This window comes from Hordeum vulgare, chromosome 3H (genome assembly GCF_904849725.1).
Source record: "Hordeum vulgare subsp. vulgare chromosome 3H, MorexV3_pseudomolecules_assembly, whole genome shotgun sequence".
In the NCBI taxonomy this organism is placed as follows: Eukaryota; Viridiplantae; Streptophyta; class Magnoliopsida; order Poales; family Poaceae; genus Hordeum; species Hordeum vulgare.
The window spans coordinates 98,801,218-98,873,306 of record NC_058520.1 but is presented as its reverse complement, the minus strand read 5'-3'; the positions used below and the strand labels follow the sequence as shown (position 1 = coordinate 98,873,306).

At 45.0% G+C, this 72,089-nt stretch overlaps 1 protein-coding gene across 4 annotated transcripts; it reads right to left on the bottom strand.

Annotated features, from left to right (window-relative positions):
- Positions 1-17,021: 17,021 nt before the first annotated feature.
- Positions 17,022-51,612, bottom strand: LOC123443120 (probable RNA-dependent RNA polymerase 3). Of its 4 annotated transcripts, none has more exons than XM_045119386.1 (19): positions 51,085-51,569; positions 49,864-50,560; positions 49,590-49,725; positions 49,059-49,142; positions 48,230-48,419; positions 42,047-42,263; positions 41,564-41,657; positions 41,350-41,484; positions 35,525-35,569; positions 35,350-35,421; positions 34,729-34,835; positions 34,201-34,349; positions 33,798-34,023; positions 32,188-32,413; positions 28,155-28,300; positions 27,333-27,498; positions 18,796-18,943; positions 17,657-17,832; positions 17,022-17,519 (listed from the first exon to the last, which is right to left on the bottom strand). In XM_045119386.1, the coding sequence occupies exons 1-19, from the start codon at positions 51,386-51,388 to the stop codon at positions 17,250-17,252; spliced, it is 3,588 nt and encodes a 1,195-aa protein (XP_044975321.1). In that variant the 5' UTR covers positions 51,389-51,569; the 3' UTR covers positions 17,022-17,249. The 4 variants fall into 4 exon arrangements, with proteins under 4 accessions (XP_044975321.1, XP_044975322.1, XP_044975323.1 ...); XM_045119387.1 differs by having other exon boundaries at positions 35,350-35,406; XM_045119388.1 differs by lacking the exons at positions 33,798-34,023; positions 34,201-34,349 and having other exon boundaries at positions 51,085-51,565.
- Positions 51,613-72,089: the final 20,477 nt, after the last annotated feature.

Sequence of the window (72,089 nt, the reverse complement as noted above, 5' to 3'; positions counted from 1 at the left end):
CTCATGGGCTATGGGAAGAGATAAACCAACCCCTAGTGGGCTGGAATAAGTTCCCACTAAGGCCCATAAGGTTTGAGAAGGAAAAAACACAAGGTGGAAAGAGTTTCCAAGTGGGAAGGTGGAATCCTACTCCAATTAGGATTGGAGTAGGACTCCTCCACCTCCAATTTCGGCCAAACCTTGAGGGTTTGAGGCTGCCTCCTCCCCTCCCTCCCTCCTATATATACTAGAGGTATTGAGGGTTTTTGAGACACAACTTTGCCACGTGTTGCTCGGCCCTATACCACACAGTTTTTCCTCTAGATCGTATTTCTGTGGAGCTTAGGCGAAGCCCTGCCGGAGTAGATCATCACCACCACCGGCGCGTCGTCACCCTGCCGGAGAACTCTTCTACCTCTCCGCCCCCTCTTGCTGGATCAAGAAGGTGGAGATCGTCATCGAGCTGTACGTGTGCTGAACGCGGAGGTGCCGTCCGTTCGGCACTAGATCGGGAAGGATCATGATGAGATCGCGGGACGGATCGTGATGAAGTTCGCGGGACGGATCGTGATGAGATCGTGGGATGGAGTGTACGACTACGGTGATTTGAATCACGCAAGCTATTCCACTACATCGTCCGCATTTCATAACGCTTACCGTTGTGCGATCTACAAGGGTACGTAGATCGGAAATCTCCTCTAGTAGATGAACATCACCATGATAGGTATTGCGTGTGCGTAGGAAAATTTTTGTTTCTCATGCGCCGTTCCCAGCACTAGCAATATAATAAATGCATCTGCAAGCACAAACGTTAGTTGAAAGACAACCCTATGGCTCCTACCGGTTGCCGTAGCATCGACGTGCAAGTAGATATTTAACTATTACAACATGATCATCTCATACATCCAATATATCATATTATGTTTTTGGACATATCACATCACATGCATACCCTGCAAAAACAAGTTAGATGTCCTCTAATTTGTTGTTGCAATTTTTACGTGGCTGCTATGGGTATCTAGTATGATCGCATCTTACTTACGCAAAGCCACAACGGTGATATGCAAATTTCTATTTAACCTTCTCCAAGGTACGCCTCGGTCAAATCCAATTCAACTAAAGTTGAAGAAATAGACACCCGCCAGTCATATTTATGCAACAAGTTGCATGTCAGTCGATGAAACCGGTCTCTCGTAAGCGTGCGAGTAAAGTTGGTCCGGGCCGCTTCAATCCAACAATACCGCTGAATTAAGAAAAGGCTAAGGAGGCCAGCAAAACCGATCTAGAGGAAGAACTACGAAGCAGAGGTTTAGGGTTGCACGTGGCAAAGTTGTGTCTCAAAAGGCCCTAAACCTCTGGTATATATAGGAGGAGGGAGGAGGCAGCCTTGGCACCACAAGGGAGGCTCCCTTGGTTCGGCCAAACTGGAGGAGGGAGGAGTCCTCCTCCAACTCCACTTGGATTAGGACTCCTTCCTTAATTTCCCACCTCTTTTGGATTTTCCACTTTTTTTGCTCATTGGCTTTCCTTGGATGACTTTGTCAGCCCATTATGCCTTATTGCGCATCCAATAAACCCATGTGGACCCCTTGGGGCGTGGTGGGCTCACCCAATGGACGCTTGGAACCCATTCGTCACTCCCGGTACACTGCCGGCAATGCCCGAAAACCTTTCGGAATCCAAATACCAACTTCCTATATATCAATCTTCGTTTCCGGACCATTCCGGAAACCCTCCTGACATCCAGGATCTCATCCGGGACTCCGAACAACCTTCGGTCACCAACACATATAACTCAACTATACCGAAACGTCACCGAACCTTAAGTGTGCATACCCTGCGGGTTCGAGAACTATGCAGACATGACCTGAGACACTCTCTGGTCAATAACCAACAGTGGGACCTGGATGTCTATATTGGCTCCTACATATTCTACGAAGATCTCTATCGGTTGAACCTCTATGTCAAGGATTCATATAATCCCGTATACTATTCCCTTTGTCCTTCGGTATGTTACTTGCCCGATATTTGATCGTCGGTATCACCATACCTAGTTCAATCTCGTTGCCGACAAGTCTCTTTAATCATTCTATAATACAAGATCTCGTAACTAACTCCTTAGTCACATTGCTTGCAAGGCTTGTTGTGATGTTGTATTACCGTGTGGGCCCCCAGATAGCTCTCCGTCACACGGAGTGACAAATCCCAGTCTTGATCCATGCCAACCCAACATACACCTTTGGAGATACCTATAGAGCACCTTTATAGTCACCCAGTTACATTGCGACGTTTGATACACATAAGGTATTCCTCTGGTGTCCGGGAGTTGCATGATCTCATGGTCATAGGAACAGATACATTGACATGCAGAAAACAGTAGCAATAAACTGACACGATCATATACTACATTTATAGTTTGGGTCTTGTCCATCACATGAATGATGTGATCCCGTTATCAAGTGACAACACTTGTCTATGGTCAGGAAACCTTGACCATCTTTGATCAACGAGCTAGTCAACTAGAGGTTTATCAGGGACAATGTTTTGTCTATGTATACACACATGTATTTGTGTTTCCAATCAATACAATTATAGCATGGATAATAAACGATTATCATGAACAAAGAAATATAATAATAACTAATTTATTATTTCCTCTAGGGCATATTTCCAACAGTACCGCTAGTGGGAGCGGTAGTACCGCTCCAACGGCACTACCACCTCCATGAGTTCGTGAGTTGCACTATATGGGAAGAACTTTCGTGCAAGCGGAAGTACCGCTCATGAGAGTGGTACTACCGCTTATGCACGGGCAGAATGGCATAACGTTGGATCTTTCTTCCCAATATATAAGTGAGTCAACTTCCCCTAGTTGACTTCCCTCCTTTCCCTCAAAGCTCCATTGTTGCTCCTAACCTCATTTTCGCCCGATCTCCCTCCCTAACCATCAAATATTGTTGATGCTTGATACGTCTCCATCGTATCTACTTTTCCAAACTCGTTTGCCCTTGTTTTGGACTCTATTTTGCATGATTTGAATGGAACTAACCTGGACTGACGTTGTTTTCAGCAGAATTGCCTTGGTGTTACTTTGTGCAGAAATTAAAGTTCTCCAAACGTCCTGAAAATTTACGGGGAGCAGTTTTGGAAAATATCAAAAATATCTACGCCAAGTTCCACCTCAGGGGGTGGGCCAGTGGGCCACAAGCCCCTGCTCCGCCACCACCCCCTAGTGGCGGTGGGCAGGCTTGTGGGACCCACAGGCACCTGCCGCCCCCAACTCCAGCTCTATAAGTTGCCTTTCGTCCCAGAAAAAAATAAAAAGAGAAGTTTTCGTCGCGTTTTCAATACGGAGGCGCCGCCACCTCCAGTTCTTCATCTGGAGGGCAGATCTGGAGTCCGTCTTGGGCTCCGGAGAGGGGAAATTGTCGCCATCGTCATCATCAACCTTCTTCCCTCTCCAATTCCATGAAGCTCTTCGTCGTTCGTGAGTAATTTATTCGTAGGCTCGTTGGGCGGTGATGAGTAGGATGAGATCTATCATGTAATCGAGTTAGTTTTGATGGGAATTGATCCCTAGTATCCACTATGTTCTGAGATTGATGTTGCTACTACTTTGCCATGCTTAATGCTTGTCACTAGGGCCCGAGTGCCATGATTTCAGATCTAAAATTATTATGTTGTCACCAATATATGTGTGTTTTAGATCCGATCTTGCAAGTTGTAGTTACCTACTATGTGTTATGATCCGGCAACCCCGGAGTGACAATAACCGGAACCACTCCCGGTGATGACCATAGTTTGAGGAGTTCATATGTTCACCAAGTGCTAATGCGTTGGTCCGGTTCTTTATTAAAAGGAGAACCTTAATATCCCGTAGTTTCCTTTTGGACCCCGCTGCCACGAGAGGGATGGACAATAGATGTCATGCAAGTTCTTTTCCCTAAGCACGTATGACGACACACGGAATGCATGCCTACATCACATTGACGAACGGGAGCTGGCCACATATCTCTCCGTGTTATAGCTGTTGCATGATGAATATCATCCAAACAAATCACCGACCCATTGCCTACGAGTTTGTCCTACTACTGCTACTATTGTTGCTACTGCTGTTACTTGTCTTGCTATGCTACTGCTACTACTGTTGCTACTGCCGTTACTTGCCTTGCTCTGCTGCTACTGTTGCTACTACTGTCGCTTGCTACTGTTGCTACTTGCTACTGATGTCACTACTGTTGTTCCTTGCCACTGCTATTGCTCGTTACACTGTTGTTACCTGCTACACTGTTGATTCACCGGCCGTTGATGGGAACTGACAACTTCCGTCAACCCGGCAACGGAGGCGCCATTGATATAATCGTTAGGAGTAGTCTGTCGTCAACCGATCGTTTCTGACACCGTTGTTATCATACTTCTTTGCTGTTACTACTGTGCTTGCAGATACTAATCTTTCAGGTGTGGTTGAATCTGACAAATTCAGCTGCTAATACTCGAGAGTATTCTCTCACCTCCTTTAGGCGATCAACAAATTGGGTCGAATACTCTACCCTCAAAAACTGTTGCAAACCCACGCGTTGGTGGGCCGTCAACAACATTATTCTAGTCTCATTACTAGGGAGTGCTTTCAGCATTCTTCTGGTGCCGTTGCAGGAGAAGGTTTGTTGTCATAAGCATTCGTCTAGCTAACGCCAGAGATTGCAGATCAGCATTTTTCTGGCGCTGTTGCCGGGGTGGTATTGCTATATTCTCTGAGTCACTTGGGATTTATATCTGCTGATCACTAAGAAGAATCTGAAGGATCCGAAGACCATAGTCTTGCCCTCAACTACGAGGGGAGGTAAGGAATTGCCATCTAGCTCTGCACTTGATTCACCTTCAGTTATGAGTAAGTTTGCGACATCACCTCCTGCTAGAAATCTTGATATGTCGCCTGTGCTTGATGATGCTTGTGATACTACTGCTAGAGATGCTATGCTTGATACTATGCCTGATACTGCTTTTCCTGATACTGCTAGGGATGCTATGCTTGATAATATGCCTGATGCTATGCTTGATGATACTATGCTTGATACTATGCCTGGTGCTATGCTTCATGATACTATGCTTGATACTGCTAGAGATGCTAAGCTTGATACTATGCCTGATGCTATGCTTGATGATACTATGCTTGATACTGCTAGAGATGCTATGCTTGATACTGCTTTTCCTGATGATGCTAGAGATGCTATTTTGCCTGATGATGCTATGCTTGATACTGCTAGAGATACTCCTTTGCCTGATGTTCCACTAGGAGTGTTCCTTGATGCTCATATTGCTAGAGTTACTGCCAATGCTCGTGATGCTTCTGAAACTACCAATACTATTGAGATAGAACCTGCTTTTGCTCCTACTAGATCTAGCTCTCCTAGATATGAATTGCCTTCTATACCTGAGGGTTACGTAATGGAGGGAGAGATAGCTGAGGATTTTCTTGCGTGTAAGGATGCCTATGACGCTGAGAAATTACTTCTCAAGTGGAAGGAAAAATCTCGGGAAGCTAGGATGAAAAATGACCCGAAGTTTGCCACTTCGCCTATCTTTGTCACCGATAAGGATTATGAATTCTCTGTCGACCCTGAGATAATCTCTCTAGTCGAATCTGATCCTTTTCACGGTTATGAGTCTAAGATGGTCATAGCCCATCTTGCCAAACTATCCGAAATAGCCAACCTCTTCACTAATGAGGAGAAGATCCGCCACTACTATATCCTTAAGCTGTTTCCTTTCTCTCTAAAGGATGATGCCAAAGCCTGGTTCACCTCTCTTCCTCCTGGATGTGTGCGTAGTCCCCAGGAGATGGTATATTACTTCTGTGAGAAATATTTCCCTGTCCAAAAGAAGCAAGCTGCCTTGCAGGAAATATACAACTTTGCTCAACTCCAAGAAGAGAGTCTTCCACAAGATTGGGGGAGGCTCGTCCAGCTACAAAATGCTTTGCCTAATCACCCTCTTAAGAAGAACGAGAGACCACCTAGATAGTTGTGTCGGTTGTGTTTTTAGGGAGCGAACTGTAGAACAAGCTGAGACTCTATTGAATAACCTCTTGATCAACAATAATGCTTGGACTATTCCCGAACCACCTCCTAAGCTAACTCCAAAGAAAAGAGTTATTCTATTCCTCAGTCCCGAAGATATGCAAGAAGCCAAGAAATCTATGAAAGAGAAAGGCATTAGATCTGAAGATGTCAAAAATCTACGACCTATCGAAGAGATCCATGGTCTCGATAACCCGATACAGGTAGTGGAAGTGAATTCTCTGCGTAGGTTTGATGAGAGTGATATTCCTTTTGATAAACCTGCTAGCCTATGCTTTGATGAATTTGACAACTTTGTTGCCAAACAACAGAGTTTCAATTATTATGTTAGCAGACATTTGGAACAAAGTACTCGTATGCTTAGCCATTTAAGTGCTTGTGTAGACAGAAATGTCAATGCTCTGAAGCTTCCGGGTAAACATGCCTCTATGATTACTACTCAGGTAGAACAAGTACTTAAAGCTCAGAATGACCTGCTCAATGAACTAGATGACAACTCTATCAGAGTCATTACTAGAGGAGGAAAAATGACTCAGGAACCTTTGTATCCTGAAGGTCATCCTAAGAGAATTGATCAAGATTCTCAAGGAATCAATGCTGATACACCTAGTCATCCTAAGGAGAAGAAGAAGGGTGATAGAGACCTGCACGCCAGTTCACCAAATACTATCACACCTGAAGAACCTAATGATACTTCTGTGTCTGATGCGGAAACACAATCTGGTGATGAACATGAACCTGGTGACAATGTGGACAGTGATGTTCATAATAATGCTCAACCTAGCCATGATGAGGATGTGGATATTGAACCTACGGTTAATCCTGATAATCCACAACCTAAGAAGCACGACAAGAATGACTTCACTGCTAGGAAGCATGGTAAAGAAAGAGAGCCATGGGTTCAGAGACCTATGCCCTTTCCTCCTAAGCCATCCAAGAAAAAGGATGATGAGGATTTTGAGCGCTTCGTTGAGATGATAAGACCCGTCTTTCTGCAGATGCGGTTAACTCATATGCTCAAGATGTCTCTGTATTCCAAGTACATTAAAGATATCGTGACTAATAAACGGAAGATACCAGATCTTGAGATCTCCATCATGCTTGCCAACTACACTTTCAAAGGTGAAACTCCTAAGAAAATTGGTGATCCTGGAGTGCCCACTATACCTTGCTCCATTAAAGGAAACTACGTAAGAACTGCCTTATGTGACCTTGGAGCCGGTGTTAGTGTTATGCCACTCTCTCTTTATCGTAGACTTGAGTTGGATAAGTTGACACCCACTGAAATTTCTCTGCAAATGGCCGACAAATCAACTGCTTTCCCTATCGGCGTTTGCGAGGATGTGCCTGTTGTGGTTGCTAACACCACTATCTTAACAGACTTTGTTATCTTGGATATTCCCGAGGACGATGCCATGGCTATCATCCTCGGAAGACCCTTTTTAAACACTGCAGGGGCTGTTATAGATTGCAACAAAGGCAATGTCACTTTCCATGTCAACGGTAATGAGCACACAGTGCACTTTTCGAAGAAACGATATCCAGTACATTGCATCAATGCTATCGAAAAGACTTCATCTATTCTCATTGGGAGCTTTGAATGCCCTATTCCTCGTGTCAAGATGAAGTATGATTTGCTCGTTGGGGAGATACATATCCCCATTGAGGTGACTTAGTGGCTATTTGAAAATTCTTCGTTCTCTCTTGAGATTCGAGAAAGTTTTGTCATAAGGACTTGATCAATCCCATTGACGGATTTCTTTCGATGACCATGAAACGGATGAATCAAAGAGTCACATACCTCTGTTTTGAGTTTCCCTTTTCTGTTTCTTAGAAGAAAAATGATAGAATTAGTTTAGCTTTTTCTGTTTTCTGTTTTAGCGTCCCAGAGAAAAATACCTCGAAAACAAAAAGTTCTCCGATGGTCGTGAAAATTTAGTATGATTTTTTCTGGAATTTTTGAAAATTTCTGGGCCTGAGAGCTGGCCTGGGGGCCAGACCAGTGGGCCACAAGCCCTGCCACCGCCACCTACCCCCTGGTGGCGGGGTGCAAGCTTGTGGGTCCCACAGGCACCCCCTCCACTAACTCCAGCTCCCAGCCTCTTCTTCCACCTCCAGAAAAAAATGTTTCGCAGCTCAAACCCGTGTTCTTGCTCATTTGGCTGTGATTTTTGATCTCCTTGCTCAAAGCACCATTCTCCGAACTGTTTTGGGGAAATTACTCCTTGGTAAGTGACTCCTCCATTGGTCCAATTAGTTTTTGCTCTAGTGATTTATCTTCGCGAATTCTTGCTACCTTGGTGACCCTGTTCTTGAGCTAGAAATGTTGATTTTAGCTGGTCCCAAGTAGTTTTAGCGCGTGATACGGTCTCTAGGCCCTAGTAGGAGTAGTTGCTACAAGGTGTGGTGGGTCTTCATTCACTTTTCTCTTGAACTTGAAAAATTTCAGCATAAGGAAATTATGTTCAGGAGAAAGTTTCATGGTGGTTCCTCAAGTAAGAAGGGCCCTCGTCTCTCCTTTCGGGAGCCCGAACCTTTTCAACTAAGGGACGCACCGGTGCAACCATGTGAATGGCCTTCCGATGAGTTCATGATCGAAGCAGGCTTTAAGGATGAGTTCGATGCACTTGTCCGCAATGCCGGGTTAGAAGAATTCCTCTCAGATAAATGTGAACAGTATGCTATGCTCACTGCCTCTTTCGTGCGTAAATTTGAATTTTTAGCTGGCCGTGAATCATCCATACTGTTTGATCTGTACGATAAATCCTATACCGTGGATCTAGAGGATTTCAATAGGATTTGCAAGATACCCGATGGGGGTAGTGTTAATGATCCTCCTAAGTCTTCGGTCACAGACTTTGTCTCCAGTATAACTGTGGGAGAAACCAGAGATATCACGCAAGCCACCATAGGAAGCATCCATTTGCCTGCCCTGCACTACCTTGCCCTCTTCATAGGTAGGTGCATTAACGGCAAGGGTGCACATTGTCACCTATGCGCTTCCGACCTTAGTATCCTTACGAGCGCAGTAACAGGTGACAGGAGCTTCAGTATGGGAGCTATTATAGCAAGGAGGATGAATAAAAATGCCAGTGAGGGGGATTTCTTTGGTGGAGTTTATGCTACACGCTTAGCAAATTTTCTTGGAGTATCCATCCGTCCAGAAGATCCTCCTCTCTGTACAGCCTACCTTGATCGTGTCTCTCTAACACGCTACCAGTTCCTTGAGAGAGATCATGGATCCCTCCTATACCGCTTGATATTTAACCGGCAGCGTGCTTTCCATATTACCCTTCCTGCTCCTGCTTTCTTTGACTTTCAGGTAAAACGAAGAAACTACATAACCATAGGAGAGGCAGAGGAGTATGAGAGGGAGGCGACTGCTGCTCGACTTCGTGAGGCAGCTATTCAGGCAGTGGCTGCAGCACTCCCGTATAACACCCATTATGACTTTGGGTTTTGCCAGGATCATCCAAGGGAGTAGACCAAGCTAGGCCAAAAGCCTAAGCTTGGGGGAGTACGTGTTCTCACCGACTTTGCATTCATGCTTATGCTTTCACTTTGTTAGCCGGTGTTTACACTTTGCCACTATATTATCCATGCTAGTTTCTTTTCGTTTTCTTGTTTTGTGTACTTTTGAGAAAACCCAAAAAGATTTTTCTTTCTTCTTTTTCTTGTTGGGAGTTTTCCCGTGTAAATAGTTTTCTTTTTCTTTGTGTCAAGGTAGAAGATATTGGTTATGATGCTTAGTGGTTCTTACATGCTTACCTGTTTAGCTTTCAAAGAGCCATATTACTTTGTCTTCTCCTTTGTGTTTGCCTGCAGATTCAGCTTAGTCTAATGCACTTATTATTGTTCACATTGTTCGATCGTGCAAATGAAAGGCAACAGTGATGACATATGATGAAGTGACTGAGACTGAAAAGCTGGTATGAACTCTATCTATTTTGTTTTTGTAAATATGACTAGCTTGTCGACCCAGATTTAGCTTTGTTGTGAGAGAACCATGTTTGCAATGACAACTTAGAGATCATAGTTTCTGATGCCATGCTTATTTAGCTGAGAGCTTATAATGGTTTGTCTTGATTGCCAACATAGATTTTGAGATGACTATGATGTAGTATGATAGGATGGTATTCTCCTTTGAATGTTTCAAGTGGCTTGACTTGGCGCATGTTCATGCATGTAGTTGAAACAAAATCAACATAGCCTCTATGATGTTCGTGTTCATGGTGATTTATATACTGTTCATGCTTGCACTCAATGTTAGTCAAACTCAATGCATCTTGATGACTGTTGTCGCTCTCTAGTTGGTCACTTCCCAGTCTTTTGCTAGCCTTCACTTGTACTAAGCGGGAATACTGCTTGTGCATCCACTTCCATAAACCCAAAAGTTTTTCCATGAGAGTCCACCATACCTACCTATTTGCGGTATCTACCTGCCGTTCCAAGTAAATTTGCATCTGCCATTCTCTAAACCTTCAAGAAATAATCTGTTTTGCATGCCCGAACCGCTCATGTGGTGACAGAGGGCTATTGGTATCTTCCATGCTAGGAGTGTTATCCTCGACATGTGTTTATTCACAGTCATTCACAAGAAAGGGGACGGTATTTGGGATGCCCAGTTCCATGCTTAAATCGAAAACATAACTGTAAAACAAGACTCCCGTGAATTGATGTTAGTATGGACGGTACCCGAGGATTCGGCTAGCCGTGGAGTGTGATTGATTGGTGGTGGGGGAGTTAAAACTTTACTTTTCTGTTTGGAAACCACCTATAGCATGAGTAGCATGGAAGATATTGATAACTCTTGGTCATTGCGTTGACAATGAAAGCATGCCACCCAAAATTATTATCTCTGTTTTCAAAGCTTGAGCTCTGGCACCTCTGCAAATCAATGCTTCCCTCTGCGAAGGGCATGTCTATTTATTTTCCTGTCGAGTCATCCTCCTCTTATATAAGCACCAATTAGAGAGCACCTCTGTCATTTTTATGCTTTGCTTTTGATTGATATTGAGTAGACTATGACTGGATCTTCGTTGCTATGAATTACAATGTTTAGTCAGCCCTTGATCTTTGAAAGTGCTCTGCATTTATGTTTTGCGGTCTCAGAAAGAGATAGCGAGATACCACCTATTCATATTGCTTCATGCTTGTTTTGATTGAAGTGTTGGTATTTGAAACTCATTATTATTTGCTCGTTAGCTGATTATGCCATTGATATTAGTTACCGTAAGACCTTTGTGTCGTTTGCTTATGTGGTTAACTTGTGATCTTGCTGATATTCTGGTTATGAGTTAGACATAGTTGCAACAACAAGATCAAACAGAGTTTGTCAAAGTTTTTCTTTCTCTCTCAGTTTGTCAACTGAGTTGCTTGAGGACAAGCAAGGTTTTAAGCTTGGGGGAGTTGATACGTCTCCATCGTATCTACTTTTCCCTTGTTTTGGACTCTAATTTGCATGATTTGAATGGAACTAACCTCGACTGACGCTGTTTTCAGCAGAATTGCCTTGGTGTTATTTTTGTGCAGAAATCAAAGTTCTCCAAATGTCCTAAAAACTTACGGGGAGCATTTTTGGAAAATATCAAAAATATATGCGCCAAGTTCCACCTCACGGGGTGGGCCAGTGGGCCACAAGCCCCTGCTCTGCAATCACCCCCCTGGTGGCGGTGGGCAGGCTTGTGGGGCCCACAGGCAGCTGTCGCCCCCAACTCCAGCTCTATAAGTTGCCTTTCGTCCCAGAAAAAAATAAAAAGAGAAGTTTTCGTCGCGTTTTCGATACGGAGGCGCCGCCACCTCCTGTTCTTCATCTGGAGGGCAGATCTGGAGTCCGTCTTGGGCTCCGGAGAGGGGAAATCGTCGCCATCGTCATCGGCAACCTTCTTCCCTCTCCAATTCCATGAAGCTCTTCGTCGTTCGTGAGTAATCTATTCGTAGGCTCGCTGGGCGGTGATGAGTAGGATGAGATCTATCATGTAATCGAGTTAGTTTTGATGGGGATTGATCCCTAGTATCCACTATGTTTTGAGATTGATGTTGCTACTACTTTGCCATGCTTAATGCTTGTCACTAGGGCCCAAGTGCCATGATTTCAGATCTGAAATTATTATGTTGTCACCAATATATGTGTGTTTTACATCCGATCTTGCAAGTTGTAGTTACCTACTATGTGTTATGATCCGGCAACCCCAGAGTGACAATAACCGGAACCACTCCCGGTGATGACCATAGTTTGAGGAGTTCATGTGTTCACCAAGTGCTAATGCATTGGTCCAGTTCTTTATTAAAAGGAGAACCTTAATATCCCGTAGTTTCCTTTTGGACCCCGCTGCCACGGGAGGGATGGACAATAGATGTCATGCAAGTTCTTTTCCCTAAGCATGTATGACGACACACGGAATGCATGCCTACATCACATTGACGAATGGGAGCTAGCCACATATCTCTCCGTGTTATTGTTGTTGCATGATGAATATCATCCAAACAAATCACCGACCCATTGCCTACGAGTTTGTCCTACTGCTGCTACTACTGTTGCTACTGATGTTACTTGTCTTGCTCTGCTGCTGCTACTACTGTTGCTACTGTTGTTACTTGTCTTGCTCTACTGTCGCTTGCTACTGTTGCTACTTGCTACTGCTGTCAGTACTGCTGTTCCTTGCCACTGCTATTGCTCATTACATTGTTGTTACCTGCTACACTGTTGATTCACCGGCCGTTGACGGGAACTGACAACTTCCATCAACGCGGCAACGGAGGCGCCATTGATACAATCGTTAGGAGTAGTCTGACATCAACATATCGTTTCTGACACCGTTGTTATCATACTACTTTGATGTTACTACTGTGCTTGCAGATACTAACCTTTCAGGTGTGGTTGAATCTGACAAATTCAGCTGCTAATACTCAAGAGTATTCTCTCACCTCCTTTAGGCGATCAACAAATTGGGTCGAATACTCTACCCTCGAAATTTGCTGCGAACCCACACGCTGGTGGGCCGTCAACAACATTCTTCTAGTCTCATTACCGGGGAGTGCTTTCAGCATTCTTCTGGTGCCGTTGCAGGAGATGGTTTGTTTTCATAAGCATTCTTCTAGGTAACGCCAGAGATTGTAGATCAATGCTCTCGGGTTTGGAGGAGAAGGCCTCGATCTACACTTTCACCAAGAGAAATTTGATTCCCCTCGCTAATCCCTTGCGGATCTTGTTACTCTTGGGTATTTAAGCACCCTAGACGGAATATGTCACCTTGGAGCCGCAATCCATTGTGGGTGAAGCTTAGTGGTGTTGTTGGGAGCGTCCAATTAAGTTGGGGAGATTGCCCCAACCTTGTTTGTAAAGGCTCGGTCGCCACCTTTAAAGGGCAACACTAGTGGAATCACGACATCTTGTATTGTGTAAGGGCGTGAGGAGAATACGGTGGTTCTAATGGCTTCTTAGAGAGCATTGTGCCTCCACCCCGCTCCAACGGAAATGTACTTCCTCTCAAAGGAAAGGAACTTCGGTAACACATCCTCATCTCCACCAGTTCCATTTGTGGTTATCTCTTACCTTTACTTTGTGCAAGCCTTACTTGTGTTGCATCCTTTGCTTGCTTGTATCTTTGTTGTTGTTAGCATCATATAGGTTGTTCACCTAATTGCATATGTAGACAACCTATTTGTTGCTAAATCTAATTTGTTAAGAAAAGCTAAACGTTGGTAGTTGGCTATTCAACCCCCCTCCCCCTCCTAGTCAACCATGTCGATCCTTTCGGATGTGTCGGGCTCCGCCACTACGAATCCATCTTTCATGAGCTTCGATGATGAAGAGTAGGGCATGGGAGATGACGGCGCCTCGAGTCCGGAGAGCCGGTGCATGTTCCGTGTCCCATTCTACCTCGCCGATGACCGCACTAGCACTTCGAGGGACGCAGTTGACCGCCATACATGGACACTAAAGAGACGGACATTCTTCCCTCAAGATTGTATGTAATTGTAAGTATCAGGTTGTAAAAAAGCATGTAATTGTATGGATTTAAGAATTCAAAATTGAAGTTTATGTTTGTGACAATAATAACATAAAATGTGATCGGTCACGATCCGCAAACACATGCCGATTGTGAAAATAATAATTTAAAATATGACCGATCACGGTCAGCAAATACATGCAAGGTGTGCGGTTATTTGAGGGGCTGGATACCATTTAGAGTATCCGGTGATAAGGACGGTCAATTGTTGGCTAATTTTTTTTAATATTGCATTTTTTCATTCATTTCAAAAAATAATGCGAAATTTTGAAAAATTACAAAAATATAGCTGCCTCGGCTTAGGCGTGGCCGACAGGGACTAATCGGCCTAGCCAAGACCAATTAGTCCCAGTCGGCCTCGGCTAGGCCGACAGGCCTGTCAGCCTGCAGGTGGGTGGATGACAGGGACTAATCGGCCTTGGCTAGGCCAATTAGTTCCTGTCAGCCTAGCCAAGACCAATAAGTCCCTGACAGGACTAATTGGTCTTGGCTAAGCCAATAGGTGCATGGATTTTTTTTCAACCTTAGCTATTTTCCCGGCTCTATTTCCCGCCCATATTCCCCCAATCATTCCCGCCATTTGTTCCCTTCGTTCCTAAATATAAGTCTTTTAGAGATTCTACTATAAACTACATACGACGCAAAACGAATGAATCTATACTCTAAAATATGTCTATATACATTCGTATATAGTCCGTACTAGGATATCTAAAAATACATATATTTAGGAACCGAGGGAGTGTCATCTATTTCCAGGGAGTGCTAATTCATTTGCATAGCGAAAAAAAGGCACCTGATGGTTAATATGAGAACATATTTGTTTGTAAGATATCTCTGGAGACAAAGTTAGAAAGCTCTGTTCACCATCAGTGCATGTAGACTTATCTGAAGCTTCCATTTGAGCTTACGTTTCTTTATTTTGATGAAGCAAACTGTATCAACTCAACCATGCCCACCGAGGCTGTGTTTGCAAGCAAAGTGGAGAAGCCCAAGGCCGACCAGTCCAAGCCCTCGGAAGAGGTGACTCGAGAGCCCTTTGAGTGTGACCACGCCTGCATATTTTGTGGTTACAGGATGCCCAGAAGGTAAAAAATGAAAGTACGAAGAAATGAGTGTAGATTTTATACAGACTGTTTTTTTTCCTGAAAAATTGGAATTTTTGCACCCAGGAACTGAAGCTGGTACAGAATAACAAATGTATGTAGTATAAAATTCATTGGTGTGAATGATGGGCATTTAGAACAAAGAAACAAATTGTGAGCAGTCACAAACCGCGTTATATCCCATATGCAACACTAACGTCTGTAATCTTCAGCTATTAAACTTGTTTCCAGGGGAAGTCTTTAGTTGTTAATATGAAAACCACCATTTAAATTTGCTTCCACGGGGAATAGGATGAACTGTAGCAGACATTTTGGTCTTCGGTTTCATGCGAACTCACACACTTAATACATCCAAAAATGCACGAGTCTGCAAATGAAAATGAACTAAAAAAGTGAGGGCAGAAGCTTCTTATCTTATGGAAGTAAAACACAATGCTAAAAGTAGACGCTCCATGTTTCTTAAACATACAAAGAAAAGTAGATACTACAAGTATAAGGTAAGGTCTCTGTTTCAAAAACCCACCCTCGATGACCAACAGACTGCTCCAGATTCAGTCATTTTGGTGACATTGACATGGTACATGGACATAAATCAAGAACCTCCACACACTTCTGAAAATTTACGGAAAACTAAATTTAAAATCCATAAATATCTACAGCAAAAGCAGCCATGAACGAAAATTCAGACAAACCGAGATAAAAGAGAATTCTTAAACACCAGACATAAAACTGTTTATTCATATACTTCATGTATTATTTTTTACACGTATATTATTGGTACACATGTACATTGGGAAGACATAGTATCTCCTAGGAGGGAAATGAGGCGGGAAAGTTTTGGCAGGAAATAAGAGGATCAAAATTTGGCGGGAAAGGTGGCGGGAAAAGAAACGGGGAAAATTTGGCGGGAAAGGTGGTGCGGAAAATTTGGCGGGAATGAAGACATGGAAATAACAGCGGCAACGGAGGAGGGAACGAAATGGCGAGAAAGATTGGGGAAATATGGGTGGGAAATAGAGTCGGGAAAATAGCTAAGGTTGAAAAATAAAATTTCCATGCACCTATTGCCTTAGCCAGGACCAATTAGTCATGTCAGGGACTTATTGGTCTTAGCTAGGCCGACAGGAACTAATTGGCCTAGCCAAGGCCGATTAGTCCCTGTCATCCACCCACCTACAGGCTGACAGGCCTGTCGGCCTAGCCAAGGCCGACTGGGACTAATTGGTCTTGGCTAGGTCGATTAGTCCCTGTCGGCCACGCCTAAGCCGAGGCAGCTATATTTTTGTAATTTTTCAAACTTTCGCAATATTTTTCAAAATGAATTAAAAAAATGCAATATTTTTAAAAAAAAAAATAGCCAATTGTTGTTGAGAGACGGGCTCTATATTCACGAAAGAGTTACCCAGACAAAGAAATATACTTTGATTCTTGATTGGATATGCACCCCATATGTTTAATAATTAAATAAAACGTTAAAATAGTTCAAAAATATTTTTGGATTAAAGTTGACTTTGTTTTGCACTAGTATCAAAAAATTCAAAAAAAAGAACAACATTGACTTTTGGGCAAAATAACAAAAAATATTTACAATTATAGATCACTATTTACAGTATTTTGACCGAAAATTTATCTTTTTGCAAAGACGTCAACATGTAAAAGAAAAATAAAAATAAAATCATACAAGTATAATGAAAGATTAAATTTATTTTAAAAATATTTTTATTTTTTTTAACTTTTTATTGAATTGCTATATTTTTTCGCTTATAGGATGTACATACACCCAGGAACCAAACGTTCCCGCCCTACCCAGGCAGAGGGAGTGATCTAGGTATAGAGGAGAATGTCTTCAATTGGAACCAAAAAAAAAGAATGTCTTCAATTACGCACGCATGTACACATACACATGCATCAGCAATTCAACTTGTACACAAGTCTGTACACGTACACCCCACTGCTGCTGCTACTACGTACATATACATACATAATTATCCACACAAAAAAAAATATACATACATAATTAGACATATCTACTTAAAGCATATACTCTGTCTAGCGCTATAGGGCTGCATGATGCTATGCTACGCACTGCGATCCTTCCTGAAGGCGTCGCGGAGGACCTGTATGTCGGCAACCACCCTGTCGCAGCGGCGCTTGATGACGTAGAACTCGCACAGCGCGCGGCCGGCAACCCTCCAAGCGAAACCGCACCGTTCGACACGCCTTCCTTCGTCGTCGCACCGGCACCGCACCGCGTGCTCGTACACGAGCTGGTAGATTGCGCAGGCCTCTCTGTAGACGGCGAACGGGTGCTTCTTGCTCTCCTCTGGCTTCGCCGCGTCGTACAACATCTACATTGCAACCCAACCCAGTTCTCACACGCCAGTCAGGGAATGAATGATGTACTCACGACTTTGGCTTTTCTTTTTCTTTTTTTGCGGGATGTTCACGACTTTGTTAGCCAGCAGTGGGCTGGTCGATGCTTTACCTGTTTGTATTTTTGGTCCATCTCCCGGAACCTCGCCTTCTTATTTTCTTTAGAGATTGGATGATTACAGTCCAATAGCGACGTGCTCACTCTCCGGTACTCATCGTAACGGAGACCCCAGAGGTTGCGCTCTTCGTCTACTACTTCCTCGGTGAAGCATGTCAGCGGAGTTATATCTGAAGAAAACACAATGGAGACGGTGAACAAGGCGAACAGTCATGATGATGGGAGTCTAAAATTGTACCGTATGCCTTGCTGATTAAAGTTGGCATCAATGTGCTAACTTACCTTACCTTATTTCTAGGACCAAGTGGAAAATCTAAGCAGATTATAAGCTCTATTAAACTATGTTCCCAGCTTAACTCCTAGCACAGCCATGGCTAGGGTGCATCTTTCTCACCCAAACAGACACAAATTAAGTGGAAATGCAGACAGCCTAGAAACCAAAGGATATGGACAACAAACGCCGGATTCCCACCGCTGCAAATTATTTGGATAAAGATAATCTAACTGTTGTAGCTGTATAACAACCTATGCAACTTTATACTTACATTGGATTTGGTCAAGTTATTTAGCATGAATCAAAGATGTTTTTTTCTATGCATTTACTAACCAAATAATTAATGAAACGAGGTATTCTCCCTATCATCTTCACACCGCATGCCTAATTGCTTGACAGAGATACTTTCAACACTTTAAAATTCTGTGCGACCATGGCACGTAGGAGCAAAAGAGAAGATTAGCTGTATACTGGAAAATGGCGACCAGCAAACCTAATTACATAAGAAATTAATATCATTGAGACAGATCAGACATGCATCACAACGGCCCAAATATTCTACTATCCCGTTGCCGGTTGATTGAGCCAAAGTTTGATTTTCTAGCAAATCAAGGAACTAACTGTGAACAGACATTATAGAATTATAAATAATCTCGCAAAAGCTATCAACTCAGCACCAGGTGCCCCTAGTCTGGCTACTGGTTCGTCTAGTACTATAAGTTCCACAATTTTTCCCTCTGTAATTGTTGCATATTGTACATATATAACACATGATCAGTAAAAATCAGTTTCAAATGAAAAACACATATGCTAGCTAAATAAGAGGTTACACAGAAACCAACTAGATATAGCAACTTACTGATTGGATGAACGGTTTGAGGCTGATGCGACTTTGCTTTATCATAAATTTTGCCCAGCACCGATGTCGAAGTGTAGGGACGTGTAAACCCTTTCCCTTCCATAAAGTGTGGATATACTGCAACCCTCAGATGACGAGGCATGGTAATCTATTTGGAATATGGATGAAGAAAGAAAGTTTAGCTGAAGTAGAATGTATATAACATTCTGTTGCAAATCAAAATAAGATTATAAAGCAAGATAGTTAAAGTCCTGGTGATCGTCACTGTACCTCAATCATCACATATCCAGTCACCAATATTAGCTAAAAGTACGCTAGTAAATTGCATTGGTGGTTGATTAAATTTGTGTTGTGATTTGAGTTGAGTTTGTTAGGAATAAGCAACTTCTATTCCCATGAGGCCATAGGCTGGTATATATACATGTACAGGTGATGGACTATACGCAGGAAACCCCTTATATATTGGGATAAATACAAAAGGGTACATGGCTTTTATCCCCTTATATATCGGGATAAATACAAAAGGGTACATGACTTATATTATAACTCTAACACCCCCCCCCCCCTCAAACTCATGGTGGATGAACAACACAGAGTTTGGAGAGATAAAAGCCATGTTGTGCTCTAGTCTGGGCCTTCGTCAAGAAATCTGCCAACTGTAACTCGGAAGGCACACACTGAAGAGCAACAACCTGATCCTGCACAGCAGCGCGCACATAGAAAGCATCAACACCAATATGCTTGGTGAGCTCATGCTTCACAGGATCGCGCGCAATGCTAATAGCACCTGTACTGTCAGATAAGAGCAGAGTCGGTGTAGTGACAGAAACACCAAAATCCTGAAGTAACCACCGTAACCAAGTCACCTCTCCCGTCAAAAGAGCCATCGCTCGCAACTCAGCCTCTGCACTCGAACGGGAAACTGCAACATGTTTCTTCGTCTTCCAGGCAATGAGAGAACCACCAAGAAAAACACAGTAAGCAGAAAGTAAACGGCGATCTGAAAGATCACTAGCCCACTAGCCCACGTAGCATCCGAATAGGCCTGAAGCTGTAAGGAACTGGAGCGAGGAAAGAATAGATCGTGAGAGATCGTGCCCCAAAGATATCGGAGAACACGGAGGAGATGACTATAGTGAACTGATGTGGGAGCAGAGACGAACTGACTCAGAATATGAACCGGATAAGAGATATCCGAACGAGTGACAGCTAGATAAACAAGACTGCCAACAAGATAACGATAACGCGTCGGGTCAGGCAGGGGATCACCATCAGTAGCAGATAGGTGAACATTGAGCTCCATAGGAGTCTCAACAATGCGCTAATCAGTAAGAGCAGCACGAACAAGAAGATCCTGGATATACTTTTCCTGGGATATAAAGAAGCCATCAGAGGTAGAAGAGACTTCAATCCCAAGAAAGTAGCGAAGAGGTCCAAGATCAGACATAAGGAACTGCTCACTAAGGCGGACCTTGACAAAGGCAATATACTCGGGGTCATCCCCAGTGATGACCATGTCATCAACATAGAGAAGAAGAAGAGTCCGACCACGAGGAGAAAGGTGAATAAACAATGCTGGATCATGAACACTAGGTGAAAAACCAGCGGCAGTCACCACAGAGGCAAAACGCTCAAACCAGGCGCGGGGGCTTGCTTAAGGCCATAGAGAGATCGACGAAGACAACATACCATGCCATCAGAAACAGAATACCCAGGTGGTGGCTGCATGTACACCTCCTCACGCAGCTCACCATTAAGAAAAGCATTCTTAACATCAAGCTGAGAGATAGACCAGTGGCGTGTAGAGGCCACGGCAAGAAGTGTACGAACAGTGGTCATATGAGCCACAGGAGCAAAAGTCTCGTCATAATCACGACCATGCTCTTGCTGAAAACCACGAGCCACAAGACGAGCTTTGTGACGCTTAAGAGAACCATCGGAGCGAGTCTTAACCTTGTAGACCCACTTACAAGTGATGGGACGGACTCCGGGAGGAAGGGAAACAAGATCCCACGTACCAGTGCGTTCAAGAGCAGCAATCTCCTCTGCCATCGCAAACTGCCATTCAGGATGAACAACAGCCTGAAGATAAGTAGTCGGCTTAAGAACAGCAGCACCAGCGATGGAAAATCCAAAGCGATCAACAGGTGGACGAGGACGAGAACGCAAGCCATAAGTAGGCTGAGACGAGGATGACGACACATCCACAGAGGCATCCACAGAACGTGAACGACGAGTGTAACACCGAGGAAAAGATGGAACAATGGAAGGAGGAATCGCCAAGATAGAATCGGGGAGTGGCGACGTAGAAGTCACCGGAGATGAAGGTGTAGAATCCGGTGACATGCTAGACGAGGAGACCGTGGAAGATGGTGGCGATAAATCGACTGGAGGTGGAGAAGTAGAGGGAGCGGAACGAATAGGCAAAGGCTCGACAGGTGTGATAGGTGTGTCAGGAAAAGTGAGGACAGAGATATCCTTTACTGAAAAAGTCGAGGAAGATGGGCGTGGGTAGAAGGGACAAGACTCATCAAAAGTCACATCCCGAGAGATACGCATCCGATGACCGATAGGATCCCAACAACGATAGCCCTTATGCTCATCACTATAGCCTAAGAAGACACACTCAACAGACTGAGCGGTCGGTTTGGTGCGTTCGCGAGGGGCAAGAAGAACATAGCAAACACAACCAAACAAGTGAAGCATTGAATAATCGGGAGAACGATCAAAAAGACGCTCGAAAGGAACACCACCCTGTAGAGCAGCGGAAGGCTGGAAATTGATGAGATGGGTGGAGGTGGAGACGGCCTCAGCCCAAAAATGAGGCGGGAGACAGGCAGCAATCATCAATGCACGAGCCGTCTCAAGAAGACGACGATGCTTGCGCTCAGCCACGCCATTCTGAACGTGAGCACCAGGACAAGAGAATTGAGAGAGAGTCCCTTGCTCAGCAAGAACACCACACAACATCTTAGAGATATACTCGCCAGCGAAGTCAGCACGAAACACACGAATGGGAGAAGAGAACTGAGTATGAACCATGGCAGCAAAGCGCTTATAAATGGACAACACCTCACTACGAGAAGTCGTGAAATAAAGCCATGTGTAACGAGAGAAGTCATCTATGAAAATAATATAGTATTTATGACCCCCTTTCGAAGCGAAGGGAGCCGGACCCCATACATCGGAATGAACTAAATCAAAAGGACGCTTAGACACTGACTCACTATGTGCATATGGTAACTGAATCTGCTTGCCAAGACGACAACCCTGACACTCTAAAGAGGCATCTCCTGAGACAGACCCCAGAAGACCTAGATGAACTAACGACGACAAATGAGAACCACACAGATGACCAAGTCGATGATGCCGCTGCTGGAAGGAACCAGTAGCCGAGGCGACCAAAGCGGAAGAACTGGCGATAGAGTGGGCAGCGGAAGGAACATGAAGCCAGTCCAACTCCCAAAGACCCTCAGAATCACGACGGCGAGGACCAGCCCCAACCAGAGTGTGCGTGCGACGGTCCTGGACAGGACAAGAGTCAAGGTCAAGGATGACACGACAACCAGAATTAGCAAGTTGACCAGCGGAAAACAGATTCATGGTAAGTCGAGGAACATGAGCAACATCAGGAACAGAATGAGGAGTGGTAAGAGTGTCTCTACTAACGACAGGAAGGGGAGTACCATCAGTGGTGAGGACATGAACAGGAGAACCAAGCAATCGAAGAGAGGACAGAGTGGAAGAATTATAAGTCATATGAAAGGAAGCTCCAGAGTTCAGAACCCATGGGGATGTACCTGACTGTGTAGAAGGTGGTTGTTCAGTGCGGGAAGCCTCAGTCACAGAACCAACAGTACCCGTCGAGGAAGAACCTGAAGCAGCGAGCAGACGCTTAAGTCTCAGAATATCCTGCTCAGTCAAAGCGATGGCTGAAGCTGTCGAGGTAGATGACGAAGTCTCTGTAGATGATGATCGCGCCTTGCGCAAGTGTTTCTTCTTCGTGTAGCAGTGGGACTCAATATGACCATCATTGTTGCAGTAGCCACAATGTGAACGGGGGGGACCTGAGCCTCCAAAGGGAGTGGGCAAGAGCGGCGGAGCACTCGAGCGAGAAGGGGTCGGTGCAGCAGGTGGCGTAGAAGTAGCCCGAGCAGCGAGCACCGAGGGAACCTCCAGTAAACTAGCACCACGTAAGCGAGTCTCCTCAGCACGAATCTCAGAAAGCGCCTCCATGAGAGAGATACGGCCACGAACAAACAACTGAGCACGTCGGGGCTCAAACTCCTTACGGAGCCGAGACAGGAACTCGTAGACGCGATGAAACTCCAAATCGGCCTGGACAGCCTGGCAACAGGGGCAAGTACGACAACCAACACTGCGGAGAGAGTCAAGCTGGCGCCAGATAGCAGAACTCTGTGCATAGAAGTCATCAACAGTAGAGTCACCCTGCTGAAGAGCATGCTCCTGACGGACCATAGAGAGGTATAAGGCATCACCAGAGGGCTCATAGCGCTGAGGAAGGCCCAGAAACTCAGAGGCAAACTCAGAGGCAAACTGAGGCACCAAGGCGAGTCCACATCTCAAACACAGTAGGAAGGCCCAGAAACTCAGAGGCAAACTGAGGCAGAACGCTAGAAGTGAGAACAGCTGCAACACAAGCATCATTATCAAGACAGTGGGTGTAAGCAGACAGAGCACCATGATATGTTTGAAGAGCCTCCTCATAAGCCAAGACCTTCTCATCATAAGCACTCACAGCGGCCTCATCAGCAAGCTTAGCCGCATCCTTTATGGCCTGAGGAGCATCCGCAGGAAGAGCCGGTGGGGTCGGCGGAGTGGGAGCCACTGGAGGAACCGGACAGGACGGACAGCAGACCTCGCCAGAAAGAAAACCCCATAGACGGATGCCACGCATGTGAATGCGCATGAAGCCAATGAACTCGGTGTAGTTAGAGCCATCAAAGATCACCGGACAACGAGGAACAACAACGTAGCCGGATGCAGCAGACATTTTTTTTAGGGATCACGTCGAGACAGGAGAATTCAGCGAAATCCAACGAATTCAGCAGCGGGGGGGGGGGGGGGGGGGGCGACGAGATCGGGAGCTGGTGGCGATCTGGGCGACAGGATCAGCAGGTTGCTTTTTATTGATCTAGCGGCGCAAGGGCTGACTGGTTAGATCGGGAACAAAATCACCGTAACAAGACCAGCGGTGGCAGGATCTGGCAGGTGGAGTCCAGATGAGACCGAACTGGATCAGGTGACTGCCGCTCCCTGTCCCGTGGTTTGACTCCAGATCGGGAACGAAATCAGCGGTGGCAGGATCCGGATCTGGCAGGTGGAGTCCAGAGAAGACCGAACTGTATCGGGAACTGCCGCGCGCGACGTTAACCGTCCAGATGAGATCGAGGAGGAGTCGGCATGCGGTGACCAAACCGAGCGGGGGCTGGGCGCCGGGACAGGAACGGCCTCCAGATGAGATCGAGGCAGGGGGAGTCGGCCTCCAGATCAAGACGGACAGCGACTGCAAGGAGACGAGATTGGATCGAAGCACGAGTTGCGCGTGCGAAAAAAAGACCTAATGCTCTAATACCATGTTAGGAATAAGCAACTTGTATTCCCATGATGCCATAGGCTGGTATATATACATGTACAGGTGATGGACTATATGCAGGAAACCCCTTATATATTGGGATAAATACAAAAGGGTACATGGCTTATATTATAACTCTAACAGAGTTGTCATTGTTAGATACCTCCTGCATAGGCCTCCGGGCCCTTTATATAGACGTTTTCTCTTAGAAGAGCAAGGCATGATCTCTGGCTTGGGCTTAGATGGAGCCAACTAAGAGAATATCTCCTTATAGTTGGTGTAAGTGCCAGATCCATAAGGAACAAGACATATCCATGCCAAGTCTTTCCCTGTTACGATAGGATAGGGATGTTCCAGAACCCCCTGGGCCTCATGTACAAATACTTATCATCATACGCACTATACAGTATTTATAACGAATTTTTCTACCATACATTGTCAACGAGTTCATGTCATGGTTGTGAAGAAGGGTAGCAGTACTAGGGATAGAAAATTGAAGTTTATACATGGTTTAAATCTATTTGATATGTACTCCTTATCTCTATCTTTAAACCCATATTATATTCTAACATCCCCCCTCAATCGTAGCGGGAGTGAAGCGGACGATTGCGACTGACTTTGAAGTCTTATGCTTTCGTCGTCCTCTTTGTTGCGCCATCATCAACTGCGTCTCTGACAGGTCAGCACGTAGGACGGTGACTGTGTCCCTTTCTGGTGCCTTCCTGTCTTCTCCTTTATTCCCTCCCGCAGTCATAGCGGGAGTGGCGTGGACGCTGGTGACGACGCAGACGCTGTTGACTGGAGTTGTTGCCGATGAGTTGCCGTAGACGTAGCCATTAATGTCAATGTCGAGGTAGCTGATCATGGTGATGTAGTCATGGTCGAGGTAGTCGTGGTCAATGTGTGATCATCGTGGATGATGAAGCCGCACAAAGCCGAAGGCGCAAAAAAAATGGGTTATGTTGTAGATGACAGAGCTGCAGTCATGGACGATGCACCTTGCGGATGTCAGAGGAGTGTCGTCGGCAATGAGTCCACCGGTTTTGCCAGGGTCGAAGGAATCCCATCGAGCTCACATCAGTTTTGCCAGAACCGCATGGCCATGTAGGGGTCGTCACTATGGTGACGCCGTCTTGATGCAGTCGTGTCGTCATGGATGACGCGGTCGATACCGTCGTCATGACGCGGTCATTGCCGTCGTCGAGATCGCATCTTGCGGAAAAATCTGTCAGAGAACACTAGGTGTTCATCTTGCGAACGAGGTGGCGGCGGTTTGTTGACGATGATGGTGATGAAGACCTTGTTGATGAAGACCTTGGCGACGATGTCGGCTATGTAGCAGCAGGCGCGAAGTGGTACGTTGCTTGGAGGCGTCCTTTGCGGCAACGATGAAGTAGATGGTTGATGCCTCTTGTGGATGTGCTCGACGAAGTATTTTTGCGCAGGGTGGTTCTACAGCTTAATGCAGATGATGCAGTTCGGCTTGGTGAAGGAGTAGATCGTCCTCGGTGTGGGTGCAGGTCGGCGGCTCGGTGTATACGAGGCAGGTCGTCTCATGTCCCTCATAAGTGCTGGAGTCGAATGGGCATGGTACGTATCACGTGCGCATGGCTCGTGCTTGCTCGGACTCTCTCTGTACCATAATAATTGTAGTTGGGGAGAACTAGTTTACTTCTTCCCAACTGCAATTATTATGGTACAAAGGAAGTAGTATAGATCGATCTGATGCATGAAGTCCCACTTGCTTGGAGTCGAGGCGTGCGTTAGAAAGCTACGGCCGGGCGATGCAACCATCGGGCTTGTGTCTCGGCTGCTGGAACACGTGGTTGGAGACGCACGTAGCTATCGCTTGCCGTGTGTTGAGTCTGCCATACTGACTTGATGTTCGTCATCGGGAGATCCGTGTACGTACGCCCTCCAGTGATCGGGACGTATTGTGTGATCCGCTCCCCTGCAGGTCGGGTTCCGTGGATGTAGAATAGCTCGTGGCTGTTGTTTGTCGCCGGATGGATGCTACAGGAGCGTGGCCACGGACCTGGAGAAACGTCGTTGGCTCGTCGTTCAGTGAGTGTGCGCCAACTTGGTGTTGATGAAGATTGAGGAAGTCTTGGGCGCTTGGAAGAGATGGTGTGTGCCGATGGAGTTCCGATCTTGAAGCCCGGCCGCATGCAGAGGCGCGTGGTCGAGCCCACCAAGGCACCATAATCGTCGCCCAATCTTGCACTGCATGTCAACGTCACAACGCTCGGTGTCACCCATAAGGGACGGTTGGCGACGCTCGCCACCGTTCGAAGAACCGATCATCACTGGTCACTTGGATAGATCTGATTTATTTCTGTCTAAAGAATTTGACCTTAAGTATTTCAAAAATCAAAGAACTGATCTAATCTAATCTAAGAACCAATCTCATCTTTTGATCAGATCGGCTGTCGTGCCCCCGGGGAGAGAAGATTAATCTCCCCAGGGCGGCGCGCTGCAAAAGTGGTGGAGGAACCTAGGATCGACGTCGTGAGACTAACCGCTCTGATACCATGTGAAATTGTGGGATGACTGATCTTTTGTATTGTTGTATTGATCTGACCCTCATATGGGGTATATATAGAATACATGAGGGGATAGAGACTTGAAGTACAAGACAAGTTATACATGGTTTAAATCTATTCGATATGTACTCCTTATCTCTATCTTTAAACCCATATTATATTCTAACAGAGGATAGCAACCTTTTTTATAGAGGGCTTTGATCAATTTCCTTATATCCCAACTCAAGTACTCAACTGAAGAAATAATTGGACTGGAACAGAACTAAAGTGCATCCTTACTAACTCATCATCACTAATTCTATAACAGATAGAGTTTCTGGATGTTTAATCCCATACCAGTAGGTGAACAGTAAAGAAATCACAGTAACTATAGTGTATATCAACACAGGATTTCAAACCTTGTTCCCACTTTTGGGGGCATCCAGAGCCTCATAGTAAATGTCAACCAATTCAAGCATCTTAGCCTTTATCGACTCCCATTCTTTGTTGTCTTCTTGAACTTCACATGTCAGTAGCCGATCCATATATACCACCCAACAATCTGCAGCTGCACCCAGCACATAACTGAAGGAAGGAAAAATCTCAAACAACATTAGACCACGTAACTTGCATAGCTCATATATAATACATGGTCTACAAAACGGTCATGGCAAAACTAGGAAACTATAACATACTGATCAGATCTAATATCCAAATATATCTGATGTTAGCTGTAAACAAATAACCAATACTTTTTTTACTGGACATTGCAAATATAGGACATAATATTTTGAAATGGTAGTATATATCAACATTGTTTCTTTTCTCTTAACAAATTTATCTATAACTAGAACTTAATCTATGATTATGATGTAAAGTTCCCAAAAACAATTATCTTAGTCTAAAAATAAATGATGATGGTAATTCAATCAGTGGTAGAATCTTATTAACATAATTGACTTCATTATAGATGTACGCATGTTGATTTCTATGATCATCGCCACATAACCTGGATCCTGTCAGTTTATGTCCACACTTGGTAAATGAGAGTATATTAAAAAATACAGTTTAGGTCATCTCTCAAACAATAATTTTTAGGTGTTTTGGCCTTAAATTATGACGCCTCAAAATTTCCATGGCCTTCCAATGCCAAGACGCTCTGCGGCCTTAGATGCAGATAACAAAAATAGCAGAGTTAAGTGTCCATGCAAAACAAAAAGAGGATCACGAGTAAATAATACCTTGGTGTAAACCTAGTTCTAAAAAATTCACGGAATAAAATGTGTTCTAGCTTGGATTCATCATAATCCTGAGGCTTCTCTTGTTTAGCCTTCCTTGGAGGGTTTCTTTGATCCCATGGTTCCGATGGTTTGAAGTACTTCAATAACTGAAAAGGTCATTTAATGATAGTTACAATTCTGCACAGAGTATGATGTCATACCAAAATAATTTGGTGCCAAATGTATTGAGTATTATGCACCACCCAAAAGCTCACTCTCCCGCAAGTCGGACTCTCTGATGCCTAAGACAATAAGACGTGAACTGCAAATGGGCTGTATGTTATGTCAAAAGAAATATACGAGTTAAGTCTTGAACTCAAGACCTCTTGGCTTTGATGCCATATTGAGAACCAACCAGTGCAGCCAAAAGCTCATGGTGACGGGAAAAGATGGGCAGTTTACTTGACAAAATGAACGCTTCAAGGATACACTAAAAAAACTGAAAACACAAAGCAATTGGTATTTTATATTGTATAACAAAAAAAGTACCCCTGAAGGACACAAAACCTAATTTGTATCAGTTAAAAAAAGTCAAAACATGTGGATTAAATGTACCTTTCGGTTAAAAATACCAGAAAAGATAATAAGAACAAATACAAGAACAACAACAAAGCCTTTAGTCTCAAACAAGTTGGGGTAGGCTAGAGGTGAAACCCATAAGATCTCGCGACCAACTCGTGGTTCTGGCACATGGATAGCAAGCTTCCACGCGCCCCTGTCCATGGCTAGTTCTTTGGCGATGCTCCAATCCTTCAGATCTCTCTTTACGGACTCTTCCCATGTCAAGTTCGGTCTACCCCGGCCTCTTTTGACATTATCCGCATGTTTTAGCCGTCCGCTATGCACTGGGGCTTCTAGGGGCATGCATTGAATATGCCCAAACCCTCTCAGACGATGTTGGACAAGCTTTCTTCAATTGGCGCTACCCCAACTCTATCTCGTATATCATCATTCTGGATTCGGTCCTTCCTTGTGCGGCCACACATCCATCTCAACATGCGCATCTCCGCCACACCTAACTGTTGCACACGTCGCCTTTTAGTCGGCCAACACTCAGCGCCATACAACATTACAGGTCTAACCTCCGTCCTATAGAACTTGCCTTTTAGCTTTTGTGGCACCCTCTTGTCACAGAGAATGCCAGAAGCTTGGCGCCACTTCATCCATCCGACTTTAATTCGATGGTTCACATCTTCATCGATATCCCCATCCTTTTGCAACATTGACCCCAAATATCGGAAGGTGTCCTTCTGAGGCACCACCTGACCATCAAGGCTAACATCCTCCTCCTCCTCGTGCATTGTAGTATTGAAAGCGCACCTCATGTACTCCGTTTTAGTCCTACTAAGTCTAAAACCTTTCGATTCCAAGGTTTGCCTCCATAACTCTAACTTCCTGTTGACCCCCGTCTGACTATCATCGACTAGCACCACATCGTCCGCAAAGAGCATACACCATGGGATATCTCCTTGTATATCCCTTGTGACCTCATCCATCACCAAGGCAAAAAGATAAGGGCTCAAAGTTGACCCCTGATGCAGCCCTATCTTAATTGGGAAGTCATCAGTGCCGACATCACTTGTTCGAACACCTGTCACAACATTATCGTACATGTCCTTGATGAGGGTAATGTACTTTGCTGGGACTTCGTGTTTCTCCAAGGCCCACCACATAACATTCCACGGTATCTTGTCATAGGCCTTCTCCAAGTGAATGAACGCCATATGCAGGTCCTTCTTTTGCTCCCTATATCTCTCCATAAGTTGTCGTACCAAGAAAATGGCTTCCATGGTCGACCTCCCAGGCATGAAACCAAACTGATTTTTGGTCACGCTTATCATTCTTCTTAAGCGGTGCTCAATGACTCTCTCCCATAGCTTCATTGTATGGCTCATCAATTTAATTCCACGGTAGTTAGTACAACTCTGAACATCCCCCTTGTTCTTGAAGATTGGTATTAATATACCCCGTCTCCATTCTTCTGGCATCTTGTTTGCCCGAAAAATGAGGTTGAGAAGTTTGGTTAGCCATACTATCACTATGTCCCCGAGGCCTCTCCACACCTCAATGGGGATAAAATCAAGCCCCATCGCCTTGCCTCCTTTCATCCTCTTTAAAGCCTCCTTGACCTTCGACTCCTGGATTCGCCGCACAAAACGCCTGCTACTATCAGCAAAGGAGTCGTCCAGATCAATGGTAGAGCTCTCACTCTCCCCATTGAACAGCTCGTCAAAGTACTCCCGCCATCTATGCTTAATCTCCTCGTTCTTCACCAGGAGTTGGTCTGCTCCGTCCTTGATGCACTTGATTTGGTCAACATCCCTCGTCTTCCTCTCTCGGATCTTGGTCATCTTATAGATGTCCCTTTCGCCTTCCTTCGTGTCTAACCGTTGGTAGAGAGGTCCTCATAGCTCGGCCCCTTGCTTCACTCACAGCTCGCTTTGCGGCCTTCTTTGCCATCTTGTACTTCTCTATGTTGTCTGCACTCCTATCCAGATATAGGCGTCTGAAACAATCTTTCTTCTCCTTAATTGCCTTATGGACATCATCGTTCCACCACCAGGTATCTTTGCTTCTCTTCTACTTCCCCTGGACAATCCAAACTCCTCTGAGGCCACCTTGCGAATGCAGTCGCCATCTTCATCCACATGTTGTCTGCATCACCTCCTTCCTCCCAAGGGCCCTCCTTAACGAGCCTCTCCTTGAACGCCCGAGCTACCTCCCCCTTGAGCTTCCACCACTTCGTTCTAGCGACTTTGGCACGCTTGTCCCGCTGGACACGAATCCAAAAGCAGAAGTCAGCAACCACAAGCTTATACTGAGGGACAACACTCTCTCCAGGTATCACCTTACAGTGTACGCATGCACGCCTGTCTTCTCTTCTCAAGAGGATGAAATCAATCTGGCTAGAGTGTTGCCCACTACTGTAAATCACTAGATGCGATTCTTTCTTCTTAAAAAGGGTGTTAGCTACGATCAAGTCGTAGGCTAGCGCAAAGCTTAAGACATCTTCTCCTTCTTGATTCCTGATGCCATAGCCAAATCCTCCATGCACCCCTTCAAAACTTGTGTTAGGTGTCCGCGTGGCCATTGAGGTCTCCTCCTATGAAGAACCTCTCGCCAATCGGTACACTCCTAACCATGTCCTATAATAGGAACATATGAGTGGTAAATATAGGCTATATTGAATGATGCAACTTTCAGAAACAATATTAGCTTTTTAATGTTATATTTATCCACTACTCCCTCCGTTCCTAAATAACTGTAGTTTGGGAAAACTAGGGAGTAGATGGTAACGTTTAAATATCATTGTTTTATTTTGAAGTGAGACAAAAATATGCATTTTATAGAATTTGCAGAAACCTGTATAAATAAAATCAGCAATGTGTGTGGTAAGTAGGAACGGAATTCAACTATCACATTAACTTTTACATTTGTGCCCTTAACTCGAACCCATTACTCAGATTTGCCCCTAGTTTTGAAGCATGCTCAAATTTGCCCCTCTTCCGTTAAGTGCGCTTATAGAGATGCCCTTCAATACATTTTCCGTCCAGTCAAAGGCCATTGACCGTTAAGTCAGTGTATAGAAAAATCTAACGGTCAAAGGCCATTGACTGGACGGAAAATGTACGAAAGGGCATTTCTATAAGCCCACTTGATGAAAGAGGGGCAAATTTGAGCATGTTTCAAAATTAGGGACAAACCTGAGTAGGTGGTTCAAGTTAGGGACAGAAATGCAAATAGCCCTAAATAGCATCCCAAATTCCATGCCCTAGGAATAGATGAAAAATATACTCCCTAATAAACTACTCCCTCCGTCCGGAAATAAGTGTCGCAAATTTAGTACTAAATTAGTACAAATTTTGTATTAGATCAACGACATTTATTTTGGGACAGAGGGAGTAGTTTGCAATATTCTCCAAAAGAGTCTGTTTATTGGCAAGGATAGCGAAAATAAACAGTTCACTGCAACATGTCAGAAACAATGACCAACCTGTGGGTTTCTTGAGACCCAGTACATGTCACCATCAAAATCACCGCCCCCCATCTCATCAGCTAGAGATCGTGGTCCAGAAACAGGAAAAAGAATAGCGTATTTGGAGTCTCCCACCAAATCCTGTATAGCCTCACTATATGTTGCTGTCAAGACATGAATATCACCAAAATGCAGCCCAGGATGTCTATAGACAAGAACCTCTCCAGAAATGGGGCCATGGTCCCTGTTTGATGAGACAATAATTAGTAATAAAAGGAACAGACTAATACTTCCACCTTCTGATGGGAGAGGTGTTTTGGCTCCCCGAAATGCACCTGGATGAACAGTAGCACGAAAAATAATAGTAAATGTTTTCAAATAAATCTGATTTTTTTTCTGCATTTTCGTGCTACTGTCGCAAGCATGCTTGACAATTTTCATGCGAATCGGAACAGTAATGTTTCGTCGGTGAAAAAAAACAAATTTGAGTGACATTTTAGGGTAACAATAGATGTTCAATTTGTTTTTTTTTACATAGGCCAAAATGCTTAACCTTTTTGCCTAAAAAATTTCAGGTATCATTTGAATGTGACAAAGAACACACAAAAATTTCGTTGGGATTCACATTACAAAATTTATTTTCGATGGGAACGAGCACGTGCTCCCGGGAGCCGAATTGCATTTCCCCCTTCTGATTCCCTTCAAAAGGACGGTATGGTCTATAATTAAATCTAGAACATTACCGAAGTCTAGAGGTCCAACATATTTTGTGTCCTGGCAATATGTAATTTGTAACACATACTTAAGCCAGCATGAAAACATATCATCCACCAAGATCAGATGCATTTATTAAAACCATATTCTAACCAGTCTAAATAAAAAAAATGTACATCCTGAAGTTGTTGCTTCCTTGTCAGACGTTCTTCTTTAAGGGCAGGATGGTCATCAAACTATTGAAGGACTTGAAAAAGATCAAATTGATGCACGAAGTGTGTTTGCATTCATGAAACAAAAGGAGAAACCTCTAGTCCATATGAAGGTGCATAGTTTCATACACCAACTAGTTCACCTAAAAGCTTAAGCTAGATGATGAAGAAAAGTGAGCAACATACGTAAGTCACACTCATGTCTAGGCTCATTCAAGCCTAAGATATGGACTAGAGTGAAGTCAGTGAACTGCAATTATAGTTCTTAAAACTTAGTTACTAAGGATTTGAACTAACACCTCTCGATCCTGGTCCTGGTACACGTAAGTTGCAAGCACCAACTGTCGATCCAAAATATTTATTTATTTTTGGTGGGAGAGGGTGGGTGTGGAAAGGTCATCCAAAAGTCTAAGCTGAGGAGAAAATGTGAGCAATATACCAATACTTCAGCGGTCCTCTTCGCTCAATTCAAATGCATTACCTAACGACTCACTGATTTACAAACAGAAACAAAATAATGTTTAAGTTCTGCATTCCCCTTCTACAACAAATTGCAATATGATAAACAGATCTGGAGAAACCAATATCCTGTTTATGTAAAATTATAAGATTATGGTAGTCGAAAAAATTGAAAAGCATAAAGAAGACATGAAGGAAAGATCGAGCAATAGAAACGATATGGTGGGTTACTGGACCACTTACAATATCACACATACTTCATGGGGCTTTAGTGTCCCTGTAGGATCTGTTGTGCCCATCAGATAATAACACTGATCGACAGGGAGCCTGCCTTGTTTGAACCCTTCTCTTTCCTCTTTGGTCATTGTAGTAAGCTGGTGCTGTAAGTATGCCTCATCTTCTGGTCGAATTCCAGAAAGGATCATCCGTGCAGACATTAAATCATCCATGTCACCGTGGTTAAATGCAACTGTAAGAGGGATAACATTAGTAGAAATTGCAAGTGAAGGAATAACTGCCACTAGGTAAATACATACTTGACACGTTAAAAGTAACAAATTCCTAAACATCAAAAAATGCAGCATATCCTCTATTATAGCAAAATGTAGCATAAATACGTTCTCTATTCATGATATTTCAAATTAACCTTCAAGGGAATCTCTAGTTTTATGGCGAGCTTTCTCAACATCTTTTAGTGCCTTCCCTAGAAGCTCCATAAAATAATCCGCTGGAACCCCTCCATAGTGAAGCAGCGCGATTAAGAACCTTGATGTCAGTGCCCTTTTGGGTCGGTTGCTGGAAAAAATGTTGTAAAGTGTCAACAAAAGGGAAGAATTTCATTAGCTGTAGAGAATGCTCAAGAAGAATATCTCAGCATTTATCAAATCCGTAGCACTATCACTACAAAGAAATTAACTTTGTGACTTCAGCTACCAAACTGATTCACAGAAAGCTTAATCGGTTAGTTAAGCGCGGGTGACGTTAATACTATAAAATTAAAGACAAAGCACATACCAAGTAAAAAACTGCCTTTCACAATTTTATGGGAACTTTCCCAGTTCTTGCTAAAACCAAAGTAGTTTGACAATCGCATCTAAAATTCCAAATTATGGCTTATGCAAGATATCCCCCCTACTCATACTTAAATCCATAAATGGTTGTCCAGGTTACTTACCTCGTTGAAACGATTTCCAGTGAGTTGAAAGAGTGCCCACCTGATAAACTAGGATCTGAGTTTACTTTTATCATTGATGGCCGTATATGGATAGTCCTTTCAGGAAGCTGCAATACACAACAAATATATTCTTAAAAAATGGTGAGGAAAGTCAGAAGTTTGACCGACACAAAGTGGACAAAAATGATATTCTTGCAAAAGAAAACCAATTTTTGATGTGATTGCTCAATTATATTACTAGTATTGAATTCTCAGGCTAGCATTAACTCATGGTATAGTGCAAGTTGTGGGCCAGAAGAGTTGAATGTGCGCAAAGAGGTACCATCAACAAAATGGAAAATAGGAAACATAGAATGAAGGTAATGTTTCGATGCAACCATTTGTTCACTGGAACTGCTAATTTGCTTAGAGCATGGCTAATAGTATAGCCAGTTGATGGCCATATGATGCTGTCATGTCATTTATAGATATCATACATAGTCACTCTGTATACTTGCATGAGAAACCACTCCCCTCATTTTTTCTTGTCTTTCTCCTCCATATAGAGAGAAGTGCCTCGTTTGCTCTAAACAATAACATTCCTACAGCAATAAATTCAAGCCATCCATGATAAATATATACCTCTCTAACAACGAGAAGGGTTCCCTTTACAGCAAGTCCATTATAGAACATACGAACCTGCATAAGAAGAGGCTAGAGAGAACAAGGGGAAGAGCAATACACTGCTTAGTTATCTAATGGAGCATTTAAAATATAACAGAGAAAAGATGATGATATCGTTTACTCCACAGATTACATGATCATCGATGTCAAATTGATCCTCCTTTGAATCCACACTATCCTGTGTAAGTTATAAGAAATAATTAAATAATAGTACCACGATACTTAATAAGAAACTAAAAAGTGAAAAAGCAAAGTTAGCTTCTTCTTTTTTGAGGGGGAAAGACTAGCTTTATTACTCAAAATCCACATCTAGAGGGATACAAAAAGGATCATGAGGGTGGAGCAACCAAACATGTCGCCCCTGATCCAGAGAGCACGAGAATTTAGCTAGTCTATCAGCATCTACATTTGCGTCTCTACCTTCAAAGGTAATTTTACAGTTAAACAAAGAAACCCGAGCGGAAATCTCCCTAATAATCGGCCCGTACAATCCATCGGCTCCTGAGTTGATATCTCGGACGACCTGCTTCGTGTCTAAGGCTATGACGATATCATGCAAGTGAAGGTCCTCGGCCAGTGCCAGTCCCTCTCTGATTGCCATCGCCTCCATTTGCCGCCACATTCGTGATGCCATGTATAACCAGGGCAGAGCTTCCTAAGAACCTGCCCTATGCGTCCCTGCATACCGCTGCACAAGCTCCTCCCACATTAGATCTCGCCATAGCCGCGTCTGTGTGGACTTTAGCTGCCCCTGGTGGTGGTGCCTTTGGTCTGACTTGCGTTCGCTGCCCGCTCTGCCTGGCTGCTTTCACCTCAGGTTTCACCATGTCAAGCTCCTAGATGAACCTGGTTATGAACTGATGTGTGGCAACGGGGCTCTGGTATATTTGCTCATGAATGGCCTGCCTCCTCGCCCACCAAATGGCCCATAAAGTGACTAAAAGCTTGACGAAAGCAGCATCTGATAACGAGTCCTTCATGAAGAAGAGCCATTGTCTTGCGCTAGGTTCTGAAGTTTCTCGCAGGTGCTCTGCAAGTTCACCATCGACCATGGCCCAAACGCATCTTGCAACTATGCACTCCAGTAACGAATGTCTCCAGGAGTCATCCGCTCCACACAAGCCACAGGAAGTTGTGGTAGCCATGTTGCGATGAGCCCGGACATCCTCCGTTGGCAGGGATTGCTTTGCAAGACGCCACAGAAACATTCTGATTTTCCCAGGTACCGGTGTCTGCCGAAGCTGTTTCTAAGACCCCTTGTCGCGATCGATGCTTGATGATCCAGCATCTCCTTCCAGCCAAGCTTCGCATCTCCTCTTGGTCTCTTTAGTACTACCTCTGTCCGGGTTTATTTTAGTCCCTCTTGGTTCAAGTCCAGCCAACAATGACGATTCATACTCTTCAGCTCCTATTCGGGATCGGTGGCAGAAGATTCCCCTGGTGTACTCGCTACGGCAGCCACAAGTGCCACAAGTGCACAGCTCATCTGACACACGTCTGGTATATTCACGGCGGCAGCCACATGCGCAGGGGAGCAGCAAGGCAGTGATGCAAGCTCATCTGACACAGTGGAACTGCCTATTGTGTTGCGAAAGGGGACACGTGAAGCGGCAAGGAAGGCTCTACGACAGGATGGTTTTGACGATCATGACATTGGCAATTTTGTGTCCTATGAGGCTTTGTCTCCTTCCTACAGAGCGTTTGTTGCCTCTCTACAAACCGTGTCAGTCCCAAAGGATTGAAAGGCTGCAAAGCAAGATCCGAAGTGGCGTGAAGCAATGATAGAGGAGTTGGAAGCACTAAGGCTGGTTGTAATGGAAGTATCATATATTAGTATCATGCATATGATACTAGTGTATGATACTACTTCCGTAGTGCATAGTATCATAAGTTAGTATCATAGGATGGTTCATTTATTGCCATGCATGACACATAATAGCACATCATTTAATATGATACGGTATCATGATATGATACTCAACCATCTCTTTCTTCATTTAATTTTATGCCACCTCATTAAAATTGTCTAGTTCGCATGCATGATACTACTTATGATACTACCATTACGGACAGCCTAAAGAAAAACAAGACGTGGGTGCTCACCACATTACCAGCAGAAAAGAAAGCAGTCAACTGCAAGTGGGTATACACCGTGTAGCAGAATCCTGAAGGGAAGGTGGAACGGTATAAGGCCAGATTGGTCGCCAGAGGATATAATCAAACCTATGGAATTGACTATGATGAGACGTTTGCTCCAGTGGCAAAGATGAACACGGTAAGGATATTGGTATCCTGTGCTGCAAACTTTGGGTGGAAATTGCATCAATTAGATGTCAAGAATGCCTTCTTGCATGGTGAGTTGAAGGAAAAAGTGTGCATGGAGATACCACCGGGTTTTGGTACGTCAGAGACCACGGGGAAGGTATGCAGGCTAAAGAAATCCTTGTATGGACCGAAGCAATCACCGAGGGCATGGTTTGATAGATTCAGATGTGTCGTCCGTGGTATGGGGTATGGCCAGTGTAACGGTGACCACACGCTGTTCTACTGGCACTCCGGTCGAAAGATCACCATTCTTGTTGTGTATGTGGATGACATTATCATCACTGGAGATGATAAGGAGGAAATAGAGAGATTGAAGGGTTGTCTGAGCAAGGAGTTTGAGGTAAAGGATTTCGGCAACCTAAAATACTTCCTTGGCATTGAAGTGACTCGGACAAAGAAGGGAATATCTTTGTGCCAACGGAAATACACCTTGGATCTCTTGAGTGACATGGGCATGATGGGATGTCGTGTTGCCCCTACTTCAATTGAACAAAATCATCAAGTTAAAGCACAATCAGGAGAGCTGGTGAATAAGGAAGATTATCAGAAACTGGTTGGGAGGTTATTGTATTTGTGTCATACCAGGCCTAACATTATGTATGTCGTGGGTGTAGTGAGCAGATACATGCATGAACCAAGGAGTGGGCATGTTGATATTGTGCACAGAATTCTGAGATACTTGAAGGGGACTCCAGGTAAAGGGTTGTGGTTTGCGAGGAGTGGACATCTTGAGGTGGATGGCTATAGTGACTCTGATTGGGCCAGTTGTCAAGATGATAGAAGATCAACTTCTGGCTACTATGTGTTTGTGGGTGGAAATTTGGTGTCATGGAGAAGCAAGACGACTCCTTTGATGATACCAGCATGTGCTTTGTGCGACGTATCCAGGAGTGTGAGGTTAAGGAGGCGTTAAAAAGGATGAAAGTAGGCAAGGCGATGGGTCCTGATGGTATCCCCATCGAGGTGTGGAGAGGCCTTGGAGACATAGCGATAGTATGGCTAACTAAGCTTTTCAACCTCATTTTTCGGTCAAACAAGATGCCCGAAGAATGGAGGCGGAGTATTTTAGTACCAATCTTTAAGAACAAGGGGGATGTTCAAAGTTGTACTAATTACCGCGGAATCAAGCTGATGAGCCATACTATGAAGCTATGGGAGAGAGTCATTGAACACCGCTTAAGAAGGTTGACAAGCGTGACCAAAAACCAATTTGGTTTCATGCCTGGGAGGTCTACCATGGAAGCCATCTTCTTGGTACGACAGCTGATGGAGAGATACAGGGAGCAAAAGAAGGACCTTCATATGGTGTTCATTGATTTGGAGAAGGCCTATGATAAGATACCTCGGAATGTCATGTGGTGGGCCTTGGAGAAACACAAAGTCCCAATAAAGTACATTACCCTCATCAAGGATATGTATGATAATGTTGTGACAAGTGTTCGAACAAGTGATGGCGACACCGATGACTTTCCGATTAGAATAGGGCTACACCAAGGGTCAGCTTTGAGTCCTTATCTTTTTGATTTGGTGATGGATGAGGTCACAAGGGATATACAAGGAGATATCCCACGGTGTATGCTCTTTGCGGATGATGTGGTGCTAGTCGATGATAGCCGAACGGGGGTTAATAGAAAGTTAGAGTTATGGAGGCGGACTCTAGAATCGAAAGGTTTTAGGCTTAGTAGAACTAAAACTGAATACATGAGGTGCAGTTTTAGTGCTACTAGGCACGAGGATGGAGAGGTTAGCCTTGGTGGGTAGGTGGTACCGGAGAGAGACACGTTTCGATATTTGGGGTCCATGTTGCAGAAGGATGGCGATATCGATGAAGACGTGGGCCACCGAATCAAGGCTGGGTGGATGAAGTGGCGCCATGCTTTTGGCGTACTCTGTGACAAGAGAGTGTCACAAAAGCTAAAAGGCAGGTTTTATAGGATAGCTATCCGACCTGCAATGTTGTATGGCGCGGAGTGTTGGCCAACTAAGAAACGACATATCCAACAGTTAGGTGTAGCAGAGATGCGCATGTTGAGATGGATATGTGGCCACACAAGGAAGGATAGGGTACGGAATGACGATATACGAGAGAGATTTGGGGTAGCACCGATTGAAGAGAAGCTGGTCCAGCATCGTCTCAGATGGTTTGGACATATTCAACGGAGGCCACCGGAAGCGCCGGTGCATAGCGGACGGATAAAGCGTGCTGAGAATGTTAAGAGGGGTCGTGGTAGACCAAACTTGACATGGGAGGAGTCCGTTAAGAGAGACCTGAAGGTTTGGAATATCGAGAAAGACTTAGCCATGGACAGGGGTGCGTGGAAGTTAGCTATCCATGTTCCAGAGCCATGACTTGGCTTCGAGATCTTATGTGTTTCAACTCTAGCCTACCCCAACTTGTTTGGGACTGAAAGGCTTGGTTGTTGTTGTTGTTGTTGGAGAAGCAAGAAACAACCTGTTTTATCTAGATCAACAACAGAAGTTGAGTATAGAGCATTATCTCAAGGGTTGTGTGACATGCTCTGGGTGAAGTATGTACTAAGCAAGTTGAAACTTCTGAGGAAGGGACCCTTGAAGGTGTGGTGTGACAATCAGTCAGTTGTAGCCATTGCTAATAATCCAGTTCAACATGACAGGACAAAACATGTGGAAATCGATCACTTCTTCATTAAGGAGAAACTTGATGCTGGAATCATCAGTCTTACTCGTGTCAACTCTGGGAAACAGTTTGCAGATTGCTTGACAAAGGGACTGGAAACAAAAGATTGTAAATGTGACAAGATGGGGATGATAGATATCTACCACCCATCTTGAGGGGGAGTGTTGAACCAGTATGGGCTGTCTGGCCCATCTCACTTAAGCCCACAAGGCCCGGCCCTTGTAATGACCTAGAAAGAGGAGCTCCCGGTCCTCCCTGGAGAAAAAGCTGCCAGACACACAGCGTACTCACGTAGTGAACTAGAGGAAGCAAGAGGAGTCTGTAGGTACCCTGCCCTCTCTCCCCGATTCTACAATATGTCATTTTTAAATTCGCATCAACTTTGGTTTTCACGGTATGTATCGAAACCATACCGAAATAATTTGGTAAACCAAACCATATCTAAATTCTATATCGTATTCACTGAAGTATTAATACCGTACAAACCGAAAAACCATATAAACCGAACCGTGTAAACCAAATAAACCGAACGCACAGAGTGAGTACTGTCCATCTCAGAATGGATGCTTAGGTGAGTTGCAAAGTAAAATAAGGTACCACCAATCATTTTCACAGCTGAGAATAGTTGGTGTATATTGGGTGTCAATGAGTTTCCACTATAATCAGTGCCCGAGTGCAGAATGCATTCTATGGAATAACCTAAAGCATAGCCTGGTGAAGCAGCTAAAAGTTTCAAACCGCACTGATTCAAAATTCAAATTTATTATGTGCTAACTTTGTATTACTAAAAGGAGCTGTGCCATGCGTGTATCCAAGTTTTCTGTTGGCATATCAATTTTTTCCCAAATGACTTATCATATCTTAACAAAACCATAACCTTCAGACCCAATATATAGTTCAAATATGGCAAGTGAGAATAAAATTTTCATATTCTCTGACAAGATGCACAATGGGGGATGGGGGAAGCACACACTCACGTCATGTACACTCAAAAGGTTCCCCTTAGAGACACTTGTATGGCATTTCTTAGCTAAATCTTCTGATATTAGGCCAGTCCCGTCAGTGTGAATCAAAACCTCCTTATGCTTGAGAACAATGCTTCCATTTTCATCCTGAAATATTTCATGGAGTATACAAGATAACAATATATTCTAGTAGCAAACCAAAACAACAAAGGAAAGAGATAGTGACCTTGCAAGGTACATCATCAACAGTTACAACGTCAACCTTCGATAGGTCTTCATCATCTAATAGTGTAATAGTTTTGGACAATACCAAACCAAACCTGTCATTCCCATAAACCAATTATATAAATTTATCCCCAAAGAGAGTGGCTACAACCAGACAATGACATAAGGTAAAACAACATCTTATGTTCATCTCCATAGTATAAGGCATCGTAAAAATCCATGCACAGTAACATTTTGGAAACTAAAAGAAACAAGGAAAAATGAAAAGTGGGCAATTGACTTGCACCAAATGTATCGCCAAATATAATCGAACTTTACATTTTCACAATGTGGTACCTCTTTTTGGTTATTTTGTAAGCAGTCTAATGCAGAAAGCAAGAGCGCAAGATTTATAACAAGTAACAACATGAGATGCCCTAGAATTTATGATTAAACGTATGCATTATTAGTGGTACTGAGTAGCAAAATAAACAAAATTGCTAACCTGGCCACATATTTTGCTATGCTGGGGGCAGTGTGTACGTGCATGAAAAGCTTGCGGGCATCACCAATTGTTCTGTTGGAGAGGATATAAGGCACGCACTTGTCCCAGCCACACTCGGTGCGAACAAAGTAGCACCTAACAGAAGAAGTGCATTTCTTGTTTCTCTCTTTCTTCTTTTCGGCTTTTATTCTCTTCTCCCTCCCTCCATCTTTATGAACTGACGATAAAGGCATACCAGTCAAGACAATGATCCAACTGAATCAAGTTGCAGTTACTATAAATGACCCATGACCTTTTTTACAAAGATATAGTAGCACTAACAGTACACAAATTTTCTGTGCTGACTTGATCCATAGATTTGTGCTCTTACCAGATGCTGGGACCAGCATTGACAAGTGGTCACCATCTAGTTTGTGAAGTAAGGATTAAACCAGAAGAAGATGCAAGTGAGAAAACCATGATTCAGATAAAGTTCTAAATTCTGGTTCTACCTAAAGAACTTATTATGTAATCTGTAGTATAAATACTGACTCATTTTTCGTTCAACATGGGTATATGATATCAATTACTCTGGAATAGTAAATACTCCAGCTGTGGAAGCTGCAATTGACTTCGGTATGATTGTAGAATAGTAGTGGAGCATGTTAGAGTTATAATATAAGTCATGTACCCTTTTGTATTTATCCCAACATATAAGGGGTTTCCTGCATATAGTCCACCACCTGTACATGTATGTATACCAGCCTATGGCCTCATGGAAATACAAGTTGCTTTCCTAACATGGTATTAGTGCCTAGGTTCTTTTTCGCACGCGCAACTCGTGCTCTTCCCGATCCAATCTTCTAACACAGCCGCCGGTGCAGTTTCTCCTCCCGTGGCTGCCTCGGTCTCGCTGGATATCGTCGCCAGGATCCTCCCGCTGCGAGGCCGCTCGATCTCGCGCCTCCCCGCCGATCCAGTCGCCCGCGCTGCCCCGCCGATCCAGTCACCCGCGCCCCGCCGATCCAGTCGCCCGTGCCCACCCCAATCCAGTCGTCCGCGCCCGCCCCGATCTAGTCGCCCCTTCTCAACGCGATCCGCAACGCGCCGCCAGGATCAGGATCCGCGACCCTACCGTGCTGTCCCAAGGATTCGCCTCCGTGCCTTGATCTGATCTCGCCCAGCCGACGCGGTTTCCACTGCCGACCTCGAGAACGATTCCAGATCGGCTCGTTCTCTCTGCTGTCGACGCGGTTTCCGATCCCGATGACTGATTTCCTTTCCTAAAAAAAATGTCTACTGCATCTGGCTATGTTGTTGTCCCTCGCTGTTCGGTGATCTTCGATGGTACTAACTACAGCGAGTTCACTGGCTTCATGGGCATTCACATGTGTGGCATCCGTCTCTGGGGAGTTCTCTCTGGCGAGGTATGTTGTCCGCCACGTCTGGTTCCTCCTGTGGCTCCCACTCCTCCGACTCCACCGGTTCTTCCCGCGGATGCTCCTCAGGCTGCGAAGGATGCGGCTAAGGTTACTGATGAGGCTGCTATTCGTGCTTATGATGAGAAGGTTTTAACTTATGAGGAGGCTCTTCAGGTGTATCATGGTGCTCTGTCTGTTTACACCCAGTGGCTTGATGATGATGCCCGTGCTGCTGTTCTCACTGCCAGTGTTCTGCCTCAGTTTGCCTCTGAGTTTCTGGGCCTTCCTACTATCTTTGAGATGTGGACTCGCCTTCGTCAGCGCTATGAGCCCTCTGGTGATGCCTTATACCTCTCTGTGGTTCGTCAGGAGCAAGCTCTTCAGCAGGGTGACTCTACTGTTGATGACTTCTATGCACAGAGTTCTGCTATCTGGCGCCAGCTTGATTCTCTCCGCAGTGCAGGTTGTCGTAGTTGCCCCTGTTGCCAGGCTGTCCAAGCCGATTTGGAGTTTCATCGCGTCTATGAGTTCCTGTCTAGGCTCCGTAAGGAGTTTGAGCCTCGCCGTGCCCTGATGTTTGCTCGTGGCCGTATTTCTCTCGTGGAGGCGCTTTCTGAGATTCGTGATGAGGAGACTCGCTTACGTGGTGCTGGTTTGCTGGAGGTTCCCTCGGTGCTCGCTGCTCGGGCTCTTTCTACGCCACCTGCTGCACCTACCCTCTCGCTCGAGTGCTCCGCCGCTCTTGCCCACTCCTTCTGGAGGCTTAGGTCGCCCCCGTCCACATTGTGGCTACTGCAACAATGATGGTCATATTGAGTCCAACTGCTACACGAAGAAGAAACACTTGCACAAGGTGCGATCATCATCTACAGCGACTTCGTCATCTACCTCGACAGCTTCAGCCATCGCTTTGACTGAGCAGGATATTCTGAGACTTAAGCGTCTGCTCGCTGCTTCAGGTTCTTCCTCGACAGGTACTGCTGGTTCTGTGACTGAGGCTTCCCGCACTGAGCAACCACCTTCTACACAGTCAGGTACATCCCCATGGGTTCTGGACTCTGGAGCTTCCTTTCATATGACTTCTAATTCTTCCACTCTGTCCTCTCTTCGATCGCTTGGTTCTCCTGTTCATGTCCTCACCGCTGATAGTACTCCCCTTCCTGTCGTTAGTAGAGGCACTGTTACCACTCCTTATTCTGTTCCTGATGTTGCTCATGTTCCTCGACTTACCATGAATCTGTTTTCCGCTGGTCAACTTGCTGATTCTGGTTGTCGTGTCATCCTTGACCTTGACTCTTGTTCTGTCCAAGACCATCGGACGCACACTCTGGTTGGGGCTGGTCCTCGCCGCCGTGATTTTGAGGGTCTTTGGGAGTTGGACTGGCTTCATGTTCCTTCCGCTGCCCACTCTATCGTCAGTTCTTCCGCTTTGGTCACCTCGGCTACTGGTTCCTTCCAGCAGTGGCATCATCGACTTGGTCATCTGTGTGGTTCTCGTTTGTCGTCGTTAGTTCGTCGAGGTCTTCTGGGGTCTGTCTCAGGAGATGCCTCTTTAGAGTGTCAGGGTTGTCGTCTTGGCAAGCAGATTCAGTTACCATATCCACATAGTGAGTCAGTGTCTAAGCGTCCTTTTGATTTAGTTCATTCCGATGTATGGGGTCCGGCTCCCTTCGCTTCGAAAGGGGGTCATAAATACTATATTATTTTCATAGATGACTTCTCTCGTTACACATGGCTTTATTTCATGACTTCTCGTAGTGAGGTGTTGTCCATTTATAAGTGTTTTGCTGCCATGGTTCATACTCAGTTCTCTTCTCCCATTCGTGTGTTCCGTGCTGACTCCGCTGGCGAGTATATCTCTAAGATGTTGCGTGGTGTTCTTGCTGAGCAAGGGACTCTCTCTCAATTCTCTTGTCCTGGTGCTCACGCTCAGAATGGCGTGGCTGAGCGCAAGCATCGTCATCTTCTTGAGACGGCTCGTGCGTTGATGATTGCTGCCTCTCTCCCGCCTCATTTTTGGGCTGAGGCTGTCTCCACCTCCACCGATCTCATCAATTTCCAGCCTTCCGCTGCTCTACAGGGTGGTGTTCCTTTCGCGTATCTTTTTGATCGTTCTCCCGATTATTCGATGCTTCGCTTATTTGGTTGTGTTTGCTATGTTCTTCTTGCCCCCCACTAACGCACCAAACTGACCGCTCGGTCTGTTGAGTGTGTCTTCTTAGGCTATAGTGATGAGCATAAGGGCTATTGTTGTTGGGATCCTATCGGTCGTCGGATGCATATCTCTCGGGATGTGACTTTCCATGAGTCTCGTCCCTTCTACCCACGCCCATCTTCCTCGACTTTTTCAGTGGAGGATATCTCTTTCCTCACTTTTCCTGACACACCTATCACACCCGTCGAGCCTTTGCCTATTCGTTCCGCTCCCTCTGCTTCTCCACCTCCAGTCCATTTGTCGCCACCATCTTTCACGGTCTCCTCGTCTAGCATGTCACCGAATTCTACACCTTCATCTCCGGTGACTTCGTCGCCACTCCCCGATTCTACCTTGGTGATTCCTCCTTCCATTGTTCCATCTTTTCCTCAGTGTTACACTCGTCGTTCACGTTCTGTGGATGTGTCGTCATCCTCGTCTCAGCCTACTTATGGCTTGCGTTCTCATCCTCGTCCGCCTGTTGATCGCTTTGGATTTTCCACCGCTGGTGCTGCTGTTCTTGAGCCGACTACTTATCATCAGGCTGTTGTTCATCCTGAATGGCAGTTTGCGATGGCAGAGGAGATTGCTGCTCTTGAACGCACTGGTACGTGGGATCTTGTTTCCCTTCCTCTCGAAGTCCGTCCCATCACTTGTAAGTGGGTCTACAAGGTTAAGACTCGCTCTGATGGTTCTCTTGAGCGTCACAAAGCTCGTCTTGTGGCTCGTGGTTTTCAGCAGGAGCATGGTCGTGATTATGACGAGACTTTTGCTCATGTGGCTCATATGACCACTGTTCGTACACTTCTTGCCGTGGCCTCTACACGCCACTGGTCTATCTCTCAGCTTGATGTTAAGAATGCTTTTCTTAATGGTGAGCTGCGTGAGGAGGTGTACATGCAGCCACCACCTGGGTATTCTGTTCCTGATGGCATGGTATGTCGTCTTCGTCGCTCTCTCTATGGCCTTAAGCAAGCCCCCCGCGCCTGGTTTGAGCGTTTTGCCTCTGTGGTGACTGCCGCTGGTTTTTCACCCAGTGTTCATGATCCAGCATTGTTTATTCACCTTTCTCCTCGTGGTCGGACTCTTCTTCTTCTCTATGTTGATGACATGGTCATCACTGAGGATGACCCCGAGTATATTGCCTTTGTTAAGACCCGTCTTAGTGAGCAGTTCCTTATGTCTGATCTTGGACCTCTTCGCTACTTTCTTGGGATTGAAGTTTCTTCTACCTCTGATGGCTTCTTTATATCCCAGGAAAAGTATATCCAGGATCTTCTTGCTCGTGCTGCTCTTACTGATGAGCACATTGTTGAGACTCCTATGGAGCTCAATGTTCACCTCTGTGCTACTGATGGTGATCCCCTCTCTGACCCGACGCGTTATCGTCATCTTGTTGGCAGTCTTGTTTACCTAGCTGTCACTCGTCCGGATATCTCTTATCCGGTTCATATTCTGAGTCAGTTCGTCTCTGCTCCCACATTGGTTCACTATAGTCATCTCCCCCGTGTTCTATGATATCTTCGGGGCACGATCTCTCACCGTCTATTCTTTCCTCGCTCCAGTTCCTTACAGCTTCAGGCCTATTCGGATGCTACGTGGGCTAGTGATCCTTCAGATCGCCGTTCACTTTCTGTTTACTGTGTTTTTCTTGGTGGTTCTCTCATTGCCTGGAAGACAAAGAAACAGATTGCAGTTTCCCATCCGAGTGCAGAGGCTGAGTTGCGAGCGATGGCTCTTTTGACGGCAGAGGTGACTTGGTTACGGTGGTTACTTCAGGATTTTGGTGTTTCTGTCACTACACCGACTCTGCTCTTATCTGACAGTACAGGTGCTATTAGCATTGCGCGCGACCCTGTGAAGCATGAGCTCACCAAGCATATTGGCGTTGATGCTTTCTATGTGCGCGCTGGTGTGCAGGATCAGGTTATTGCTCTTCAGTATGTGCCTTCCGAGTTACAGTTGGCGGATTTCCTGACGAAGGCCTAGACTAGAGCACAACATGGTTTTTATCTCTCCAAACTCAGTGTTGTTCATCCACCATGAGTTTGAGGGGGGGGGTGTTAGAGTTATAATATAAGTCATGTACCCTTTTGTATTTATCCCAACATATAAGGGGTTTCCTGCATATAGTCCACCACTTGTACATGTATATATACCGGCCTATGGCCTCATGGGAATACAAGTTGCTTTCCTAACAGAGCAAATATTTCAACACTAATTGCTGTGTTTCTTAAATTATAGGCGCGCGGAGCTCCCGAGGGTTCTAAAAAAACACCAATTTACTGAGGTCCAGTTTGTGGTTGCTGAAGTATGTCGTGCTAAACTTATTCTAAGATCTGCTGCAGAAAAATAGCCACGAAAGCAGGAAAAAGCATGTTAACCAAACTGGAAAATAGATCCAAATTGATGCTGCACTCAAAGAAATGATAGAAAAAACACTGCTAGGCATGTGCTTAAGCGTGCCAAGGCGTGTGCTTAGGTCAGATAGGCGCTAGGCAGAGGAAAAACAAGAAAGTTACGTCTAGTAAATTTTTTAACCTTGATTCCAAGACACTGGAACTTACTCAAAAAGCGATAGAGACTTACTCAAAAAGCGATAGCGACGCAAACCCAAGATGATGCCATCTTCAAAAACATGATGGTAAAAGTGACAGCTGGTTTCAAAGTTATCACCAGCGTTGGTGTGCCCAGATATATCTGAAAAGTTCACAACAAGAACATTGTCGTCGCCAACAACTTTCTGTAGACTAGTCCTTGTGTTCTCTATATATGGCCCCTGAAACCAATAAAAAAGTGAAGTTGTATTCATTCTCAATACACTGGTAACCAATGCTCAATATGAAAAATAGAGTCATTCACATTTTTTCTGTAGGATTAAGAAGAGAAAAAAATGACATTTTCCTGATCGTGTCTACTACTATTCACAGCAAGTCAACAACCAAGACTAGCATTTTTTAATGACTGTCAAGTGAGATATTCTCCAAACAAAAGTTGCAGTTCACAATTTGATATCAATACGGAAAAGAATAGGCAGATAAATTCATAAATATTCTCCAATGCTAAATAAGAAATGACACATGAACTTGACCATCCAAATTGATTTCTACAATTTATTAAATGTCTGAGCAATTAAAATGTTACAGTTAGAAATTTGATTAACAAGGTGTAAATACCGCTCGAAGGCTGTGTAAATACAGAACACGTGATGATATTTAAACTTTGCACATACAAATAACATTGCACACACTACATCAGTGAATTCCCAGACTAATGGAGCATCAAATCAAGCACTTCCTACAAAATAGGCCACCCATGAGCATCAAATAAATTTCTAATTAGGAGATTTGAAGAAACTGATGTGTATCATAAGGTAATGAATATTGAAGGCTAATGAGGACAAAACCAACTTCCAAACCTTGAAAACCGTAACTATGGAATCGCCTCTTTGCTCAATATTGCAATGGTACACTCTTGTCTTGCTTGGGTCCCAATCAAGATTCTACAAGTATCAGTTCAATGATAATTCCATGAGACGCATGCTGGCATTTACAGAGAGAGAACACATGAACAAGGAAAATATATTTGACTTAGTCCAAATGGGGACTACAATATTCACATAGCAATAATTATCAAATGGTGTAGTTATCAAATGATGGATTATCACAACATGAGCTTACAGTGCGTTCTGGGAGATGCATAATTGGCCTATGGCCACAGGTATAAACATATATTCTCATTAAACTTATACACAATTGACTAAATATCCAGGAAGTTGTCAGAAGCAGAGTACAGAACAGATATATCCAACAAAATAGACGAAACTATGCAGTAAATGGACATGTAACAATCTTGGGTGGGTGGGGGTGTGAGTGTTCCTGTGTTCGCTGCATACATGATAGTTGCAGCCAGCAGTACACATATTAAATAATGAATAAGAGAACAAAACCTGTCTCCGGTCACACTCTGCTAGAAACTCGTGACCAAATTTGTTCCAGATGTCCAGCTCAAAACGATCCATGGGCAATGAATTCAAGGACCTAATATAGTCCTCATGTAGTACACCCACATCTTCTACCTTCTTACTACAAATGAGGGCAAGATGGATCAGTAACAATATGATGAAGGCAACAGATATCCACAACAATAGGTGCAAGCGTTTTACGGTAGCAGAGTAGCTTATTTGTTCGCTAAAGGAAAATATAAACCAAATTAAGACTTACCCACCAAGGTAGACATATATCAGGAAAATCCGAACAAACTCTAGCTCCCCGAGCGCCAACATCTGACAGCTCACGGTTGCCCTCGATGTGTTTGCAGTAACAAGAGAGTCTGCTAGCATCATGCACTCCATGGTCGGTGATGCTTGGACCGCCGCAGTTCCTGATGGACACCCCATTTGATGAATGCGCCTTGTGATCTCGCGCACAGGACTTGGGGTGGAAGCCATCCTTGGAGACGTAGGAATGATCCGCCGGACTGGGCTATCAAACCCCACCTGTTGCTGCAACCCAGACACCATGCCGACGCCAGGGCTCCCAACTTGCACCATAGCACTGTCTGGCACCCCATGAACAAATGGCGGTGTAAGACTATCAACCTGCAATGGTTGTACCTGGTCTTGCATCCTGAAAGACAGATGCTCAACAAACTCTTCCATTCCTCCCTGGTTTGGCATCACGGGTGACATTTCCGGGACATTACAACCAGGTTTGTCAACCTCCATTGCAACTGGGTTCGTCAACAAGGAAGCAACTACCCCAACAGGGTTCCCGTCGCCATGCAAACCGTGAGGCGTCTGACGGGCAGGGCTTTCGACCTCGATCCTGGCATGGTTTGAGAGATTAAAGGCCGATTCACTGCTTGGGGCTCCATCCTCCATTTGAACATCATCGTGCATTGGCCCGAGTACAGAATCATCTGTTGGATGAAAGACTTGATGATTAGAGTATTGTAATGTGGTGGTAAAATGGTGACAAATAATCAGGAGAATGAGAGAATTTCGATTCAAAGAAGGTCTACATTAGCCCATCAGGGACAATTTCGATCAGATGACCTCGAACCAAACAAGGTCCAAAAGAATAAGGTGGCAAAGAGGAACACGATCAATGTGCACCATGCTTGATTGCTCGAAGCAGCAATCGCTGTAGCTACGCAAGCCGAGTGGAGTTTAAATTTCAGTCCATTGACAGATGAAAAGGCAATTTTCGTATTATATACTGTGCACGCTTGAACAAACAAAATCAGTAAAAAAAAGGTTCAAAAAATCAGTAAAAACAAAAATAATTGAAACGCAATTTCCTCTGACAAAATGTAAGTTTAGCACAGAAACCCCCAAAAACCCACCACAGCTGAAACCCAAATAAGGAAAAAAAATCAAACAAAAACGATTCCCACCAAAACGACCCAAAATAGCAGTCCGAGAGCAGATAAACAATCCTCACCTCCGCTAGAGGGGCCAGAGCCGTAGACGGCGCTCTCGGCGCTAGGGGCGTCCGGCGCGTTCCTCGCCGCCCACATGATGTAGCCGGAGAAGTTCCGGACGGGCTTCCGCGACTCCCCGATCAGCCGCAGTACCCGCAACGCGGCCGCCTCGCCAACATCCACGAGCATCTGCCGCGCGCGGGAGTCGGCGTGCTGCTGCAGCCGCGCCTCGATCCGCTCGAGCTCCCAGCCCACCGCGGCCGGGAACGGCGGGGCCGGCGGAGCGCGCATTTGCGCCGGACATGCCGGGCCTGGGGTGCCCATTAGGGTTTAGGGCTTAGGATCCTCTGCTCGCGTGAAGCGGGGAAGCGCCAGGGGGGCGGCGGCGCGGCGGTGGAGCGTGCTCTCCACTCTCCGCCGAAGCTGTTGTAACGGGACGAAAAGAGTTTGGGAACAGGGCGGGAGCAGATGCGGCGGGTGGGCCCGCCATGGATGGGACGACGGAAGGGGCCCTTGTGCCACGTGGCGCGGCCTGAACGCGCTTGGAAATGGCTGCCTATCATTACCGGGAGAACCAAGTGGTCATCTTGGCTATCAACAAAAATTGCAATCAATGTCATTACCGGGAGTCCCTCCTCTCTTTGGTCAACGATGCACGCCGAGTAGTCACCTCAAGCGGTGAAGCAATGACTCCCTTTTAACTCGAAGGAGCAATTCCAGGCCAACTCCATCGCATGATTCCAAACAAACATTCGGTTTGGCCGAATTTTGTCTGTTTGGGACGTTAATGAGTTCGCTCATGTCTGTTTTTGTTTGTTGGATCGTGCGTGCGTTCACCGTGCGGCCGCATCCCAAATCATGTCTGTATTGGACTTGATTAAAAAATAGAAAAACTCAACTAAAAAGTAAATAAACGCAGTTAAAAATTTTAAAACATAATAAATTAACATAAAAAACGGCCCAGTTTTCACGGCCACAAAACGGCCCAGTTTGACATAATTAACATAAAAAAACCGTCGATGTCGTGGCCGTCGTCGTCTTCACTCGTCGCCGGTGTCGTCGTCGTCGCCGTCTCGCCGTCGCTGACGAGGTCGACGTAAGCCAACGGCGTCCAGAGGTGGGGCCGGCGGCCCCTGGTGCGCGGGGGCGGGCTAGAAGGTGGCAGGTGCCTACAGCACCTCCTCCTGTGGCGAGGCCTCCCGCTCCGGTGACCGCGGCGGCGTGGGGCACCAGTTCACGGCCCCCACTGCATGCGCCATCTCCGACGCGGTGCACAACCAGCTCCATGACGCGCCCACCAGATCCGAAGGGAACGCGGCCACCTCCTCCTCCTCCTCCATCTGCTTGGGGATGGCGACGTCGCCGGCCGCAGAGAGGGCCATCGCGCGGTCTAGGCCCGGCCATTGGCGCTCATCATGCGTCATCATGGAGTCCTCCATGACGCGATGCATGAGCCGGGCCTCCTCCTCCTCCGTCATGCGAGGAGGTGGAGGTGGTGACGGAGATGGGGAAGGCGACGGCGTGGGAGTGAGGCCGCGCACCCGTGTACGCCCGCGCACCTCCCGTGCCCGCCGCGACCACGAGACCGTGCCGGCGAAGTATGAGGTGCACCGCACGTTGTGCTCGTCCCTGAGCCAGGTGTCCCAGAGGGTGGAGTCGGCGGCGTACGTGTCGTCGTAGTATAGGTCGTCCGGGAGGAGGCGGCGACGGCGCTCGATCTCGTCGCGGCGCACGGCCGCTCATCGGCACAGGCGGGATAGGGACCCGGTCGGCGGAGAGGTGCCACGCATTGGGGAGGTGGACGTTGCTCCACGGGATCGGCGTCCTTGTCTCCTAGTAGCGTCGGCATACCTCAGCGCTGAGGTACTGTCGGTCGCGCTGGCCGGCAGGCCTAGGGGCGATGGTGAAGGGAGCCGCGGCGGAGGCACGGCGCGGTGGCGATTCGGCCTCCTCCTTCACGGAGCCGCGGCGGCGTCCCGACGAGGAGCCAGCCTCGCGGTCGTGCTTCCCCTTGCGGTCGTAGTTCCACTGGCCCATGGCTGCTGCGAGGTGGGCGGCCGGCGAGTATGAGGAGGCTACTAGGGTTTGGCTGTCGGGTTTCGAGGAGGCCGTGGGGTGGCGATGGAAACTGTGGACGACGATCAGTCCACGGCTTCCCCATTTAAGAAGGACCGCGACCGTTCCCTGGTCGGATGACAGGCGGGCCCGGCCGCTCGTGCGCATTAATGTGGGCTGATGGGAGGTAGGTGGCCGCGTGCCACGCGTCCCCGACGCGGACGAGCGCGCGTACGTTTGATGTTCGCCGCGACCCAAATCCCGCGCAAGTTTGCGCTCGAAATGGGTCGTGCCGGACACAAAAAGGACAAGGTGGGTCCGAGCCGTCTCGCGCTAGGCCGACAGGTTTGTCCCTTTTACCCCAAACGGACGGGGCCAGACAGGATGGGGTCGCGCGGTGGAGTTGGCCTCAGGGGGTGTTTGTTTCCAGGGACTTTTTGATGTAGGGACTAAAAAAAGTCCCTTTTAATCTCACGTGAAACAAACAAGGAGGACTTTTAGGGACTACAAGGGGGTATTTGGGACTAAAGGAAGAAGTCCCTATGGGAGAGTCTTTTTGGGACTTTTTTGGCACTTTTTTCAAGAGTGCCCCTACTTTTAGCATGTTATTTAATAACTTCTGGTATATTACTAGGGGTAACATTGTCTTTTTGCATGTCATTTAGTGACCTCTAGTCCCTGTTTAGTGCATGGAAACAAACGAGTAGGGACTAGAGACTTTTTAGTTGGGACTAAAAAAAGTCTTGGGACTTCTGAAACAAACAGGGCCTCAATGATTCAACCAACGCAAGTCACCCTACATCTGCCTCGTGATCTCTGCGTGAAGATGATATGTGCGCTCTTTTACACGTTTTAAGAGGCGTTTGGATCTAAACGGACATAAAATTCCGTCTAACGCGTCTATCCAAACGCAGCGCGTGTTTGTTTTTCTCCGCGTGTAGACTCATTTCTCATTCAAATTTGAGTCTCATTTACATCGGCGTAGACACGAGGCGGATGCGCGTGACGCCCGCCTATTTCTCTCTCTGATCCGCTAGTCGATGGCACATAGGTCATTCTTTTCCTCCCCTATCAACAGCGAGCCCTCGTCCACCTCACCCCGTCGAAGCCGTTGCCGTCCAGTTCTCGTGCCCTCGCTAGCAGTCTTTGATACTTGAGATCTACGTTGGGTTTTCCGAAGAGGAGGGGATGATGGAGCACAGTATAGTTAAGTATTTTTTAATGAGAATCAAGGTTATCGAACCAATAGGAGAACCAAGCATTTTTTTCCGTCATAAGGGCCTACACACAAGAGCACACACTTGCATCCAACACGGACAAGAGGGTAGTCAATCTGCTTAAACTCGTTATTTGCTAGCAATAAGTAGTGTAGTTGGATAGTTTGATAAATATAAAATTAGAAATAAAAGGAAATTAAATAACATCAGCAAGTTATTTTGAGTTTTGTATTTATATTTATGAATGGACCCGGGGGCATAGTTTTCGCTAGAGGTTTTTCTCTAGTAGAAAGCATACGATGGGTAAACAAATTACCGTTGGGAAATTGATAAAAACGCATAGTTATGCAATATTTATTCATGACAATGGTCACTACATATAGTCATCTCGTCTGCAAACAAGTATACTGACTCCTTCCTGCATCTAGTATTATTACTCCACTCATCGACCGCTATCCAGCACGCATCTAGAGTATTAAGTAAAACAGAGTAATGTTTGAAGAACAATGACATCATGTAGACAAAGTAAATCCAATTAATATGGATTAACCCCATCATTTTATCCTTAATGGCAGCAATACAAATACGTGTCATGTCCCTTACTTTGTCACTAGGATATAGAGCACTGCAAAATTGAATCCACTACAGTGCACATCTTTCGTTGAAGATAAATCAATCTAGTTGGCCAAACTACATCAATAGATCGGAGAGAATTACGAAGCTATCATAATCATGCATATATATGAAAAGACCAGCAAGGAACTCAATATAATATCATGAATAATCTGAACATAAAACCACAATTTATCGAATCCCAACAAACGCACCACACAAGAGTGACTACATAATATAGATCACCGCGGGAATCATGGTGAGCTTGGCAATGAAGAATATATATATAGAGAGAGATAACCATCTATGTACTAGCTATGGACCCGTAGGTCTGTGGTGAACTACTCACACATCACCATGGTAACAGCAAGGATAATGTAGAGGCCCTTCATGATTGATCCCCCTCCAGTGGGGCACCGGAAACAGGGCTCCAGATGGGCACACGACGGAAAAAGTGTTTCGGGAGGCTCTCTAGGGATTTTGGATTAATGGGAATTTATAGGACACAGAGGAACGCCATAGGCCGAGGGAGGTGGACCCAAGCCATTAGGGCCACCCGTGGTGCCACCAGGTGGGGCCTCTCGTCTCCTCCCGAAGCTACCAGGTCTTTATTTGTCCAGAAAAAAATGTTAAAAAGTTTTGGGTATTTGGACTTCGTTTGGTATAGTATTCCTGAAAAGCCAAAAACATGCAAAAAAACAGTAACTGTCACTTGGCACTAGGTTAATAGATTGTTGCTAAAAAATAATAAAAAACAGCAAGTAAATGCCTAAAAAGCATCCTACAATGGTAATATAATAGTATCGAAAAATCAAAAAGTATAGATACGTTGGAGACGTATCAGTCCGCACCCACATATCTCCCTCGCAGCACGCCATCTTTCCTCTTCGTCGTCACCACGGCTTCTTCCCTGATGTCATCGGGCCATCGCAACTTCTTCCCCAATATTGCTGCGACCACCACCTCGGCCCCACGCCCCCGGCCAGCCCCTTCGACAATGCTGGTATGCTCGTCTGACGCCGCCACGCTCGTCGGACGCCACGAGGCCAGCTACCTAGTCCAGGGGAGGCGAGCGCCTCTTTCGTGTCAAGCTTCTTCGACAACGACCGCAAGTTGTTTGACAGTTTGATCCAAAGATACGAGTGGACTACGCCTTTCCTCCGTGACTCCGATGATTCCTCATCCGACGATGAGGAGATGGTGGTTATTGTGTTAGTCGTCCATCGAATCCTTAGTAGGTAGCGACCGTTGTTCCGGGTCTCGATCCCGGGGCACACTCATGTGTTGAATTGCAACAGAGAGTGGTCATTTCCTTCTTTGGAAGGACTACTTTGGCACACCCAACGCGCTCTTCAAACTCACATTCAACTGCAAGATTTGAATGTGTGACATCACGCATGGAAATTCACAACCCGCTCTTCAAACTCACATTCAACCCGCTCTTATCACGCATGGAGGAGCGCTCGGAACGTATCTATGACCTAGGGTTTCAGTTCCACGGGGACAATGTTGTCCCACACATTTGCACAGTTCACCCAATTTCATCATCAAATGCACGATTTTAAAACTCACATTCAACTGCAAGATGATTTGATTGAGCATACGTGGGCTCACACTAGCAACCAATAGATGTATCTTTTTTTAATGTATTTGAGACAATATAGATTTTTATTTGGCTTGTGAACTATGCTATATTTGTTTGCTTTTGCAACCATGTAAAATGTTGGTATTTTGTTTGAATTATGTTTGAAAAACGACGGCAAGCCGGCCGCACGGGCAAAAATGAGTCGGCGTATTTGTCGCACTGTCGACCCAAATGAAAACCAGGGCGAACAACGAGTGGGCGGCCGACCTAAACACGCAAAAAGCGTACAAAGGGTGCTTCCATTTGGGTCGACGCGTTGGAGTTGCTCTAATACACCAAATGGCACGCCTTAGGCGTCTTCCAATGCCTAAGTGCTTAGATTAGATGATAAGCACATTAAATACTTTATCAACAAAGATTTAGTTTCCAAAGTCGCGTCCCTCGTATCCAAAATCCAAAACACATGCAACTCATGCAACACTACATATAAACACGATCAATGTGTAGTTCATCCGATCACCATTTCATCGTCGGACGAAAGGATCATAGTTTATCGCGGTCCATCGGCTGACAGTGAAAATTCATACTGCAAAAATACTTAAAACATCAATAAAATGGGGAATGATGGAAGAAATCCCCATTTCCACGCAGGCCCCTTCCCCTTTCTGGTCGTATGCGTGGTTGAGCCACTCCTCAGCTAGGCGTCGGCATGTGGCGGTGCAACGTCGTGGAAGTTGGACATGGAGTCGTTTGTCAGGTCGGAGTCCTCAGAGCATGCTTGCCCCAAGAGCCTCAAGAGCATGGGGTCATGCTCCTTCACATGGCAGGTCGCCTGCCTCTGCCTCCTTGTTTGTATCTCGCTCCGACAACTCGATGGCGAGTCAGAGCGCCTTCACATTCTTGCGGTGAAGGCGTCGCGCATCCATCTCTACCATCGTGGGAGACGGAGGAGGGCCGACGCGAGGATCACAACCTCGGGATCAACTAGCGCGCTCGCCTCCGCCGACCTCTCACTCGCTCATTATTGCTCGTGGAGGAGGCTGCTCGTGCCTCTGACTCGGGTGCGTCAGCGCTGGTGCGGGCACGAGGACCCAACGATGCTCGGGTACTACTTCTGGAGAATATGGAACTCTCATTGGTGGTGGTGGGCGTCGTACCTGAAGGACATTGGGAGCAGAGTGGCCAGAACTGCATGACAGTGACATCGTTGGTGCTGCCTCGACACGCAATAGACGCTAAGGAAGAGGAGCAGTCGTTGTCTCCTAGGTCGAGTCGTGACCGCCTCAACCTGACACAGAAACCTCTAACACATCGTCGAGCTTTGTGTTGCACTACAGGCTCGACTAGTCGTCGGAGCATGTGTTGTTACCATCGCCGTCAATCGATTTGGATTGAAGGATTGTAAGTGGAGTGGACGGAGAGGGGAGTGAAGTGGAGTGCGGATTGACTATTGTCTAGGGTTTTTTGGATGGGGATATTTGTGGGGCACATATACATGTCAAACGTATCTACTTTTTGAAAAACTTTTTCTCTTGTTTTGGACTCTAATTTGCTAGATTTGAATGAAACTAACATGGAGTGTCGTTGTTTTCAGCAGAACTAGCATGGTGTTGTTTTTGTGGAGAAATAGAAGTTCTCAGATTGAGCTGAAAGTTGATGGAGATTATTTTTGGAATGTATAAAAAATATGGTGAAGAGAACTACCGGAAGGGGGCTACCATGGAGCGACGAGCTCCCCCCCCCTCCTCGGGCGTGCCATGCAGGCTGGTGGGCCCCTCGGACCTTCGCCTGACCTAATTCCAACTCATTAAGTACCGTCTCATGGAGAAAAAATGAAGGATAAAATTTCATCGTGTTTTATGAGACAAAGCCACCGCCACCTCATGTTCTTCCCCGAGAGGGATGATCTGGAGTCCCTTTGGGGCTGTGGAGAGTGGAACTCGTCACCGTCGTCATCATCAACCCCTCTCCATCAACGATTCTATGATGCTCACCACCGGGAGTGTCGGGGGGATAACCCCGGGGTAGGCTCAACAAGCCTGCTCCTTTATCTCCAGCCCCAAAGGAACAACCAAGAACCATTCTACAAGGCCCAAGTCCTCTGGCCAGCTAGGACACACCTACCGGCTAGGGGCCGAGATGGCCAACTCTCTGGCCGACCAGGCAGCACCTGCCGGCTAGAAGCAAGACGGCTACCTCTTCCTGGTCGCCTAGGCCAAGCCAGCCGGCTAGGAACGAGGCGGCCGTGCCCAAGCCGGCTAGCCAAGAGGGCTAGTCGGCCGGGGATCTCAAGTCACATCAGATCGTAGGTCATGACGAGACCTGATACGTCTCCATCGTATCTACTTTTCCAAACTCTTTTGCCCTTGTTTTGGACTCTAATTTGCATGATTTGAATGGAACTAACCCGGATTAAGTTGTTTTCAGCAGAATTGCCATGGTGTTGTTTTTGCGCAAAAATAAAAGTTCTCGGAATGACCTGGAAATTTACGAGGATTTTTTGTGGAATATATAAAAAATATTGGCGCAAGAATCAACCGGAGAAGTGGAGCGAGGAGCCCACAAGCCCACCACGCGCGGGCCCCCCTGGCCGCGCCTAGCAGGCTTGTGGGGCCCTCGGAGCTCCACCGCCTCCAATTCTAGCTCTATTTAGTCCCTTTCGTCCAGAAAAAATCAAGGAGGAGAGTTCATCGCGTTTTACGATACGGAGGCACTGCCACCACCTGTTCTTCCTCTGGAGGGCAGATCTGGAGTCCGTTCTGGGCTCCAGAGAGGGGAGATCATCGCCATCGTCATCACCAACCTTCCTTCATCGCCAATTCCATGATGCTCTTCATCGTTCGCGAGTAATCTCATCGTAGGCTTGCTGGACGGTGATGGGTTGGATGAGATCTATCATGTAATCGAGTTAGTTTTGATGGGGATTGATCCCTAGTATCCACTATGTTCTGAGATTGATGTTGCTACTACTTTGCCATGCTTAATGCTTGTCACTAGGGCCCGAGTGACATGATTTTAGATCTGAACCTATTATGTTCTCGTCAATATATGTGTGTTCTAGATCCTATCTTGCAAGTTGTAGTCACCTACTATGTGTTATGACCCGGCAACTCCGGAGTGACAATAGTCGGAACCACTCCCGGAGATGACCATAGTATGAGGAGTTCATGTATTCACTAAGTGCTAATGCATTGTTCTAGTTCTCTATTTAAAGGAGAACCTTCATATCCCGTAGTTTCCATTTGGACCCCGCTGCCACGGGAGGGATGGACAATAGATGTCATGCAAGTTCTTTTCCCTAAGCACGTATGACTACATACAGAATACATGCCTACATTACATTGACGAACTAGAGCTAGTTACATATCTCTCCGTGTTATAACTATTGCATGATGAATATCATCCGGCATAATTATCCATCATCGATCCAATGCCTATGAGTTTTTCCTACTGGTCCTTGCTACGTTACTTTGCCGCTACTGCTGTCACTGCTGCTACTTTTACTCTGTCGCTATTACTGTTGCTGCTGCTATTGTTACTCTGTCACTACTACTGTCACTGCTGCTACTATTACTGTTGCTACTGTTGCTATCACGCTACTCTGCTACTAATACTTTGCTGCAGATACTAAGTATTTCAGGTGTGGTTGAATTGACAACTCAACTGCTAATACTCGAGAATATTCTTTGGCTTCCCCTTGTGTCGAATCAACAAATTTGGGTTGAATACTCTACCCTCGAAAACAGTTGCGATCCCCTATACTTGTGGGTTATCAAGACTATTTTCTGGCACCGTTGTCGGGGAGGCATAGCACTATTCTCTGAGTCATTTGGAATTTACGTCTACTGATCACTATGAGGAATCCGAGAGATCCAAAAACTAAAGTTTTGCCCTCAACTACAAGGACAGGTAAGGAACTGACATCTAGCTCTGCACTTGATTCACCTTCAGTTATGAGTAAGTTTGCGACACCACCTCCTGCTAGAAATTTTGATGTGTCGCTTGTGCTTGATGATGCTACTTATCCTGTCCATGATGCTTGTGATGATGCTTTGCTTGCTACTGCTTTGCCACTAGGTGCATTCCTTGATGCACAAATTGCTAGAGTTGCTGCTAGATGTGATGATACTTCTGAGACTGCTGAGATTATTGAAGTAGAACCTGCTATTTCACCTGTTAGAACTAGCTCTCCTAGATATGAATTGCCTGATATGCCTGAGGGTTATGTTATGTAGGGAGAGATAGCCGAGGACTTTCTTGCTTGTAAGGATAGCTATGATGTTGAGAAATTACTACGCAAGTGGAAAGAAAAATCTATGAACGCTAGGATGAAATACGACCCGAAGTTTGCTACTTTGCCTATCTTTGTGACCGATAAGGATTATGAATTCTCTGTCGACCCTGAGTTAATCACTTTGGTCGAATCTGATACTTTTCATGGTTATGAGTCCGAAACGGTTGTAGCCCATCTTACCAAACTGCACGATATAGCCACCCTATTCACGAGTGAGGAAAAGATCCGCCACTACTATATCCTTAAGTTGTTTCCTTTCTCGCTAAAGGATGATGCTAAGACTTGGTTCACTTCTCTTGCTCCTGGTTGTGTGCGTAGTCCCCAGGATATGATCTACTATTTCTCTGAAAAATATTTCCCTGCCCATAAGAAGCAAGCTGCCTTGCAGGAAATATATAACTTTGCGCAAGTTGAAGAAGAGAGTCTCCCACAAGCTTGGGGGAGGCTCGTCCAGCTGCTGAATGCTTTGCCTGATCACCCTCTTGAGACGAATGAAATACTTGATATCTTCTATAATGGACTAATCGATGCTTCTAAGGACCACCTAGATAGTTGTGCCGGTTGTGTTTTTAGGGAACGAACCGTGGAACAAGCTGAGATCCTATTGAATAATATCTTGTGCAATGAGAATGCTTGGACTATCCCCGAACCACCTCCGAAGCCAACTCCTAAGAAAACAGGTATTCTATTCCTCTGTCCTGAAGATATGCAAGAAGCTAAGAAATCTATGCGAGAGAAAGGCATTAAATCTGAAGATGTCAAAAATCTACCACCTATCGAAGAGATCCATGGTCTTGATAACCCGATACAGGAAGTAGAGGTAAATTCTCTTTGTAGATTCAGTGAGAGTGATATTCCTTTTGATAAACCTGCTAGCTTATGCCTGGATGAATTTGATAACTTTGTTGCCAAACAACAAAGTTTCAATGATTATGTTAGCAGACAATTGGAACAGAATGCTCGTATGCTTAGTCATTTAAGTGCTTCTGTGGATAGAAATGTCAATGATCTTAAGCTTCTGAGTTAACATGCCTCTATGGTTACTACTCAGGTAGAACAAGTACTTAAGGCTCAGAATGACTTGCTCAATGAGTTGAATGACAATTTTGTTAGAGTCGTCACTAGAGGTGGTAGAATGACCCAGGAACCTTTGTATCCCGAGGGTCATCCTAAGATAATTGAACAAGATTCTCAAGGAGTTAGCACTGATGCACCTAGTCATCCTAGGAAGAAGAAGAAAGATGTCTCTGTTTCTGTTGCTGTTACACCTGAGAATCCAAACGATGTATCTGTTTCTGATGCTGAAACACAAACTGGTGATGAACATGAGCCTAATGATAATATCGATAGTGATTCTCATGGGGATGCTCAACCTAGCAATGATAATGATGTGGAGATTGAACCTGTTGATCTTGATAACCCACAACCTAAGAATAGGAGATACAATAAGAACGATTTCATTGCTAGGAAGGATGGTAAAGAAAGGGAACCATGGGTTCAAAAACCCATGCCCTTTCCTCCCAAACCATCCAAGAAAAAGGATGATGAGGATTTTGAGCGATTTGTTGAAATGATTAGACCTGTCTTTCTGCAAATGCGTTTGACAGATATGCTCAAAATGTCCCCTTATGCTAAGTACATGAAGGATATTGTTACCAATAAGAGGAGGATACCTGAGGTTGAGATTTCCACCATGCTCGCTAATTATACCTTCAAGGGTGGAACTCCTAAGAAACTAGGTGATCCCGGAGTGCCCACTATACCTTGCTCCATTAAAGGCAACTATGTTAGAACTGCTTTATGCGATCTTGGAGCCGGTGTTAGTGTTATGCCTCTCTCTCTTTACCGAAGACTTGAATTGGACAAGTTGACACCCACTGAAATCTCCTTGCAAATGGCAGACAAATCAATTGCTTTCCCTATCGGCATTTGCGAGGACGTGCCTGTTGTGGTTGCTAACGTTACTATCTTAACGGACTTTGTTATTATGGATATTCCCGAGGATGATGCCATGGCGGTCATCCTTGGAAGACCCTTTTTAAGCACTGCAGGGGCTGTTCTTGATTGCAACAAAGGCAATGTCACTTTCCATGTCAATGGTAATGAGCATACGGTGCACTTTCCGAAGAAACAATATCGGGTACATTGCATCAATGCTATTGAAAAAACTTCATCGATTCTTATTGGGAGCTTTGAATGCCCTATACCTACTGTTAAGATGAAGTATGATTTGCTTGTTGGGGATATGCACATCCTCATTGAGGTAACCTAGTGACTATTCGAAAATTCTCCATTCTTTTTTATCCGATTCGAAGAAGTTTGTCAAGGAGACTTGATCAACCTCACTGACGGATTTCTTTCGATGACCATGAGACGGATGAATCGAGGAGTCACAACCCTCTGCTCCAAGTTTTCACCTTCGGTTGCTTAGAAGAAAAATGATAGATTTAGCTTTAGTTTTTCCTGTTTTCTGCTTTTTGCGTCCCGTAGAAAAGTGTCCCGAAAATAAAAGTTCTCCGAATGCCGTGAAAATCAAGTATGATTTTTTCTGGAATTTTTGAAAAATTCTGAGACGGAGAGCTAGTCAGCGGGATGCACCAGTGGGCCACAAGCCCAGGAGGCGCGGGCACCCCCTGGTCACGCCTACCAGGCTTGTGGGGCCCTCGTGTCCCCCCTCCACTTATTCCATCTCCCATCTACTTCTCCTACCTCCAGAAAAAATCGTTTCGCAGCTCAAACCCGTGTTCTTGCTCTTCTTGCTGCGATTTTCGATCTCCTTGTGCAAAGCCCCATTCACCAAACTGTTTTGGGGAAATTGCTCCTTGGTATGTGACTCCTCCATTGGTCCAATTAGTTTTTGCTCTAGTGCCTTAGTCGTTGCATATTTTTGCTGCCTTGGTGACCCTGTTCTTGAGCTTTGCATGCTAATTTTAGCTGGTCCCAAGTAGTTTTGATGCGTGATATGGCCTCTAGGCACTTGTCGGAGTAGTTGCTATGAGTTTTGTTGGGCCTTGTTCACTTTTCCTTAGAGTCACTAAAAATTTCAGAAATTTTCAGAGATAGGAAAGGAAAAGATGAGGAGGTTCCTAAGAGGCTCTTCAAGCCATGACCCCAAGGATGATGAAAATGAGAAGAAGAAACCCAAGTATCCGGTCCCCCGAGTTGCAGAAGTTCGAGCGTGCGAGTGTCCAAGCAATGTGTTCTTACGCGCCGCTGGACTTTATGAGGACTTTTACTACTTGGTGGAGAACGCATGCCTTACAACCTTTGTTGAAGATAAGTGTCGGCAATACCTCCTCCTCACTAATATTTTCATGCAAAGCTTTAACTTCTATCCAAGGAAGAGTCCTCCCATGGTTGAGTTCAAGTTATATGATATCCCCCAGCGCATGTCACTTAAGGATTTTTGCAATGTTTGCAAATTACGTTATGTTGGGGATATTCATGAACATCGTCCACGAGACTTGGAGGCTTTCATTGATACTATTGTTGTAGGAGAGGAGAGAGGAGTGTCTTGCGCTAGAGCTGCTAGCATACATTTTCCCGTGCTTCGGTACTTCTCATTATTCATGGGAAAATGTTTGATTGGCCGTGGGAAAGCTGGGGCCCTTAGCTCCCCAGATCTTGCGGTTTTGCGTGAAGCCCTTTATAATGATAAAACTTATAGCTTGGGCGCTATAGTAGCTCAACGGTTGAACACGAACCGTTCTAAAGGCGTCGTTTGTGGAGGTATCTATGCTACCCGTCTTGCTAGACATTTTGAGATACCTATTAGACTGCACGAGGAAGAAGAGATTCTTCTTCCTGAGAGATATCTAGATTATGATAGCATGGTTCGGCATGACTTTCTTGATAAAGATATAAATAAGAGGATGATTTATAACCTGGTATTTAGTCAGGGTACTCGTGAGACTATTACTTTGCCTGCTCCTTCTTTGTTCAATCTTCATCTAGGCAGGTACATTATTATGCCCTCGGACATCTACGCATATTGGGGCATAGCACCACCACAGGCGCCCGTGCCCGAGCTACCAGTCGAGTACCAGACGCCAGTTTATCAGTGGGAGCCAGAGGAGCTCACACAGTAGTGCCACCCTCAGTACACTCCGGAGTACCCCGGAGACGGTTACTTCCAGCCATGGGAGTAGACCAACTTAGGCCAAAAGCCTAAGCTTGGGGGAGTACGTGTTTCTCACCGACTTTACATTCATGCTCATGCTTTCACTTTGTTAGTCGGTGTTCACACTTTGCCACTGTATCATCCATGCTAGTTTATTTCTTTTTCTCGCTTTATTCTCGTGTGTTTATCTAGTTTGAGAAAACCCAAAAAGATTTCCTTTTCTTCTTTTGCTTGTTGGGAGCTTTCCCGTGTAAATAGTTTTGTTTTTCTTTGGGTCAAGGTAGAAGACCATGGTTACAATGTTTAGTGGCTCTCGCATGCATATGTGTTTATCTGTCAAAGAGCCATATTACTTTGTCTTCTCCTTTGTGTTTGCTTGCAGATTCCAGCTTAGTCCAATGCACGAGCACTCTTATTATTGTTCACACCATTCGGTCATGCAAGTGAAAGGCAATAATGACGATATATGATGAAGTGACTGAGCCTGAAAAAGCTGGTATGAACTCGATCTATTTTGTTTTTGTAAATATGACTAGCTCATTGTTCCAAATTCAGCTTTGTTGTGAGAGAAACATGTTTGAAGTGACAACTTAGAGATCATAGTTTCTGATGCCATGCTTAATTAGCTAGGAGCTTATAATGGTTTGTCTTGGATGCCAACATGAATTTTGAGATGATTATGATGTAGTATGATAGGATGGTATCCTCATTTGAATGATTCAAGTGGCTTGACTTGGCGCATGTTTACGCATGTAGTTGAAACAAATCAACATAGCCTCTATGATATTCGTGTTCATGGTGATTTATGTCCTACTCATGCTTGCACTCAATGTTGGTTAATCTCAATGCATATTGATGACTGTTGTCGTTCTCTAGTTGGTCGCTTCCCAGTCTTTTGCTAGCCTTCACTTGTACTAAGCGGGAATACTGCTTGTGCATCCACTTCCATAAACCCAAAGTTGTTCCATATGAGTCCACCATACATGCAGCCTTTCCACTTCGAGGGAACACCAATGCAAGGCTCCAAGGCCACGGGGAAATCCTTTGCATATTTTCCTAGGAAGTCCCTAAAGACGTAGCCATAGCACAAGGATTCCTGGTGCCGTTGCTGAGGAGAATCAAGACAAGAACAGTCTCCCGTTAGCACGTGTTTCTGGCGCCGTTGGAAGGTCTTTTGTTGCAGTAGCAGAAGTATTTCTGGCGCCGTTGCCGGGGAAGGAGAGATCTATCCAAGTAGGTCTCACAAACTCATCTCTTGCATTTACTTTTTTGCCAATTGCCTCCCGTTTTCCTCTCCCCCACTTCACATTTGCCGTTTTCATTTGCCTTTCACCTTTGCCTTTTTCGTTCGCCCTTTTCTCTCGTTTGCCTTTCCGTTGCTTATGTGCTATGTGCCCTCAATATGCTTGCATATTCGCTTGCTGAAAAATCTAGTGATATGGATCCTCACCCACTTGCTAATCTCTTTAAGGGACCCACTTATGTGGAACGAATTGCTAGTGAATTGAGTGCACTTGACTATCTTTATGGAGTTTTGCTTGAGATGCGTGAATCTAAAAATCGCGATGAAGAAATTCATGAAGTGATTCACGAGGGCTCCTTGGATGAAAAGCATGATTGCAATGGTTTCACTATAAATTCTATTAGTGACAATCATGCTAAAAGTATGCAAAACCCTAAGCTTGGGGATGCTAGTTTTGCTATGTCCCCTACTTGTTGCAATAATCATGCTTGGGGTGATGATCTTTCTTATGATCTTGAAAATTTGTTTAAGCCTCATGATGAGTATGATATTTGCAACAATATTGAAAGTGGGATTGGAGAAGTCATGACTTTGGTTGATGATAATCCCACTATTTTTAAAGAGCGTCAAATTTGCATTCATGTGGATCATGAAAAGAAAATCCTATGTGATAGTTACATTGTTGAATTCATTCATGATGCTACTGAAAATTACTATGAGAGAGGATCATATGCTTCTACTTATTGCAATAGTATCAAGCTTCCTCTCCATGTGTTGAAATTTTTGAAGCTATGCTTGTTTTGCCTTCCTATGCTAGTTGATTCTTGCTCCAACAAGTTGTTTGTTCACAAAATCCCTATGCATAGGAAGCGGGTTAGACTTAAATGTGCTAGCCATATGCTCCATGATGCTCTCATCGTGTTTCAATCCTTACCTTTTATGTGAGCATCATTGAATGCCTAGCTAAGGGCGTTAAACAAAAGCGCTTGTTGGGAGGCAACCCAACGAATCTATCATTTTTTTTTCTGTTTTGTGTTTTCCACTGTTATGATTGTGTTTTTTGTGTTTATTTTTGTGTTTGTGCCAAGCAAAACCGTTATGATTAGTCTTGGGGATGATCGTTTGGTCATGCTGGAAAAGACAGAAACTTTCTGCTCACCAAAAGAATTTTCATTTTTCTCTGTAAGGGATTTTGAGTTGATTCTTTTTGCTGTTGATTGCTACGCAAATTCTTTAGACTATCGTAAGTTTTCAGAATTTTTGGAGTACGAGAAGTATACGAAATATACAGATTGCTACAGACTGGTCTGCTGTTAACAGATTCTGTTTTTGTTGTGTTGGTTGCTTATTTTGATGAAACTATGGATAGTATCGGGGGTATTAGCCATGGAAGATTGAAAATACAGTAACCCAACATCAACACAAGTAGAATTTAAGTTTGCTACAGTACCTAAGGAAGTGGTGGTTTGCTTTCTCATACTAATGTTATCATGAGTTTCTGGTTAAGTTTCGTGTTGTGAAGTTTTCAAGTTTTGGGTGAAGTTCTTATGGACAAAGAGATAAAGAGTGGCAAGAGCTCAAGCTTGGGGATTCCCAAGGCACCCCAAGAGATTCAAGGATTTCGTAAAAGCCTAAGCTTGGGGATGCCCCGGGAAGGCATCCCCTCTCTCGTCTTCAATCCAGCGGTAACGTTACTTGGGGCTATATTTTTATTCACCACATGTTATGTGTTTTTGCTTGGAGCGTCTTGTATCGTAGGAGTCTTTTATTTTTGTTGTGTCACAATCATCCTTGCTGCACACCTAGAGAGAGAGACATGCACTCACCGTGATTTTGTCGAGCTTCACTTATATCTTTTGGTAGACAATTCAGCTCACATGTGCTTCACTTATATCTTTTGAGCTAGATACTTTTGCTCCATGTGATTCACATATATATTTTAGAGCACAGTAGTGCGTGGCTTGGTAGTTGATCTATGCTTTGAAAGTAGTCTCAAAAGGGGTAGTTATCCAAAGGGATACGAAAACTTCCACCTTCATGTGCATTGAATAGTTAGAGAAGTTTGATTCCTCTCAATTAGTTTTGGGATATGGTTGTGGTAATATTGAAGTTATGCTAGTAAGGTGTTGTGGATCTAGAAATACTTGTGTTGAAGTTAGTTATTCCCGTAGCATGCACGTATGGTGAACCGCTATGTGATGAAATCTGAGCATGATTAGTCTATTGATTGTCATCCTTTGCGTGGCAGTCGGGATCGCGCGATGGTTTATACCTACCAACCCTTCCCCTAGGAGTATGCGTTGAATGCTTTGTTTCGATTACTAATAAAACTTTTGCAACAAGTATATGAGTTCTTCATGACTAATGTTGAGTCCATGGTTTAGATGCACTTTCACCTTCCACCATCACTATCTTCTTAGTGTAGTGCAACTTTCGCCGGTGCACAAAACCCACCATTAGCCTCCCTCAAAACAGCCACCATACCTACCTACTATGGCTTTTTGAAAGTCATTCCGAGATATATTGCCATGCAACTACCACCATGACATGTTCCACCACGTCTACATTGCCATTGCATGATCGTAAGATAGCTAGCATGATGTTTCCATTAATGTCTATGCCATGCTAGATCATTGTCACGGTACACTACCGAAGGCATTCCATATAGAGTCATAGTTGCTCTAAGTTTTGAGTTGAAAGTGTGATGATCATCATTAATGGAGCATTGTCCCATGTTAGGAAATAAAAGAGGCCAAAGAAGCCCACCAAAATTAAAAAATTAAAAAAGAGAGGCCAAAGATCCCACCAAAAAAATGAGAGAAAAAGAGAGAAGGGACAATGTTACCACTTTTTCCACACTTGTGCATATTAAGCACCATGATCTTCATGATTGAGAGTCTCTCGTTTCGTCACCACCATATAGCTAGTGGGAAATTTTCATTATATAACTTGGCTTGTATATTCCAATGATAGGCTTCCTCAAAATTGCCTTAGGTCTTCATGAGCAAACAAGTTGGATGCACACCCACTAGTTTTCTTTAAGAGCTTTCACATACTCTTAGCTCTAGTGCATCATTTGTATGGCAATCCCTACTCATTCACATTGATATCTATTGATGAGCATCTCCACAGCTCATTGATATGCCTAGTTAATGTGACTATCTTCTCCTTTTTGTCTTGCAACCTCCACCACACTCCACACCACTTAAAGTGCTATAACCATGGCTCACGCTCATGTATTGCGTGATAGTTGAAAAGGTTTGAGAAAGTAAAGGTGTGAAACAATTACTTGGCCAATACCGGGGTTGTGCATGATTTAAATTCGTTGTGCAATGATGATAGAGCATAGCCAGACTATATGCTTTTGTAGGGATAACTTCCTTTTGGCCTTGTTATTTTGAAAGTTCGTGATTACCTTGCTAGTTTGCTTGAATTATTATTGTTTCCACGTCAATAGAAAACTATTGTTTTGAATCTAATGGATCTGAACATTCACGTCACTTAAGAGGAGTTATAAAGGACATCTATGCTAGGTAGCATGAAAGCATAAAAAATTCATTCTTTATCACTTCCCTACTCGAGGACGAGCAGGAGTTAAGCTTGGGGATGCTTGATACGTCTCAAACGTATCTATAAATTTTGATGGTTTCATGCTGTTATCTTGTCATCTTTGGATGTTTTATGTACCTTTTATATCTTTTTTGGGACTAACTTATTAATTCAGTGCCAAGTGCCAGTTCCTGTTTTTTTTCCTGTGTTTTTGGCTCTTTTCAGATCTGATTTTGGAACGGAGTCCAAACGGAATAAAATCCCCGAAATGATTTTTTCCCGAACGGGAGAAGATCAGGGGGCCTGTGGGCCAAGCCAGGAGGGCTGCATGGAGCCCACAAGCCCCCACTCCGCCACCAGGGGGAGGCGGCGCTGGGTAGGCTTGTGGCCTCCCTCGCACCCCCGTGACCTAGATCTTGCGCCTATATATTCCCTGAAAATCAGAAAAAAAATCAAGGGAGCCTCGAAAATACTTTCCCGCCGCCGCAAGCTTCCGTTTCCGCGAGATCTCATCTGGAGACCCTTCCCGGCGTCGTGCCGGAGGGGACCTTGGAGTTGGAGGGCTTCTTCATCATCATCATCGCCCCTCCAATGACTTGTGAGTAGTTCACTTCAGACCTACGGGTCCGTAGTTAGTAGCTAGATGGCTTATTCTCTCTCTTGGATCTTCAATACAAAGTTCTCCATGATCTTCATGGAGATCTATCGGATGTAATCTTCTTTGGCGGTGTGTTTGTCGAGATCCGATGAATTGTGGATTTGTGATCAGATTATCTATGATATATATTTGAGTCTTTGCTGATTTCTTATATGCATGATTTGATATCCTTGTAAGTCTCTCCGATTCTTGGGTTTTGTTTGGCCAACTAGATCTATGATTCTTGTAATGGGAGAAGTGCTTGGTTTTGGGTTCTTACCATGTGGTGACCTTTCCCAGTGACAGTAGGGGCAGCAAGGCACACATTGAGTAGTTGCCATCAAGGGTAACAAGGTGGGATGTGTCGTTGATATGAGATTGTCCATCTACATCATGTCATCTTGCTTAAGGCGTTACTTTGTTCCTTTGGACTTAATACACTAGATGCATGCTGGATAGCGGTCGATGTGTGGAGTAATAGTAGTAGATGCAGAAAGTATCGGTCTACTTGTTTTGGACGTGATTACTATAGATATAATCATTGCCATAGATATCGTCACGACTTTGCGTGGTTCTATCAATTGCTCGACAGTAATTTATTCACCCACCGTCTACTTGCTTTCATGAGAGAAGCCACTAGTAAATACTACGGCCCCCGGGTCTATTCACATCTATCATTTACACCTCCGCTTTTACTTTCCTTTGTTACTTTGTTGCTTTCAGTTCTCACTTTGTGAACAATCTATAAGGGACTGACAACCCCTTCATAGCGTTGGGAGCAGGTTCTTTGTGTTTGTGCAGGCACTTGTGATACTCCTTCACTGGATCGATACCTTGGTTCTCAAAACTGAGGGAAATACTTACCACCGCTGCGCTACATCACCCTTTCCGCTTCGAGGGAACACCAACGCAAGGCTCCAAGGCCACGGGGAAATACTTTGCATATTTGCCTAGGAAGTCCCTAAAGGCGTAGCCGTAGCAGAAGGATTCTTGGTGCCGTTGCTGAGGAGAATCAAGACAAGAACAGTCTCTCGTGAGCACGTGTTTCTGGCGTCGTTGGAAGGTCTTTTGTTGCAGTAGCAGAAGAATTTCTGGCGCCGTTGCCGGGGAAGGAGAGATCTATCCAAGTAGGTCTCACAAACTCATCTCTTGCAAAAGACTCAAACTAAACACTAAAGACTTATTCCTCTAAGAGAAGAAATAAAAACTGAAAAGGAAAGAACTAAAACAAAGGTAAAAGCAAAAGATATAAAGGTGATACGATACCAGGGCAACTCCCCCAAGCTTGGTAGAAGCCAAGGGGATTGCCCATACCAATGTTTAGTTGTCTTCCTTTGGTTGTGATGGTGGTGGAGTTGTTGCCTTTGATTTCAAGAGAGCTATCAATCTTTGATTTATACCTTTGAGATCTGTGACATGGTTTTCCAACAAAACAACTTCACGAGAAAGGGAAATATTGCGAGCACGAGTTGTTTCGCAAAACCTCAAGAGTTCAATCAAGGATGGAGACAACACGTGGAGGAAGGGTTGGAGAATATCTACTCCTTCTACGTCTTCAATGTTGAACATAGGTTGAACTTCCTCCCTAGCTTGGGTTTTCTCCTTAGCTTGGTCCCTGGCTTCCGTGACTTCTACTCTTTTCAGATCAGCATTTACTTCCTCATGAACTTGGTGAAGATCATTCTCCCCAACAGATTCCTGAGACATCTTTGC

Excerpts from the sequence above, each read along its gene's own strand:
- LOC123443120 (XM_045119386.1), bottom strand. The coding sequence starts at position 51,388 with ATGGGCACCCCAGGCCCGGCATGTCCGGCGCAAATGCGCGCTCCGCCG. Across the intron at positions 49,143-49,589 it reads CAGAGTGTGACCGGAGACAG|AATCTTGATTGGGACCCAAG; the intron begins GTTTTGTTCTCT and ends TGATACTTGTAG. Across the intron at positions 34,024-34,200 it reads AACTAGAGATTCCCTTGAAG|TTGCATTTAACCACGGTGAC; the intron begins GTTAATTTGAAA and ends TCCCTCTTACAG.